At 41.5% G+C, this 72,089-nt stretch overlaps 1 protein-coding gene across 2 annotated transcripts; it reads right to left on the reverse strand.

The window, feature by feature from the left end:
* Positions 1 to 308: 308 nt before the first annotated feature.
* On the reverse strand, positions 309 to 50,572 carry LOC125464321 (glycerol-3-phosphate dehydrogenase 1-like protein). 2 transcript variants are annotated; one of them, XM_048556639.2, is made up of 9 exons: positions 50,429 to 50,539; positions 38,379 to 38,468; positions 37,690 to 37,867; positions 34,065 to 34,205; positions 29,804 to 29,942; positions 27,409 to 27,521; positions 13,694 to 13,927; positions 10,472 to 10,578; positions 309 to 6,740 (listed from the first exon to the last, which is right to left on the reverse strand). In XM_048556639.2, exons 3-9 carry the CDS (start codon positions 37,795 to 37,797, stop codon positions 6,644 to 6,646), a joined length of 939 nt encoding a protein of 312 aa, XP_048412596.1. In that variant the 5' UTR covers positions 37,798 to 37,867; positions 38,379 to 38,468; positions 50,429 to 50,539; the 3' UTR covers positions 309 to 6,643. The 2 variants fall into 2 exon arrangements, with proteins under 2 accessions (XP_048412596.1, XP_048412588.1); XM_048556631.2 differs by lacking the exon at positions 38,379 to 38,468 and having other exon boundaries at positions 50,429 to 50,572.
* Positions 50,573 to 72,089: the final 21,517 nt, after the last annotated feature.

The raw sequence follows: 72,089 nt of genomic DNA on the forward strand, positions 1-72,089 counted from the left end.
GCAAATAAAACTTCCAATAAAAAACACTCAAACAGCAATCCACCAGTTGATATGATCAAATGAGGCAATGAAAGAACATTTAATTGTTTTCTGTTTTAAAACTGCATTGCAGACCCTTTTTTTTCTTTCATTCCTTACTTATTTGTTTTGATTATTAATGGAATCACTAAATATATTGAAAATCACATTTTAATGCAATGATGATCAATTTTGCTTCACTGTGTCATGCTGAGTATCTGATGGTAACAAACGGGTGATAGATTGAAAAATGTTGTTCCTTTTACTATTTTTTGGAATGCACTAAGAAATCAGAACACTTTTAATCTTTATTTTAAAATGTTAATGCACAAATTTGATATTCCAATAAGTGATGAAATATTACACAATTACTTTGTAGTCATCCATCCACTTGCAGAGTTATAAAGTTAATAAATTACACTTGTAAAACATTTCATTTATAATTCATTTTTTCACAATTTCACTTCTACACATTTATAGCAGTATCAATAATTTATTGCACACCTTCCTTGGCAGTGTTTAATTTTCTCTAGTGGGAGCACTTGGTCACACTTTCCATACACATTTGTCACTCTTTCAGAGCATACTCTTCATACAATTAGGTATGAACATTTCTGATTACCACAATTTAAACGAAGACTATTTTACAGATCTTGTATTAATTAACAAATAAAAAGCCATTTAAAACAGTTTAGGTTTAAATAAGTATTACAAGCTTTATGCAAAAAAGTTTCAGTTTTGACAAAATACTAACATAAATGTCAACTGTTTCTCCCTGCACAGATGTCTTTTAACTACACTGTTTCTACAGCCTTTCATCCTCTTCTACCTTTATACCTCAACAGAGAATGCAAGCAGGAACTCTGGCTTGCCACCGATTTATTTTCATATGATTACAAGGCATGAACATCACTGCCATGGCCAGCACCTATTGCCAATTCCTAATCATCCTTGAGGAAACAGTGTTGGCCACCTTATGAAACCACTGAAGTCCATGTAGTGTAGATACACCAAAAGTGCTGGTGGGAAGGAAGCTTCAGGACTGTGATCAAGCAACAATGAAGGAACAGCAATACTGTTTCAAGTCAAAGTGATCAGAAGGGGCACCTGGGGAATATGCAGGTTAGTGTTTCCATTAATTCATTGCTGTGTCCTTCTAGGTGGTAGACGTTTAGAGGTGCTTTTGAAGGAACTTTGGGGAACTGCAGTGCAATTTCTAGGTGGTACACAATGCTGCCACAGTATGTCAGTGTTGAAGGGAGAGACATTTAAGGTGGTGGATAGAATGCCGATCAAATAGGCCGCTTTGCATGGAATCGTGTTATATCTCTTAAGTGTTACTGAAGCTACTTCATCCAAGCAAGTGCAGAGCATTCCATCACATTCCTGATTTTTTCCCTTGTGGATGGTACAGGCTTTGTAGAGTCTGGAAGGGAGTTTCTCTGACCTCAGCACACTGTTGGCACTTTATAAATCGGTCTCAGAGCCCTTGATTCAGTGAGGTAGTTAACTAGTGATCTCTGCTGAAACTGGATGTATACACATATTGTGTACAGATGACATTAGGTTCAACAACAAAGCTCTATTATCATATTCATTGATATTCAGCTTAATTAATGGCTACATGGGAAAGATATCAAATCGATCTCTTGGCTTCATCAATTTTTAATCCAGAAAATGCAACAATGAACTCTCTGCAGGAGCAATAGGCAAAATTAAGTTTTCTTTTAAAAGAAGCAGTGTAACTTTTTTTCTCCTTTGCCATTACTACAATTTTATTTTCTATCTCCAATCACACAGTTACTTTCCTGAGTGAGATTTGGTGGCCTGGTCAGCCTGGTTGTATTTTAAGTATTGTTTTTGATAACTCTTTTTCCAGCTGCCTCCTTTAAAGCAAAGACTGGTCTGCTCCCCAATGCAGTCCTGAGACAAATGTAGAAAAGCTGCTGCAATCTGCATCTTTTCATATCGTGGTGCACCAAGTCACCAACAATGCTGTTTTCAAGAAAATGAGGCCTGATCTGCCTCAAATAATTTAGTTTGAATGCATAGAACAATACATTGGTCTCAGTGCTAAGAGGTTTATACTAAATCAAAATGAAAGAATTCCATAAAGCAGTAGTTTAATGAGGGTTTCCTCAATATCTCAACTGAGCTGTACAAAGCACCAAGGGAGTTTTTGCAGCCAGAAGTGACTAATTGCAATTTTCAAAAAGTAAATATATCAATCACAATTTCCATCTGTCCAGCAATTAAAGATCTCTATCCAAGCTACTCAACTTCCTCACAATAATTAGCATATCTTACTCCCCTCGTCCTGAAATGAGTGTGTACAGTCAGTTCAACAAAACCTTTTTTCTGTCCCCTTTAAATACTGACAGGTTTGCTGTGCCAGGGTGGGTAAGCTCTTTGACTGTTGTTACGTACATCGGAACCTGAGCTGCACAAAGTCTAGCAAATTCCACAGGACCAGCAGATCGTTGCAGAGATGCCTTAACTCAAAGCTGCTAATGTATTATAGTTAGATGTCCCTATGCAAACAAGATACCTGTTGTTATAGTGTGAAGTGCCAGTACGAATATCCTAAATCAGTACGTAAAACTGAGAGACAATGGAGGGGTGATTTCATCTTTGAACCAGTTTTGGGTAGATGGTAGTGGTGAGAGTTGATGAGGGAACAAATTGAGAAGGGAGGCCCTATCCTAGTGATGCACAGAGTTGCACTCCTGCAAGGTAAGTTTTTAGTAAAGAATGTCTTTGTCATCTAAACCTGCAGTTTATTCTCTCTTACTCTCCTGCTCAGGGAACAAGGTAAAATTACAGTCAGATCCCAAAGATACCCTCAGAACCAAACATACATTTTAAAAGACAAAAATAGAAACTGCTGGAAAAGTTCAGCAGGGCTGGATCTGTGGAAAAAATTCAGAGTTTTGAGTTGAATGACGCTTTGAAGCAATTTCTATTTTTGATTTACAGTATCTGCAGTTCTTTCAGTTTTTACATTTCAAAAGGGCAGGGTTTGCTGACACCAAAACTCCAGGGCAATTGTGCCTGCATTTTCACTTGAAAACGTGTGCGCACAGTTCCAGACCCTCTATGTCACTGTGTCATGTGTATGGTGTACACTGCAAATGTGCACAGAACAGGTGCAACATTGAAATGGGGTTCAGTGGCAGAAATTACCTCCATGGTGGTGGGGCTGGGGAGGGATGGGTATTTTTAAGAAGAGGGTCTCATCAGTTTGAGCTGGTCTCCCTATCACCTGCTCAAAATAAGAGGATACGTTTGGAAGTCGGTACATGTCAGATCCAGGTTGGTAAGTTACTTGGGCAAATTTATCTGTCTTACTGCCTGATTTCTGTTGGGTGACTTGTGTTATTATAACTTTCAGAGTCCAGGATCTTTGTAAGTAAACCAGAGTTACGCATCTACCAATTCAAATGCAATGACCTGACCAGGACTTGAAGGTGAGAGTGAGTTAGTTTCACAGGAAACCTGGAATATGGGTTTACTGCAGACCACATTTCTGTCTTGGGTTTCCAGCTGGAGGCAGTCACGTGAAGAGGTGGTCAGATAGGCTAGCTGGACAGAAAGGCCAGTAGCATTGGACTGCAGCCTCAGAGCAGAGAGAAGGGAGGTGCTGAGTCAAGGGATGTGGATCAGGTGTTCAGTGATATACAGGGTGTGACTGGGGGAAGGATTACTGAAAACCCAAAATAGAAATCTGTGGCTGACGGACATCACGTTCTTTGATTGCGCAAGGGATACAAGGGATATGGTGGGCAGAATGGCCACTTACTTAACCAGATCCATCACTCCTTGATTCCTTCAACAGCCGGGCTTCCCAGGAAAGCTGATCAGCCTTTGAGAAATTTAAAATAAAAACTAAATCTTAGGTATGCAGTGGAATAGTCAACTCATGCCCATGGGCAGACTGTCTCTGATAAATCCAGAAATGGGAATGTTGGAGTCATCTTTCAGATTTAACATCCACCACACCAACCTCTAAGTCAGCCTCATCCTTTATTATTGGGAGGGACCAGGATGGAATATTTAAAATTCTCACCTGTATCAGTAATGAGATCCAATTTATTTACAAATCATTTTTACTTCACATGTGAATGGAGAATAAAGCAGAGTACCTTTTTTGTTTGATGCATGATATATATAAAAACGCATCATCATCCAGTTGAGATTTCAGAACTTTTATTTAAAAACTGTCACTAGTTTTGAGTTTTGAATTCAAGTTCATGAGAAATGTATACAAATAGGGTTTCTGCTTGTCCAGTGTGGATTGCTCACTGAGTGCCTTACGTGCAGAGAGCAAAATATGTCAGAAATCTGAAAATTAAAAGTGAAGAATAAAGATTGGAAAATACTCAAATAGTCAGAACAAACAACATGAGAGCAAACAGAAGTAATGTTTCAGGTCCAAAATTTCTTCCTCAGGACTAGAATATATTTCAGATGAACAGATTATTTTTAAATTAGAATGGTAAATACACAGAAGAAAATAAATAGAAGGACATATAAAGTACATAGGTGGAGGATAGAAGATGAACAAATTTAATATGCGATTGTGAAGTGAATCTCAACCAGTCTGTGATGAAATATGAGAGGAGATGCTGAAGGAAGGGAAGAAGGTAAATGAGAGCAACCAAAAGTATAACAAAAAGAGTTTAACTGTAGATTGGCAGAGTCAAGGTTTAGAGATTTCCCAAAGCATGTGGGGTATGCTGGAATTTAATCAGCTAGAGGTTTCACCCTACTATCACACACCACCTGCAAGCTTCCCATTGCTTGTCTGGCCACAGTTGTAATTAGGACACTAGCTTGCAGGACTACCTTGTGCTGAATGAAAAGTATCTGAGCCCACTTTGTTAGATTATGATTCCGTTCGTGAATCGAGTTGACTGACTCAAATCAAAATGTCGTGGAGTATTATCCATCTTTTATGATTCAAGTATCAACTTAGCAACTACATCACGTAGGTTGACCTGCTTCTGAATGTCTAGCATGGTACGACAACTTACGGTTACCTGTCCGCCTCTCTTAAAGCAAGTTATCTTACAGCCCGAATATATTGTTTTTCATCATTGTATGCAATCTCTAGATAACATCATATCACAGCATTTATTCCAATTTAGTTTCTTATCACCTATTTACCGAGGACCAATGAAAAAACTGCTAGGTCCATTGCTAAATCTGGATGCTAAAAAAAACTGAGAAATATGCATATTGGAAGGTCAATAGTCATTTCAGAATAGTCATCAATAGGATTGTACCTTCCTCCTCCACAACAGGAAGAAATCTACCTCACAGCTTGGTTCTGAAATTTCCAAAGAGGTAAGAGTCTGTCATCTGTCACTTACCTAGGAGGTCTGTAGTGTAAAGGGAACCTACACTGCTTATATGTCAGAAACTTAATCTCATATCTGAACTTCACCATTGTTGGATAAAGATGAGAAGGATCATGCTCTTTGTTGCTTTCCTATATCACCCACAAAGAACAAATCTAGGGCTAAGTTAGCAAGTGTCTCAACTGCTAGTACTGATCTAAAATTAAGGATGAGGCAAATGCCCTTCATATCTCCCAGTCAATGCCATGCAGACACATATTAGTGATGTGTTGGTACACACAATCTTACCCCTTGAAACCGATTAATTAAAAAGAACACAACTTGCTGGATTAGCAGGTCAGCCTACCAACAATACAAAATACCATGTGGCAATAGTCTCAGAAATGCCAAGTGGAAGAAATAGAAAACTTGCACTGACATAACATAGTTCATAACTAAGAATATCCCGAAGTGTTTTAAGGCCAATTATGTTTTTGAAATATAATTGCATATGTAAACATTCTCCCAATACTATACTGAAGTGTCACCTTAGATTGTGTGTCCAAGACTCTAGACTGGGGCTTGAACTCAAACTTTGGGTTCATGGCCAGAGTCCTACCATTAAGAATAGACACTCTATTGTCACTTAACAACATAAGATGTCACTAAATTGTTTTGATCTAAGAAAGTCTATTTTATTTTTAAATGGCGTTTTGTTCACTTCTCTGCTAAAACCTAGAAAAAGCAAGGTGTGCAATTAATTATAGTAAACATCTCATGCTTATAACAGACAACAATGTCTTAAAATAATGGATTTTCAGAAAGTCATATTAGTAATAAAATTAACCTTTTAGTAAGAATTTTAAAGTAATTAGGCACTCCTCTGTAATAGAGCAAAACAATTAGTGACAACAGATTTTCATGAGCATCTTGATCCAACATTTAAGAACTAAATTAATTGATGCACAAACGCTTACCTGAATATCATGCCAATGTGCATGCAATCCAGCTGCTATTGTATTTCCATCATGAACAGGCACTCATTAAGCCTCTTGCCCACTAAGGCATTAACTGTAAATTTATTTAAGTCAATCACAACATTGCAAACATTAACTGACGATACAATGGAACCTCCATTGAAGGTCAGGCTCACTTACTGATATGACCGATTGGTGTCACACAGTCTACTTCATAGTTAGTTGCGCACGATCTCTTCTAGTTGGTGATCCACACTTGATTATTTCATATTATCCCCATGCAAGAGCAACACTAAGTAATTCAGTTTTCTACATGTGTTCTGGGTGACTCTGCAGACAGGCTATCAAGTTTTTCACTGGCTTGCCTTCATAGCAAATCTGGTACACTGCAGTGAACAAAGGAAACCTATAAAACAAATATGAAAATGTATGGGTTTGTGCCAGGTGAAGAGAGTTGGGAGCAGCAGAAATGTTGCTTTAGTAGGAACACACATAACAAAATACATAAATGTAACATGAATAAGCTCTACATGTGCCAAGATAATAGAAGTGGGAGATGGTGGTAGAGTAATAATATACTGAACTAGCAATAAAGATCGCTAGGTGAATTTTCTGGGAACATGGGTTCAAATCCCACATTGGCAATTGGTGAAAACGTAATTCAATAAAATCTGCAATAAATAGTGGTCTAATCGTGACCATGTAACCCACTGTCAATTGTTGTCAAAGAAAATCTGGTCATTAATATCCTCCCTAGTGAGGGAAATCTTCCTTCCTGTCCTGGTGTGGCCTACATGTGACTCCAGGCCCACCGCAATGTGCTTGACTTTTAATAAGCAATTAGGGATGGGTAATACATACTGGCCCGGCCAGTGTCACCAACACCTTGTGAACCAATATCTTTAAAACAGTATAGTGTTATTTCTTAGAGACAGTAAGAACTGCCGATGCTGGAGCCACAGATAACACATCAAGGGTTACAGGGAGAAGGCAGAGTAATGGGGTTGAGAAACATATCATCAATGATCGAATGGCAGAGCAGACTCAATAGGCTGAATTCCCTAATTTAGCTTCTATATCTTATGACCTTACAATATATTTGAGGCTTAACTTGGTTTTGGAGAGCATTATATCAAAACAGTAGTATCTGGCTGCTGTTTACAATAATGCTGTTGAGTAGAAAAAAGATGTAGCTCAATCCTTGTACTGAGAGATTATTTACTGGTGCAGAAGATGTTCTGTTGCTGAATACAATGTTGGAAACATTCAAGTCAGGAAGCAGCTCTGGAATTTAGAAATTGCTGAATGTTTAACCTGAATTGAGCTGGTTTTCAATCATCCTGGCAGTTACATAATGCACAAACCTGGAGTGTTAAGCAATCACAGCAATTCAATCAATTAATTTACAACAGATTCAAACTTGAACGGAGGAAAACCTACAAGACCATAAGAGCAGAAGTAGGCCATTCAACCCATCAAGTCTACTCCACCATTCAATGAGGTCATGGCTGATCTGATGATCTTCAAATCAATTTTCCTTTCTTCCCACAACCCTTGATTGCTTTAATTAATCCCACAGTTGCAGGGAATTTCAAATCAAAATTGAAAGAAGTGGCTGTGTGAGGGACTTGAGTTGGCTTTGGGTTTGAAGTGTGAAATATATGCTTCTTAATCCAAACCCGCATTGGAATTTAAATGAGATAATGATGCTGCATGTCAGATTTGTCATTCTACTTGACAAATTTAACTCTAATTGGCCGGACTGCCACATACTGGGAAGGCACTTGCTACTTAACTTCACCAATTCTGCTTCAAGGTGCATGGCTGTCCAGGGTTAGGTGTCCCAAGACTTTCCTTCCCTCTCCATCTCCTTGACCAATGGCTGGAAATTTCATTACACGCTTCCCTGGTTGAAATTCACCATCTCAGTAACTACACATAGCTCACAGTGGCTGTATGCTAAGCCGTTTGAGATTTCCAAGTTCAATTGCACCATGATGTCTAGAATGTTCAAGTCCATATTAATGGCAATATTCTCTTCTTGCACTGCCGATCTGGGCCAATGGTAGGGTTGGGATGGTATCAGTCAGACCCATTCATCCGCACTGCTATTTTCCAAAGGATCAAGTCTCCAATGGGAGAACACACACTTTAGGGTCTACGTCAGTCAGGGTTCCAGGAGTCGTATGATCTACACTTGTTTATATTCTGCCTCCCTGCATGTTTGCCTTATGCCATTTTCCAGGTCAGGGGATTCTGCATAATTATCTGATTTCATTTTAATGAGCAATCAGAAACTGACACTTCAGGTTCCACGATCCCGCTGAGCGAGGCACTTGCCTCCATCAAACTCCTGGCTTCAAGCAAACCATCCTCTGGACTATTTCTAAGGCTGATCCCAGCTGTTAGTTCAACAACATTGGAGTGGCCATCTGTGTCCAGGTACTCGTTACTCTATGGGGTGCATGGTATCACACATCCTGCATTGTATTTCCACCCTTGACATTTCAATTTTGGAAGAATAACTTTGCGCTGATTGGAAGATCACCTCCGTCAACCCGGTGTGACACTTGGCTATTCACTCATTGACCTGGCTGTCCCTATCAGAAGAAAATGATCCACAGGAATGTCTGGGTCTCATCCAAAGAGATAGTGTGGAGAATAGTCAAAATGGAGGTGAGGAACACTTCCAAAGATTTTATTTTAAGATATATTGTAGTGATTGGAGCCATGGCGATGTGGATCTCATTGACTGAGATCCTTGATTGGGGTTGCTAACCTGGGCCAATCAGGGATCCCTGGCTGACAGATATAAACAGGAGATTCAGAAGGTTTCCTCAGTCCAGGGACTGGCTTTGAGCTGGCTGGGCAGAACCCAAGTATGGTACACATGTAAATAAAAGGTGTCTTGGTGATAGGACACTCGCTTCGGTGCTGGTATTTCATATATAAATATGGATATCAAGCAGAAGTTCAGTGTGGGGAGATGGGGGATCTGTGATGCATGGAGACAGTAGGATAGCAGACCAAGTCCTTTTATACATTTCTGAAAGCACGTAAAAAGAGATAATTAAGTGGAACCACGTAAGCAGCTAATTTCAAGGGTAGAAACATAAAGGCGAATGACCACCCAGTGATGGGAGATGTTAATAACAATTAGCGGGTCAATTTTGAAGGATCCATGCAGGAACCTGAATTAGGAGACTCCTAACAGTGGGTGAGGTCATGAAGGGATTTGAAAGCCATCAATTTATTGCACCACAGAAAGCCAGGAGATGATGGTGCGCTGAGCTTTAACTAGATGAGGAGCAAAGCGGTGCAGCATTAAGATACAGTGGAAAACTAGAAACTCATTCAAGAATTGATAGTTAAGTTGACAAATTAAATGGATTAATGGTTTAATAGTGGAAGGGTAAAGGGAAAAGAGACAGTCTTAATAATGGAGCAGGCACAGGAAGGAAGTTGAGAATAGTTTCAAGCAGCATACTAAAGCTTACACCCCCGACTCAAAAGGGGCAGGAAAACAATTGGTTGTAATTCAGATTATGAAAATACTTTTTCTGTGCCACTCAAAATTGATCCATTTCATAGGAAGTATAAGCAGAGCTACATAAAACGAAGGGTACAATTCTAAAAGGCGTGCAGCAGAGCAGCTCTGGAACTATATGAACAGAAATCATTGAACATGGCAATGAATAAAGCAGTAACTTTTTAAAAATAAAGACACTGCATATAAAAACAAGGATATCGTTAAAAACCTTTATAAAAACACTCCTCTAGTCTCAAGTGGATTATTGTGCCAAATTCTGGGCAAGGGTGTGAAGGTGTTAAAAAGGGTGCAAATTGGTTCCATGAGATTGGTTCCATCGTGGCGAAACTACAGCTACATGAAGAGACTGGGCGGTCCTCCTTGCAAGCAAGATTAATAGGTAATTTAACATAGGCATGCAAATCCTTTCAAGGGAAAGAAAATATGGCACGGTGACTGTGCTTCAGAGAACATCAAACCACTCAATCACAATATGTTGAATACTAGCCAGTAATAGCAAATGTGGCTAAAAGTAGGTGGAAGTGAGGCAGAAAAAATAAGAGGCACAAGGTTAATACTCAAGTAAGGAACAAGCAAACTCAACTTACTTATCTACCATTCCCTTCTGTTTGAGAATGTGATGCACTTCCACTGAAGTCTGAGGACCTTGGAGTTTCTGGCCATTCAACATCTCCTGTTCCAACTGTTCAATAGTCTGCAGAACAAATAAATCCACATACTGCTGTAATTTCATTCCTCAGACAACATATTATTGATGTTGACTAATGTATATTTACCCACACACCAGTTTTTCATTGAATTATATGCTTGATATACTGTACTATTATTAAAAATATGGTTGTCAAATTTGCTGATGACAAAGATGTGTATAAAAATAAATAGTAAAGAGGACATAAGGAGACTACGAAAAGATAAAGATAGATTAAGTGAGTGGACAAAGATGTGGCAAATGGAGGATAATGTGGAAAAATGCTTAATTGTCCTTTTTGGCATGAAGAATGAAAAATAAGCAATATTATCTAAATGGTGAGAGATTGCGTTGCTCAAATGCAGGAGGATCTGGGTGACCTAGTGCATGCATCACAAAAGGTTAGTCTGCAGGCACAGCAAGTAATGAGTAATATACTAAATAAGTATTTCACATGAGTACGTGGAGAAGGATATGGAAGCTGGGGAACTTGGAGAAATAAATAGTAATTATCTTGAAAAGTGTCCATATTACAGAGGAGGCAGTGCAGGATGTTTTAAATTGCACAATGGTGGATAAATCCCTGGGACCTGATCAGGTATATCCCAGAACTTTGTGGGAACTTAGGGATTGCTGGACCCATTGCTGAGATATTTGTACAATCGATAATGCGAGTGAGGTGCCAGAAGACTGGAGGGTGACTAACGGTGTGCAATTATTTATGGAAGGTGATAAAGAAAAGCCAGGGAACTATAGACCAGTAAGCCTGATGTCAGTGTGGGTAAGTTGTTGAAGGGGATTCTGAAGGACAGATTTACATGCATTTGTAAAGACAAGAACCGATCGGGGATAGTCAACATGGCTTCGTGCATGGGAAATTGTGTCTCACTAACTTGATTGAGTTTTTTGAAGAAGTGACAAAGAAGATTGACAAAGGCAGAGTGGTGGACTTTAACTGTATAGACTTTAGTAAGACAAGGTCCCACATGGTAGATTGTTAACAAGATTACGTTACATGGAAACCATGGAGAGCTAGCCATTTGGAGATAAAATTAGCTTGAAGGTAGGAGATAGAAGGTGGTGTTAGAGGATTGCTTTTCAGACTGGAGACCCGTGACCAGCGGTGTGCTGCAAAGATCGGTGCTGATTCCATTGCTTTTTGTTATTTATACTTTTCCTCAGGGCAGGATTGACTGCCACGAGGGGTCATAGTTTTAAGGTGTTAGGAGGAAGGTATAGAGGAGACGTCAGAGGGAGGTTCTTCACTCAGAGAGTTGTGAGCGCATGGAATAGTTTATCAGTGATAGTCGTGGAAGCGGAGTCATTATTGACATTTAAGTGACTGCTGGACATGCACATGGACGGCAGTGAATTGAGGGGAATGTAGGTTAGGTTATTTTATTTTTGGATTAGGAATATTCCATGGCACAATATCGTGGGCCGAAGGGCCTGTACTGTGCTGTACTTTTCTATGTTCTATGTTCTATAGGAGGAATGTTAGTAAGTTTGCAGATGACACCAAAATTTGTGGTATAGTTGTCAGTGAAAAAGGTTATCTCAGAGTACAATGGGACCTTGATCAGATGGGCTGATTGGCTGATCAGGATTAATTTAGATAAATGTGAGGTGTAAATTTTGGTAAGGCAAAATCAGGGAAGAACTTATCTGCTTGGTAGCAGCATCTGCAAATGTTGCCTAACAAAGAGATTTTGGGATACAGGTTTCTAGTTCCTTAAAGGAGGAGTGTCAGTTTGATGGGGTAGTGAAGGTGTTTCTTACACTTGGCTTCATTGATCTTTGCATGGAATGTAGAAGTTGAGATGTCATATTGCTGTGTACAGTACATTGGTTAGGCCACTTTTTGTAATAACTCACCTTGAAAGGGTGCAGAAAAGATTTACAAAGACGTTGCCAGAGTTTGAAGGATTGAGCTATAGGGAGAGGCTGAATAGGCTGGGGTCACTTACACTGGAGGATCAGAGGCTCAGGGGTGACCGTAAAGAAGTTTAAAAATCATAAGAGGCATAAATAGGGTGAACAGCCAAGTTCTTCTCCACAGGGTAGTGGAACCTAAAACTAGACAGCTTAGGTTTAAGATGAGAGGGGAAAGATTTAAAAGGGACTCAGGGGGCAACTTTTTCAAACAGGAGGTGGTGCATATATGGAAGGAACTGCCAAAGGAAGTAGTGGAGGCTGGTACAATTACAGCATTTAAGAAGGCCTCTGGATGGATATATGAATAGGAAAGGCTTAAAGGGGTATGGACTAAATAATGGCAAATGGGACTAGATTAATTTAGGATATCTGGTCAGCCTGGACAAGTTGGACCAAGTGGTCTGTTTCTGTGCTGTACAACTCTATGACTAAGTAATTAGCAAAGTTAATTGAATATTTTTGTTATCAAGGATAATTGATGGCAAAAGAAAGAATGTCATGCTTCAGTTATACAAGGCACTGATGAGATTGCATCTGGAGAATTCTGCACAGTGCTGGTCATCTTATTTAAAAAAGGATGTAAATACATTGAAGAAATAACGCAGTATGGAGCTGGAGGAGAAACACAGCAAACCAGGCAGCATCAGAGGAGCAGGAAAGGTGATGTTTCGGGTCGGGAACCTTCTTCAAAAAGGGGACCATTTCTGAAGAAGGGACCCGACCCGAAATGTGAACTTTCCTGCTCCTCTGATGCTGCCTGGTCTGCTGTGTTTCTCCAGCTCCAAACTGTGTTATCTCTGACTCCAGCATCATCTGCGGTTCTTACAATCTCTACTGTCATTGATGTCCTGTTTAGTTAGCTATTCTTTACATTTCCCTAAATAGTTGAATACTGACAGGCTATTTGACTGTGGGAATTAATTCTTTTGGCAAGCCCAAATCTACTTACATTCAAACACTTCCCAGGGGTCAGTGTATAACAATTACAAGGGCACCTTCCTAAATGTAATATCCCTCCTTAGCCTTAGAGCAAATATCACATCACTGCTATTGCAGCGGGCAGCAGTTAACGAAACTTGTGCTGTATTTAGTTCAGTGCCATGCAGCTTTTCATTACCTTGAATCTATGCATGTTTCTTTTCAAAGTGTTTTAACAGAATAGACAATTAACAAATGAGTCATTTACCTTTCCAGTTTTTACAAAAGCTTCTGCAATCTTCCGATTTCGTCCACCATAACAAGTTGTAATAACATCTGCAACACCACAGCTTTCCAAGAATGTTGTCTCAGACACTGTTCCTTTGCAAAAGAGTTTGGCAAATGCAATCATCTCCATTAAGCCCAGGCGAATCACTGCAGCTTTAGTGTTATCTCCACAGCGAAGACCATCACAGAAACCAGCACCAACAGCAACAATGTTCTGTCAAAGAGTGGCAGTATCATTTTATGATAATGCACCTTCCACATTCAAGATAACAGTGATGTTCTAAAAGTTGATTTACTTCTAAATTATATTCTAATACTCTAAAAAATTTAACATTGTTTTTAAGGTTACACACTATGGCATGGCAAGTGGTCTCACAACCAATACTGATCCCTCCAAAAAAAATCACAGCTCCAAAAACCTGTTCTCACCAGGGGTCAACTAGACAAGTTTGCAAGAATAGGGAAAGACGAGCCAACGCAGAATTTAAACCTGAAGGTGAGAATTTTACATGATGTGGTGAGCCTACGAGCACCAAAGGCATGGAAGGTGGATTAACACATCCGGAGGTAGATCAATTGAAAATGTGACACCTAATGGAGATTTGAGATTGCTGTACAAGTTGAATAAAAAAGGTAAAAAATGTGATTGATAATCAGATCCATGGCCAAGATCATGTTTATTAGCATGAGGCATTTTTTTTTCCTTTATTCTTTCATGGGGGCTGGACATCACTAGAAAACCTGGCATGTATTGCCAATCCTTAATTGAGTGGCTTGCTCATCATTTTAGAGGTCAGTTACGAGTCAATCACAAACAATACAGTGTGGAGCTGGAGGAATTTAGCAGATGAGGGAGCATCAGAACAGCAGGAAAGTTTTTGCTTTTGGTTAGGACCCTTCTTCAGAAATGGGGATGCGAAAGGGAGCTGGCAAATAAATAGTGAGGAGGGATGGGACTGGGGAAGGTTAAGTGGATGGTGATTGGTGAGTGCAGGTAGGCAGTGGTGGAGATTGGTGAGGTGGATAGGTGGGAGAGAAGATGGACAGGTTGTGTCAGGTCAAGGAGGTGGGGATGAGAGGGAGGGTTGGACATGAGATGAGACCAGGGTTGGGGAGATTTTGAATCTGTTGAATTCCATATTTAGGCCATCGGGCTGTAGGCTCCTGAGGAGGAATATGAGGTGTTGATCCTCCAGTTTGTGGGTGGTGTCACTGTAACACTGGAAGAGGCCCAGGATGGACATGTCATCCAAGGAGTGGGAGTGGGAGAGGGGAGTTAAAATGGTTGACGACTGGAAGGTGTTGTGGTTTGTTGCATACAGAGCGCAGATGCTCTACGAAATGGTCTCCGAGTCTCTGCTTGGTCTCACCAATATACAGGAGGCTACATTGGGAAAAGTGGATGCAGTAGGCCAAGTTGATGGATGTGCAGGTGAACCCCTGTCTGATATGAAAGGTTTATTTTGGACCTTGAATGGAAGTGAGGGGAGAGGTGTAGCACTTACTACGGTTGCAGGGAAAGGTGCTGGGTGTGACCGGACGAGAGAGTCGAGGAGACAGTGGTCCCTATGAAAGGCGGATAGGGGTGGGGAGGGAAATATCTCTTTGGTTGTGGGGTCGAATTGTCAGTGGCAGAAGTGGTGGAGAATAATACATTGGTGGGATGATAATGAGAGGATAAAGAGGATTCTGTCTTTAGTTTTATTGGGTGGGAAGAGGGTTTGAGGGCAGAAGTGCGGGAAATGCAAGAGATGTGGTAGAGGCCATTTTTGATCACCAGTGGTGGGGATGTTGCAGTCTTTGAAATAGGAGCACATCTGGGATGTCTGGGAGTGGAACGCTCCATCTTGGGAGCAGATGTGGACGAATTGGGAGTAGGGAATCGCATTCTTGCAGAAGGGTGGGTGAGTGGAGGTGTAGTCCAGGTAGCTGTGGGAATACGTGGGCTTGAAATAGATGTCAGTTTTGAGGTAGTCATCAGAGATGGAGATGGAAAGGCTCAGGAAGGAGAGGGAGGTATCGGAGATGGTCCAGGTGAATTTGAGGTTGGGGTGAAAGGTATCAGTAAAGTTGATGAACTGTTCAAGCTCTTGAGGGAGCACAAGGCAGTGCCGATACTGTCATCAATGTAGCAGAGGAAGAGGTGGGGGATAGTGCCAGCGTAAATGTGGAAAAGGGACTGTTGATCACATTGCCGTGGAGTGATGTATCAGCCAAATCGGGTAAGGACATTAGTGAACCAGCTAGGCTTTTAAAACAATTGATGATATAGTAGTGACACAGTCACTGTTACTCAGACTACTTTTGTACTCCAAATTTATTAATTGAATTTAATTGCCATCAGTTGCTTTGATGAAACACATTGATCAAACTGTGACATTTCCACTAGGTCACTTTTTCCACGTTCCATGACCTTGAAACCAGAGTTGGACTGTCTTGGGAGACAAAAGCAGCTGTACAGCTCCTGGCTCAAAACACACAGGAGTGGCAGATGAATACACCCTTAAACTCCAAAATAGACCAGGAAAAGTCAAAGATGTGAGTGGAAAATGAGAGAAAAGTTTCCCCCACATGCATACACCCTGCACATTTTATAAACGTGTTCACATTAATACAGTATGTCAGTTAGGGAGATAATTGAATAGTGTTTTAATGCTGTAACTCCATGTGCTCAGTATAATATGCAGCTCAAACGACTTCATGCTGCTTTTCATCAAATCTGCTATCCCAGGATCCCCTAGCCAGCTGGTCCTTGCATTCCCCATCACTGACAGCCCCGGCCAACATTGCCCACGTGGTACCCTTCTTGTTTCCTCCAGCTTGCCAAGTCCTCATTCACAGCAAGGACTCAGAGAAGAGTAGCAAAGCGGTGAGCATAGAGCAATAGAGGTGGTCAGTCAGGGAGAGGTGGTTAGTGAGGATGGATCAAAATAACTGCTGAACAGTTTGGGGCCAGGAGGGCCAGCAGGAAGGCTAGCCTGAGGGAGCTGAGTACAAGTAGAATATCTGTAAAGAATGAATATTACAGTTACACTGACATCTCTTTTATTGATTATTCGGATGCGGACATGACTGGCTAAGACAGTATTTATTCCCCATTTCTAATTGCCCCAGAGAAAGTAGTAGTGAGTTGCTTTCTAGAACTGCTACAGTCCTTAGGGGCACACAGACACCCACAGTGCTGTTGGAGATTTGCAAGATTTTGAGTCAGAGATAGTGAGGGCACAGCAAGAAGTTCCAAGTCAGGATGTTGTGTAACTTGGTATTTGCTGCCTTTGTTTTCAGTGCAATAGAGTTTTGAGTGTTCGAACAATATCGTCAAGAGTCTTGGTGAATTACAACAGTGCGTCTTACAGGTGGTGCACGCTGTCATTGTGCGTAGGTGGTGAACAGAGTAAATGCTGAGAGATAATGGGAACTGCAGATGCTGGAGAATTCCAAGATAATAAAATGTGAGGCTGGATGAACACAGCAGGCCAAGCAGCATCTCAGGAGCACAAAAGCTGACGTTTCGGGCCTAGACCCTTCATCAGAACAGAGTAAATGCTGAAGCTAGTGCATGGACTGCCAGTCTTCTGGGCTGCCTTGTCCTAAACGTTGCTGAGTTTCTTGAATGCTGTTACAGCTGGATAATATTCTACCACAATCCTGATAATGTGCCTTGCAATATGGTGACCTGGCATCAGAGAGGCAGGAGGAGTTATTCGCTATAGAATTCCTAGCTTCTACCTGCTCTTGTAGCCACAGTATTTAGGACGAGATAAATTTGGCTTCTGGTCAAAGGTGACCTCCACAATGTTTATAGTGGGCAATTCTGCAATGATAGAGGCCACTGAATGTCATAAACTGTGGTTGTATTCTTGCTTGTTGGACACTTGTGATGCAAATGTTACTTGCCACTTATCAGCACAACTGTGGATGTTGTGCAGGTCTTGTTCCATATGAAAACAGACTGTTTCAGTCGCTGATGAGTCACAACTTGAGTTAAGCATGATACGCTAACAACTGCACAATCATATAAGTGCATACGATTAGTTCTGTCCAGTATCTTACAGACACCTTGTACAACTATTCTGAGAAAATTGAATTTTTCATCCAGAGTCTAGGCATGTGGTATTTGTGCCATGTAAAGAAGGAAGTGCTTAGATAAAATATCAATGCAAATACAAAAGAACTGTTGCTCACAATGCAATTTCCTCTGCATGAGGATGACTCTTTTAAGGAACACTTCCATTCAGTCTACAAATTCAACCTGGTTCCCATCTGGCTTCTCTGTCCTCAATACCTTGTAGTGTCCCATTAAGCTTAACATATGCTCGAGCAACTGCACTTTACAGCCTTCCACATCAACATGGAGTTCATCAATTTTATGTCACACCCAATCCCATCTCTCTTTCCTTTCTCTTTGTTGGTTTGCTTGTTTCACTCTTGAGAGTATGGATTTTAAACAAATTGGAGAGGGAGATGGGGCAGGGAGCGGTTTGGGAAAGGGGAAATGTAGGGTCTTAACAAATCAACAGGATCTTAGAGCATCATATGACAATCACAATAACAATGCTCAAAGTGAAACAGGAAGGGACAGAGGATGAAAAACTGAAATAGCAATAAATAGGGTCAAATAGCAAAATTTATGATTCTTCACTTGAATGCATATAGTATTTGGAATAAAATAAATGAATTAATGGCACAATTACAGATTAATGGATACGATCTTTTGGCCATTAAAGAGACATGGTTACAAGATCACAGTCTGGAATTATATAATCAGGTGCATGTGACTTCTTAAAAAGGCAGGTCAAAAGGTGAGGAGCATTGTTTGTACACAATGGAATGAATGCAATAGTAACAAGTTATCTTGGATCAGAAGACATAGAATCCATACAGAACGAAAACAGTTGCTGGAAAAGCTCAGCAGGTCTGGCAGCATCTGTGAAGGAAAAAACAGAGTTAATGTTTCGGGTCCAGCGACTCAGTTCTGTGGAACAGTCACCGGACCCGAAACGTTAACTCTGTTTTTTCCCTTCGCAGATGTTGCCAGACCTGCTGAGAGCTTTTTCCAGCAACTTTGTTTTTATTCCTGATTTACAGCATCCGCAATTCTTTCGGTTTTTATATCCATATAGAATCTATTACAAAGGAGTGTAGAGCTGCTGAAGTGGACTGGGTAAAGAGTTTAGCAGCAAATATGATTGAGGAACAATGGCAGACATTTAAGAAAATAACTTATAGCTCACAGCAAAAATATATTCCAGCGGGGAACAAGGATTTTATGAGGGAAATAAGCCAACCACGGTTAACTGGAGAAGTTAAACATTACATCATATTGAAAGCAAAAGAAAACAAAAAACCTAGCTAAGATTGTGTCAGAGATAATGGGAACTGCAGATGCTGGAGGATCCGAGATAACAAAGTGTGGAGCTGGATGAACACAGCAGGCCAAGCAACATCTTAGGTGCACAAAAGCTGACATTTCAGGCCTCTGATGAAGGTTCAGGCCCGAAATGTCAGCTTTTGTGCACCTGAGATGCTGCTTGGCCTGCTGTGTTCATCCAGCTCCACACTTTGTTACCTAGCTAAGATCAGTGGGAAGCCAGAGGATTGGGCAAGTTTTAAAAACTATCAAAAGACAACCAAGAAAAAAAACAAGGGGAGAAAATAAATGTTAAGGTAAACTTGCAAGTAATAGTTACCAGCCACTGGAGAGGTCCCAGAGGACTGGTGAGTAGTAATGTTGTTCCCCTGTTCACAAGGGGAAATGGGATAATCCAGGAAACCACAGACTGATGAGTCTCACATCAATGGTTGGGAAGTATTGGAGGGAATTCTTCGGGATAGGATTCATGCATGTTTGGAAAAGTATGGCTTGATTAGGGGCAGTCAGCATGACTTTGTGCAGGGCAGCTCATGTCTGACTAACTTGATTGAATTTTTTGAGGAGGCAAAAAAGGTGATCGATGAGGGTACAGCAATGGAAATTGTTTACATGGGTTTAGTCAGGTTTTCGACTAGGTCCCTCATCCAGAAGATTAAGATGCATGGAATCCATGGTGACTTGGCCATGTGGATTCAGAATCGGCTTGCCCATTGAATACAGACAGTTGTGGTGGAAGGGTGTTTTTCAGGCTGGAGGTCCGTGACTCGTGGTGTGCCTAGTGACTAGTGATCCCGCGAGGATCTGTACTGGGACCCCTGCTGTTTATGGTATATGTCAATGACTTGGATGAAAATGTGGATGGGTGTATTAGTAAGTTTGCAGACAATACAAAGATCACTGGAGTTGTGGATAGTGTAAAAGGTTGTCAAAGGATACAGCTGGATATAGATCAGTTGCAGTTATTCGTGAAGAAATGACAGATGGAGTGTAATCCAGGCAAGTGTGAGATGCTGCATTTTGGGAGTTCAAATGTTAAGGAAAAGCATAAGTTAATGGCAGGACTCTGAACAGCATTGATGTACAAAAGGATTTTGGAGTTCAAGTCCATAGCTCCCTGAAAGTGGCCACGCAAGTAGATAGGGTGGTAAAGAAGGCATATGGCATGCTTGCCTTTATTGGTCAGGGAATCGAGTACAAAAGCCAGGATGTCATGTTGCAGCTTTACAAGACTTTGGTTAGGCCATACTTACAGAATTGTGTTCAATTCTCATCACCACATTACAGGAAGGATGTGGAGGCTTTGGAGAGGGTGTAGAAGAGGTTTACCGGATGCTGCTGGATTAGAAGATATGAGCTACAAGGAGAGGCTAGAAAAACTCTGGTTGTTTTCTCTGGAGTGGCAGAGGTTGAGGGGAGACTTGATAGAAATCTATAAAATTATGAGATGCATAGATAGGGTTGTTGGTCAGAAACTTTTCCCCAGAGTCACAATGTTTTATACTAGCAGACATGCATTTAAGATTGGGGGGTGGGTAATTTAAAGGAGATGTGAGGGGCAAGCTTTTTTTTAAACACATAATGGTAGAAGTCTGCAATGTTCTACCAGGGGTGGTGGTGGAGGCACATATGATAGGGGCGATTAAGGGACTTTTAGATAAGTACATGAATATGCAAGGAATGGAGGGATGTGGACCAAGGACAGGCAGAAGTGATTAATTTCATTTGGCATCATGTTTGGCACAACATTGTGGGTCAAAAGGCTCGTTTCTGTGCTGTACAGTTCTGTGTTCTAAAACTACAGACAACAAAAGTCAGGGTCAAGTTCAGCTAGAGAGGATTACATGCAGGCAAGGAAGGAGCTCAAAAATGGTCTGAGGAGAGCCAGGAGGGGGCACGAGAAAGGCTTGGCAGAAGGAATCCGGGAAAACACAAAGGCATTTTACACTTACGTGAGGAATAAGAGAATGGTCAAAGAAAGAGTAGGGCCGATCAGGGATAGCATAGGGAACTTGTGTGTGGAGCCTGAGGAGGTAGGGGAAGCCCTAAATGAGTTTTTTGCTTCTGTCTTTACGAAAGAATCGAACTGTGTAGTGAATGAAACCTTTGAAGAGCAGGTGTGCATGCTGGAATGGATAGAGATAGAGGAAGCTGATGTACTGAAAATTTTGTCAAACATTAAGATTGACAAGTCGCCAGGCCCGGATCAGATTTGTCCTCGGCTGCTTTGGGAAGCGAGAAATGCAATTGCTTCGCCACTTGCGAAGATCTTTGCATCCTCGCTCTCCACTGGAGTCGTACCTGAGGACTGGAGAGAGGCAAATGTAATTCCTCTCTTCAAGAAAGGAAATAGGGAAATCCCCGGCAATTATAGACCGGTAAGTCTCACGTCTGTCGTCTGCAAGGTGTTAGAAAGGATTCTGAGGGATAAGATTTATGACCATCTGGAAGAGCATGGCTTGATCAAATACAGTCAACACGGCTTTGTGAGGGGTAGGTCATGCCTTACAAACCTTATCGAGTTTTTTGAGGATGTGACTAGTAAGGTTGATGAGGGTCGAGCTGTGGATGTGGTGTATATGGACTTCAGTAAGGCATTTGATAAGGTTCCCCATGGAAGGCTCATTCAGAAGGTCAGGAGGAATGGGATACAGGGGAACTTAGCTGCTTGGATACAGAATTGGCTGGCCAACAGAAGACAGCGTGTGGTAGTAGAAGGAAAATATTCTGCCTGGAAGTCAGTGGTGAGTGGGGTTCCACAGGGCTCTGTCCTTGGGCCTCTACTGTTTGTAATTTTTATTAATGACTTGGACGAGGGAATTGAAGGATGGGTCAGCAAGTTTGCAGACGACACAAAGGTCGGAGGTGTCGTTGACAGTGTAGAGGGCTGTTGTAGGCTGCAGCGGGACATTGACAGGATGCAGAGATGGGCTGAGAGGTGGCAGATGGAGTTCAACCTGGATAAATGCGAGGTGATGCATTTTGGAAGGTCGAATTTGAAAGCTGAGTACAGGATTAAGGATAGGATTCTTGGCAGCGTGGAGGAACAGAGGGATCTTGGTGTGCAGATACATAGATCCCTTAAAATGGCCACCCAAGTGGACAGGGTTGTTAAGAAAGCATATGGTGTTTTGGCTTTCATTAACAGGGGGATTGAGTTTAAGAGTCGTGAGATCTTGTTGCAGCTCTATAAAACTTTGGTTAGACCGCACTTGGAATACTGCGTCCAGTTCTGGGCGCCCTATTATAGGAAAGATGTGGATGCTTTGGAGAGGGTTCAGAGGAGGTTTACCAGGATGCTGCCTGGACTGGAGGGCTTATCTTATGAAGAGAGGTTGACTGAGCTCGGTCTCTTTTCATTGGAGAAAAGGAGGAGGAGAGGGGCCCTAATTGAGGTATACAAGATAATGAGAGGCATAGATAGAGTCGATAGCCAGAGACTATTTCCCAGGGCAGAAATGGCTAGCACGAGGGGTCATAGTTTTAAGCTGGTTGGTGGAAAGTATAGAGGGGATGTCAGAAGCAGGTTCTTTACGCAGAGAGTTGTGAGAGCATGGAATGCGTTGCCAGCAGCAGTTGTGGAAGCAAGGTCATTGGGGTCATTTAAGAGACTGCTGGACATGTATATGGTCACAGAAATTTGAGGGTGCATCCATGAGGATCAATGGTCGGCACAACATTGTGGGCTGAAGGGCCTGTTCTGTGCTGTACTGTTCTATGTTCTATGTTCTAAAAGTGTCTTGAAACATAGAGAAAGGCCAAAGTGAACACAGGCCTCTCAGTGATTAAGGGTGGAAAATAATAATGAGTAACCAGGAGATGGCAGAGGAGTTGAATAAATATTTCACAATAGAAGATACTATTCATATTTCAAAATTATTAAATAATCCAGGGGCAAAGGAAGGAGAGGAAATAAGTACAATAACCACAACTACAAAGTACTAGGGAAATTAATGAAGTATTATCCATTGGGCCTTATGGGGTATATCGTAGGATATTAAAGTAGTAACTACAGTAATACTGTGTGCAATTGTAGTAATATTCCAGGAATTCTTAGCTTCTGGAAACTCCCCAGAGGATTGAAAGCTGCCACCTTAAAACCTTTGTCTGAAAAGGGAGGGACTAATAAAATTAACAACTATTACCCAGTTAGCTTAACATCCGTTGTTGGGGAAATGTTAACATTTATTATAAGGATGCAATAGCAAAGCATTTAGAAATACATAACATGATCAAGCAGAGTCAGCATGGGCTTCATGAAAGCGAAATCATGCTGATAAAATTTACAATAATGCTTTGAGGAGGTAACAAGCAATATAGAAAAAGGGGAAGCTGTGGATGGAATATATTTGAATTTTTAAGTGTTTGATAAGGTGCAAATGTTAGGCTACTTAAGACAGAGCCCTTAGTGCTGGAGGGAGTGTATTATCACTGAATAGCAGAGTAAGCTAACTAATAGAAGACAGAGAGTTGGGATAAGGGGGATATTTTCAGGGCGGCGAACTGTAACTCATGGATTGCGACAGGGATCAGTACATTAATGACTTAGATGATGAAAATGAACATGCAATAGCCAGGATCGTGCATGATACAAAAATAGGTGGAAAGGCAAGGGATGAGGATGGCACAAAGAGTCTGCAGAGAGACATACAGATGTTAAGTGAGTGGGCATGACTTCAAAGGAAATGTAAAGTTGGAAAATATGATGTTACGTACTTTGACAGAAAGAATAGAGTAGCTGAATATTATTTAAATGGGAAAGACTACAGAAATCTACAGAACAGAGGGATTTGGGAGTCCTCATCTTTGAGTTACATAAGTCTCGTATCTAAGTTTAGTAGACAATAGGGAAGGCAAATGGAATGATGGCCTTTATTTAAAAGAGAAGTTGAGTACGTTGGGCCCATATTCATTGGAATGTGGTAGAATAAGGCCATATGAAATAGAAACAGGATTAGGCTGTTTGCCTCTGAGGCCTACTTCACCATTAAATGGGATTATGGCCGATCCGACATCCCTCACATCCACTTTCTTGCCCTTTCCCCAAAACCCTTGATTCCTCAACTGATCAAGAATCTTTCTATTGCTTAAATATACACAGGGTCTCTGCTCTCATTAGTTTCTGTGGCAAGGAAGAAATTCCTCAGCTCATCCTTAAATTGGCAGCCTGTTATTTTGAAAGTGTGCCCTCTGGTCCGAGACCTTTCTAAAAGGAGAAGCATCTCTTGTTAAGCCCTTTGAAAATCCAAATATTTCAATGAGATCACTTCTCATTCTTCTAAATTCCAATGAGTATAGTGCAAAACTGTTGAACCTTTGCTCATATGAGAATTTCTCCATAGGGATCATCCTAGTGAATCTTCTCTGAACTGCCTCCAATGCCTTTCGGTTAAGATAGTGACAGAGTAAAATACCCCAGCCAGAGCTACTCTGCTCACCAGCTCCTTTTCCTCTTTCTTTTTTTTAAACCTCTTACTGCGATTTTTCACACCCTGCCTGGCCCCAAACCTGCTCCCCCAACTTTTGGCTTCTTAAAGTACTCTAACTGAAGGGAACGGAGAACAGGATCCAAGACCAGCCCGGCACGGGAGACGGGTTGCAGCCTGAGGGATTAAGTGCTGAAATTGAGTTGTGACTGGAGCCCAGTGCAGGAGCAGAGTGAGTGCAGGCTAAGCTGGGAGGAGAGTTGCGGCTGGAGCCTCGAGTGGAAGCAGAGTCAGCCCAGGCCAGCTGGGGGGAATGAGTCCTGGACAGAGGCAGTGAGAGCTCGTGTTCTGAAGCCTGGTAGACACAGATGGAGTGAAAAAGGTCTACAACGCAAGTTATTTTTACACTATATACTCTAATTCTGGACTCTTACACTGTGCAGTCCTGTGCTAGCCTTTTTTTTTGCTATTTTAATTCTGTAGCAACACTCAAAATATCTGTACCTAGATACCCTGTACTCAAGATGGTGCCTAGAGGTGGCATTACAAGATTTTCACTGCACTCTTTTGAGTGCACATGACAATAAAGTCTATTCTGAATTCTGAAATGATATCTTTCCGGAAATAAGGGGACCAGAACTGCTCACAGTACTCCAGATGTGATCTCACCAATATGTTGTACAGTGTTGCAGTAAGACCTCCCTACACTTAAACTCCAATCCCCCTGAAATAAGGTACAACATTCCATTAACCTTCCTGATTACCTGCTGCACCTGCTAGCTCTCTACGTTTTGTACACAAGTACTGCAGCTTTCTGTAGTTTTTCTCCATTTAAATAATTTAATAATAAACAAGAAGCAAAGTGGACTTGAGAGGATAAATGTGGACAAGCTTTTTTCCCTTGTGGGTGAATCTAGCACTAAAGGGCATAATCTCAGAATGAGGGGTCACACAGTTAAGACACAGATGAAGGGGGATTTCTTCTTTCAGGGAGTAATGAATCTGTGGAATTCTTTACCACAGAGGTCTGCCAAGGCTGAGTCATTCATACCAAAGGTAGGAATGTAGAATTGAGGATTATTAGATCAGCCATGATCGCATTGAATGGCTGACTCGATGTGCTGAAAGATCTACTTCTGCTCTTATGTCTTATTCGTTATTTTTCATTTCAGACAGAAGTTCCTGAATGTGCCGGATAAAGCTTTTGCTTCCTCACTTCTTCAATTCCCACTCCTTTTGGTTTTGCACTATCATCCCTTTTGCCAACTAATCGTACGGGACTTTCAAACTTCCACAGAACTTTGCCTTTTTCCCCACCGTCTCCCCTTCCATTGACTCCAAGCTTGCTTTAAACTGATCAAATCTCTAATTTTATTCTATTCTGATGAAAGGCTGTCAGTTTGAAACGTAACTCCACCTGTGAGACTTGAGTATTGATGAAATGTTTGAAATATACAACAGCACCTTAAAAGAGAAATTACATAATATTTCAGTCAGACTTATTCTGAGAAAGGATTAATCTCAAATATTATTTTATCTGATTAGACGCTGTGAGATCACAGATTAATACATTGCCTTCAACAAATTTGGGTCCAAATGCAAAATAAAGTCATGAGTTTCAAGATGCGGAAGCAGCATTCCCTGCTATCAAACTTCTTAAAATAGATATCTGCACAAACAACATTCAGATTTTTGACCAGATTTCTGAAAAAGGAAAAAGACAGGATTGCAATGTTATGTTTTTATTATTTTTCAATCTAGTAATTTAATGAAAACAGATTTGCCAAAATCCTAGTTTGACCAGCCACGCAACTGGCTCAAACCTGTTGCCATGTTTAAGAATCTCAACACTAAGCCAGAGAAAATCATTAAAGTTGAACAGATTTGTTATGTACACAGACTTATAAGACTATAAGATACAGGAGCAGATGTAGGCCATTCAGTGAGATTATGAATGATCTGGCAAATTCACAATGTCACTTTCCTGCTTTCACCCCCATAATCTGTGATTCCTTTACTGATTAAAAGTCTTCCTACCTCAGCCTTGAATATTCGTAATTGCCCAGCCATAACAACCATCTGTAGTAAAAAGTTATTCCTAATTTCTATCAGAAATGGGTGACCCATTAGTCTGAGATCATGTCCTTTAGTCCTCAACCCACCACAAAGGGAAACATCTACATGTCTGTGTCTACCTTGTCAAGCCTCCTTAGAAACTTCTTTGTTTCAAGAAGATCACCTCTCTTTTTTTCTAAGTTCTATCGAGTACAGGCCAAACTTCTCAACCTTTCCTCATAAGACATTTGCTTTAAACCTGGGATCATCCTAACAAACCTTCGCTAGACCGCCTCCAATGCCACTGTATCTTTCCTTACATAAGGAGACCCAAACTGTTCAGAATATTTTAGGTGTGCCCTAATTTGTACCTTGTATAGTTTTAGCAACTGTACTCTATTTTTACATTCTGCTCTGCTGAAATAAAGGCCAACAATTCATCTTTCTTCCCTTGGACCTACTAAACTTGGATATTTCATTTCATACTTCATCATCTGGCTTTGATCCATTTAACAAAAGGCACTTTTTCAACACAAGACCCAGTTTATGTCCTTCACTCCTCGAATATGACTAGTCAGCCAAAACTGACGGTGAAACACACTACTATGGTGTGAGTAAGGGAGTCATAGATTCAATCCCCATGCTACCAAATTGCCCATTATAACCTCTGGGAACTGAAAAACAACCATGCCATAAGCATGCACCTCCTGTTTGCTTTCAAGTGGTACTGGTAAGACTCAAGCAGTACATTTGGGCACCAACACATAAATGGGTTGATGCTGGAAATGAGGAGGAGGATTTAAAATCTTAAAAAAGAATCTGAATTTCAGTAGGCTTTCTGACCTTTAGTGCTCCACACAGTTCCACAGTATCCGCATCTTCCACCACACTTATCCGGAAATTGGATGTTTGCAGAAGCTCTTTGAAAAGATTTCCATTTTGTACATTTTTGCTGCCTGATTATAAAACAGATTTATTTAGTTCTTTAACTAATGGAATTTAAAACATACTGCCACTTTTTAAGGTAACACAGTAGATTATGAACAAGAAAGGCAGCATATGTAAGTACCAAACATGTAATCGGTTCACAGAATTGTTTTGGAATATACAAACTCAGTGTTACTTTTTGGATTTTCACAACAACACATGAACTCATGCTACTTAAGAATGCTAAAAGACCAGCGTACTGTCATTTGGGCTACCGATAACTAATGTTATAATCTATGCTTCCATTTAAATTGCCAAACTTGGTGGGGGGGGGGGCAGTGTTTAATTGGATATAACTTGCATTAGGGTGGCTTGCAAGTGTGAAAGGTGCTATATAAAATGTTCCTTTGCTTATTTATACATTAGAATTGCCAACTAATCTGCCAGAGATGATTGCCCCTGTATAAATAGAATTATACAGCATGAAAACAGACTCTTCAGTCCAACTCATCTGTGTCGCCCAGGTTTCCCAAACTCAACTAATTCCAGACCTCAAACATTAACTCTGATTATTTTCTTCAGATACTTCCAGACCTGCTGATCTTTTCTAGCAATTTCTGTTTTTGTTCCTGATTTACAGCATCCACAGTTCTTTCAGATTTTAGATTAGATTAGATTAGATTCCCTACAGTGTGGAAACAGGCCCTTCCGCCCAACAAGTCCACACCGTCCCTTGAAGCATCCCACCCAGACCCATCCCCTTATAACCCACACACCCCTGAACACATTGGGCAATTTAGCATGGCAAATCCACCTTGACGGCACATCTTTGGACGGTGGGAGGAAACTGGAGCACCCGGGGGAAACCCACGCAGACACGGGGAGAATGTGCAAACTTCACACAGACCGTTTTATTGTGTAACCAAATATTTGGCTTTAAATACATTGTGCAGGCTATATGAGACTAAAGGCCTGTGTGCAAGTGTCAGTCAGTTCTGATTCTTACAAAATAATAGTATGACCTGTGGAATTATGAACATCAAGGAGGTAACACTTTCAGTGAAGAAATTAGAAACAGCAATTGATTTGACTTTTCAGAAAAGCAATGGAGCCAATGCTATGAGAAAGAATGCTGAAGATTATAAATTATCAAGACAGATGTAAACTTTGTTAGATTTCAGGTGAAATGGGGCAAAGGCTAACATCAAGCACCTGGTTGCATCATATCGCACGTGGTGAATATGTGAGATTAGAATTACTTTGTTAATATATGAGGGGTAAACACAGATGAATTGTTGAAGTCAAACTGCCTGTTTGCATATTGAAAGTTTCCTATGTTTTCTTAAGTTAGCACTACACACATTCCAGTAAGTCAGGAACCAGACATTTATGAATTGTGAACATTAATTCAATCGCTATTTGTTCTACAATTCATAAGACATTTTCAATCAAAGAAAACATTTTCTTTATTATTTTGCTACTTACAAAAAGTTTTCAGAATAAAATGGTTATCATTTGTTTCCTTATACTTTTAGAATATTGCAACTCCCTTTTATGCTGGTAAAGGTTATTTTATATTTTGCGCATAAGCGCCTAAGCGCCTCAGTGAGTAACATCCAAAGTTCTGTTTCTGTTTCCTTATTTGTTTATTTTCTTCCAAGTAGCTGTCCATCTACTGCAAAGGCAATGACTCCAGATTGGGGTGAAGTTCAATAAAGTTCATTTTGTGTGATTCAGTGAAAGCGTTAGCTGGTATTTTGATCCAGCAGCACATGTCTACAATATTCCTGCAGGTGTCAATGGATAACGGTCATGAGTGGAAACCCTGATTTTCAGTTCACAGCATATAGACAGTTAAAGCAATACTCCAACTGTTAGTACAATTTTAACTATCACACCAGGTCAGATCAACTAACTCAGCGCAAACTATTGACCAACTAATCTGTAAGGTTTGTACTCTGCCCAATTCATTTTCCTACGCATTCCAGTCATGGTAAGAAATGATAACAGCTCCTCCACAGAACTAAACATAAAATGGACTGTATAAACACCATTGTTTTCTGAAAGTTGACAAGATTAGAACCTGTAACAACTACACTGGTAATTCATGTAATTTTCTACCAACATTCTTAAGTGCAAGTTTAATACTGTGCACCACAACTCACAGAATGTTTTTAACTGAAGGATTACTAACTGCCATACACTTCATTGCCTATGCTTAATAGGAAGGTTAATACACTACACTACAATTCATAGCATACAGAATTTAGATTTTTAAAAGATTGAACTGTTACAAAATAAACAGATTTACCTATTGTAGTTTCACAGAATTTCTCCGCTGCAACCTCATTGGCTATATTGGCCCCCATTAATACACTAACATCAATCTTCATTTTCTCCCTGATTATATCAGAGATCAATTTTAGTCCTTCGGGACCTTCATCAATTCCCTGGAGTCAAATAGAGAAATTGATAGAAAAATATTGAATGTACAGTCACTGAAACAATTCTATTAAACATTAGGATTACAATATTCGCCATTCCAATGAAAGTACACATTGGTGATGGCTTTGTGCTTTCATTATGATCCCTTGGTTGTATTTTTTCAGTACAAAGTCATGGTATTGCATTCTGATATTTCTAATATGGTTGTGTTCATAATGACATACATATGTACATTGTGCACTGTATTTTGAAATAATACTTAGATTGATAAAATGTTTAATATCATTCACATGAAAGATTTGAAATTTTACTTATTTACCAAATTGTTGACTGCTTTGGTAATAATCGTGCGATGACTACTGTTATAAAGCGGACGTCGACACCCCCCCCCCACCCCCCCCCCCCCCCCCCGCCAACTGTGAACTGAAACACCCAAAGAGGAGCACCCTGCCCTATAAACTGTAAAAGGAGTGTGAAAAGTGGTGTAACCTGCCTTTTAGCAACTTCTAGAAATTAAACAAAATAAATCCCTGACACTCACTTTAAAATTGACAAGTAACAATTTACTTAACTCTAACAGTGAGCAAATTAACTAAACTAAACTATTAAACTGAATATATCCCTGCTAACCACTAACTACTCCTGAATAAAACAAGATTCCAATGGTATGCTGTTCCAATAAATATAACTCCTACTTATATAAAAGAAAAGTTTAGTCTGTCAAAATTACAGCCTGGCTGCATGCCTTCCAGAAAGTTCTTGCGCCTTCCCTGATTCTTCTGTCAGGAATACCTTCTCCATTCATTCTTCTGTCAGCAATGTTAACTAGTTGTGCTGTTGGTATTTAGATGGTGCTTCTTCCAAGACATAGAGGAGACTGTGAGAGCCAGTGATTCACTCTTGAGAGCTGACAGCTGTTAGCTCTGGCAGATGGCAGTTAGCTCCTTACCTTCATCCAACTGCTCCTCCTTCCCTTCTTTTATAACCTTGATGACATATTAATATTTCTTACAATAGGATTGGTCCTACATTGTCAAAACCATCAGATTTAAATTTAATTGGCTTATGGTATCTAAGTGCCTCATTCAAATTGATTGGCCAAGTTCAAAAGCCTGTTGTCTTGGTAAAACTGCTGTTTGGTCTGCTAACTGTACGGCCTTTCAATACAAATGTTTCAGTTCAGGTGCTCTCTGTGTAATTTCAAACTTTCAAGCTGTTGCTCAAAGACAACCATTTTAAATCTTGATGCATAGAAAAAGCACTTCGTCTTTAAAAGGGACCATAAAATGCTTTTCCCTTTAACATTTTACAAAGACAAATTCTAACTTCCTGCCTCCCAATCCACAAGCACTCCACCTAACTTAACAACACTACAAGATCAGACATGAATTTCACCATAGTTAATTACACACTTGTGGGCCACTTAATATACTCAGCACATGTAGCCACATAGATAACCTGAACAGAATAGCAATTTATTGTCACATGTAGTTTTATAATTAAAAAATACAGTGAAACTTCTTACAAGTTGCTATACCACAGCACCTAAATTAATGACAGAAATCATAAATAAGAAGAAAAAAAGTAGAAGTTCATCACAGTCAATTAACAGTTCGTGGTTTCAGGGTACACTGGAAAGCAGGGCTGAGACCTCCATGCTGAATGACTGCTGGGTGACACGAATGCCACACCAAAGCAAGGACAAGACGTCCACACCAAGATGAGATCTCCACGCCAGGAAAAGACCAAGATTGCTCCTCGTGGAGGAGGCTGCCACACCAGAAGATGTCCCTGCCAGGCACCTCGCCTATACCACTTTTTTGGGCTGCTGGAAGCCACCTCATCACGGGGCCAAGGCAGGGAGAAGATGCCTTCTGCTGACGTCATTAAAAGAAGATACCTTAATAAATGGAAACTTTTTTTTAGAAAAGCATAGAAAAAGAGAGAAAACTAAAGCGGATGGAATAGATGAGCTCCAGGCTCTTGGACTGAGAGGCCTGCATGTTGCGTAGCTACTCCACTGTCATTTTGGAGTGCTTGAAAGAAAAGTGCATAATTCCTATCTTTGATCATTTTTACCCAGTTTCAGTAGTTTATTAAAACATTACCTCTCCAATGTAGCAACTTATTATCTAATCAACATGCAGGCCTAGCCAATAAAGATCAATTTTTGAAGTTAAAAGATTAGTAGCATAAACAGTATCCAATCCGAGCAAGAGGACAGCAGGGTAAGATGCACCAGTTGCAGCTCCTCTGCTCGCCAGTTCCTTTCCCCCTTTTTCTTACATTCCTCTCTCCCTCTCCTCTTTGCAGTATTCCCATCCCTCACCTTTATCAATTTATAACTTCAACTATTTAACTCCAACCTGAAGAAAGGAATCACCTCCGATGACTGGGTGGGAGCTCAGTGTGCGGACCTTGCCTTATAGCAGCAGCAGAGCAAGCGCGGGTTGGAGCAACATTGGTGGACATGGGTTGGAGCAAGTCCCAGAGGGGCTGAGTCCTCACAGCGACAGAGGCAGCCAAAGGGCCACGTCCTGGAGCAGCAGAGGGGCCATGTCCCAGGAGCAATGATGAGGCTGCGTAGTTGGGGCATCATGGGGGCTGAGTCCTGGAACCACGGGTAGCCAAGAGAGCTCATCGGCGGGAAGGGCTTTTGATGGGCTCTGGAGCAGTGGCGGTGTTTTTGGAGGTGGCAGCTGAGTCAGTCAGCCAGCCTGTGAGGCCTGCAGTGGGGTGCTCATTTTCCACATGGAGTCGGCCCTTGACAGGAGCATGGCACGGACTGTGGTAGCCCAAAGCAGGGGACACTGTGTGGCGTAGAGTGGGCTGGAAAGGCCGGAGTGGGACGCTGGAAAGGCCGGAGTGGGACTCTGGCAGTGGTATAGCAGCAAAGAAGGGAAGTTGGACTCTCTTTAAGTTATCTCGCTTTATTTTATCTTGTGAATGGTGCTTATGTACAAGTAACGGTGCGCACTTTTCACTGCATTTTATTTTGAATGCACGTGCTAATATTCAACAAAGCTGTGAAAGAAGAAAATGCTGGGTGCATACAATGTTCCCTTTACTGAAATACTACAAAGAACTGCAGATGCTGGAAAACTGAAACAAACGAAAACACAAATTGTTGGAAAACTCAGCAGGTCTGCCAGCATCTGTGGAGAGAAAACAGTCCAGAGTTAACATTTCGAGACAGTTTTCTCTCCACAGATATTACTAGACCAGCTGACTTCTTCCAACAATTTGTGTTTTTGTTTGTCCCCTTTACAGATACTGGCTGATTTGCTGCATGTCAGCATTCTCTGTGTTTTTTAAGATATTGCTTCTATAAACATAAGCAATGTGGAGAGGCAACAGCAAAACTAAAAGTAAAATATAGATGGGAGAGGGCAGGTAGTTCTGTTAGCAGAGATAATAGAGTGTGGACTGGATGAACACAGCAGGCCAAGCAGCATCTTAGGAGCACAAAAGCTGACGTTTTGGGCTTTCTGATGAAGGGTCTAGGCCCGAAACGTCAGCTTTTGTGCTCCTAAGATGCTGCTTGGCCTGCTGTGTTCAACCAGCTCCACATTTTGTTATCTCGGATTCTCCAGCATCTGCAGTTCCCATTATCTATGTTCTGTTAGCAGTTTTGTTAAGCCTCCCTACTTCTGCAAGGAGAGCAAGTCAGTTTCCAATCAATGACTATGTCAGCTTGCTGCTTAAGAAATCCAAAACTAACTCCACCGAAACAAGATTTCCCATCATCTTCTACCTTGCTTGGTTTCAACTAAGTATCTAATTTTTCCTCAAAAGTTTGGCAAATCTATCCTGACTTCAAATAATCCACATGTTTGTAAATACTTACTAACTTTCTCTCAAATTATTGATTGCAGATGTATGCTGGCTCCTAGGACGTTGAAAACTTGGAGGAAAATGAGTCAGTAAGGAACTGAGTACTTGGCAGACAATAGCAGGCATCAATTGACATTTTATAAACACCGCAAGTTAATTAAACATTGAAAGATTCTAAGCTAGAAACAGATTCTACTTTTCCTTCCCAGTCAAAAATCTTTCTCAAATGAAATTGTACAGCCCACTGTTGTGGCAACCAGAAGCGAGAGAATTCTATATAAATACATATGTACCTTTATAAGACTTATGCCAAGAGCTTTCTGGGGCACTTGATCAACTATTTCATCACACAGTTTACGGATAAATTGATGGGGTACAACAAATACTAACAGATCTGCACCACGTACAGCCTCCTTCACGTCTGGAATCGCAACCTATAATAAAATCGCAATAGATTAGGAAGTAATTGTACACAAAGCAGATGTTGTTCATTTGCAAGCAGCACTATAACTGCTTTTACATTTATCATCCATAATTGCATCAGCAGCATGCACTTGCCTTTTGCAGACTGTCAGAGACAACTAGATTCATCACTCCACTGTTTGAAAGAAGTGTTACAGATCAAGGAGCTTGGATGCCCAACATGTGAACAAATAGGAAGAAAGGCCTGCATTTATACAGTACCTTTTATGAATTTAGACTATCCCAAACAACAGGCAGATTTACAAATATGTTTAATATATACATACAGATATATACTTTATACAATTGCTCTAATATCTGTTGGGGTTGTCTTGTAAAATGAAGTGTGCTGGCTGTCTGCCCATTCCTTCCCCCCTCCACCGCCCCTCTTTACTACTCAATACTCACCTGTATTCCTTTTATTTGGGGAGGGTGTAGGCACCCACCCAGTCTTAGGCCGCGTGAAGCGCTTAAGTGACTAACCAATGATCACGAAAGTGCTAAACCTGCTCCAATTAGCAAGGGGAGACCGCCAGTTGCAGGCCCAAAAGCTTCTACTGGACGGACTTGTATCATGATTATTGTAGGTGTGAAGATTTCTTTCAAGGCCCTCGTGTCCCTCAGAGGTAAACCACCCCGACCCCAAAACTTCAGCCTCCCTTTAGCCCACTGCCCCAACCACTCAAAATAAGGTCCCAACCCCTTTGCTGGACCCTTACAACTAGGCCACATTGATACCCCATGCTTATCTTCAGTCCAGCTCCCACAACTTTGCTTTCTTAGGGGCTAATTGTAGTCCCAGTGCGGCCAAAATTCAAACCAGTATTGCTGCAACTAAGGTGGGACTTCCTCCCCAAATTAAGGTTGAAGTGTTGTCCTAAGTTAATTAACAATCTGTCATACAGAGAGGGTTTTTTTGTGGGCAGGCTGATTACCAGCGTTTTACTTGGTAACAAAGTGTGTAGCTGGATGAACACAGCAGGCCAAGCAGCATCTTAGGAACACAAAAGCTGACGTTTCGGGCCTAGACCCTTCATCAGAAAAGGGGGATGGGGAGAGGATTCCAAAATAAATACGGAGAGAGGGGGAGGCGGACCGAAGATGGATAGGGGAAATGATAGGTGGAGAGGAGAGGATAGGTGGGGAGCTAGGGAGGGGATAGGTCAGTCCGGGGAGGACGGACAGGTCAAGGGGGCGGGATGAGGTTAGTAGATAGGAAATGGAGGTGCGGCTTTAGGTGGGAGGAGGGGATAGGTGAGAGGAAGAACAGGTTAGGGAGGCGGGGATGAGCTGGGCTGGTTTTGGGATGCAGTGGGGGGAGGGGAGATTTTGAAGCTTGTGAAATCCACATTGATACCATTGGGCTGCAGGGTTCCCAAGCAAAATGTGAGTTGCTGTTCCTGCAACCTTCGGGTGGCATCGTTGTGGCACTGCAGGAGGCCCAGGATGGACATGTCATTGGAGGAATGGGAGGGGGAGTTGAAATGGTTCGCGACTGGGAGGTGCAGTTGTTTGTTGTGAGCCAAGCGTAGATGTTCTGCAAAACGATTGCCAAACCTCCACATGGTTTCCCCAATGTAGAGGGAGCCATAACGGGTACAGCGGATGCAGTATACCACATTGGCGGATGTGCAGGTGAACATCTGCTTGATGCGGAAAGTCATCTTGGGGCCTGGGATGGGGTGAGGGAGGAGGTGTGGGGGCAAGTGTAGCACTTCCTGCGGTTGCAGGGGCAAGTGGCTGGTGTGGTGGGGTTGGAGGGGAGTGTGGAGCACACATGGGAGTCGTGGAGAGAGTGGTCTCTCCGGAAGGCAGACAAGGGTGGGTTGGAAAAATGTCTTTGGTGGTGGGGTCGGATGGGAAAATGCCTTTAGTGGTGGGGTCATCCCCTTGACCTGTCCGTCCTCCCCGGACTGACCTATCTCCTCCCTACCTCCCCGCCTATACTCTCCTTTCCACCTATCTTCTCCTCTATCCATCTTCAGTCCGCCTCTCCCTCTCTCCCTATTTATTTCAGAATCCTCTCCCCATCCCCCTTTTCTGATGAAGTGTCTAGGCCCGAAACGTCAGCTTTTGTGGTCCTAAGATGCTGCTTGGCCTGCTGTGTTCATCCAGCTCCACACTTTGTTATCTCGGATTCTCCAGCATCTGCAGTTCCCATTGTCTCTGAACAGCATTTTACTTGGGGCAGGAGGTATCAGGGAACAGAGCAAACCCTAAATTCCAACCCCATGAGTGAGCAACTTGACATTGATCATTATGAGCTCAGTTAGCATAGACCAGAGATTTCGTTGAGCAACTTACAATCTCTATAATGTAGAATATGTGCAAAATTAGTCAGACTCAGCTTAAGCAGCACAGAAGCCCTATAATTAGTGCCAATTCCTGATTTAGGAGATGTCATTGCTAAGCAACCCCTCTAAAATTTGTGGATGGGCATCATGTGATATTGTGATTGGTCTTGCCTGCATGCCCTCCATGTTGAACAGCCTCCTGAGGCACTATGTTCACATAGGTATATCTTTTGAGGTGAGGTACGAGAACCTGAAAAAGTCAATCCCCAAGAGAGAAAGTAAAAGCATTGATATTAAAATATATAATTTTCAAAAATGAATTGGGATTTGATAATCTGAGTGAGACAATTAATAGAATGTGAACTGCAGTGTAAGGTCAAACTGTCATTTAACTAAAGCAGTGAACACACTTCAAAAGTACTACCTTGGCTGTAAAAGTGCCTTGGCTCGTCCTAAAGTCATGAGAGGTTCTATTCGAAAGCGACATTTTCTTTACAGCATGCCTTAAGAACTTGAATTAGTAGGATATATTAACAAGTTTATTTTACAAAATGGTTTTTGGTCTGAAGAAGTTATTACATAATTCAAACAAAAAATGTCTTCTAACAAAATCACAGTAAATTCCAAAATCCCAATGGTTCACGGAATAATATTAAAGCTAATATATTCATACACTGATCACACTTCAATCTCAACTATCATCACCAGGAGGAAGAACAGACCGGAATCAGTGATTCCTCATAGGAAGGACCGAAGTCAGCTGGACTCAAAGACTATTGAGGTTTAAGTAATTTAGGAAGCAGTCTGTGTAGCATGCCGTCCCCTCATTCGTTAAACTCTGCTTTGAACTTTGTACCAGTTTTACTCTGTATAACTAACGCCTATGCAAACAGTCACATCAAATGCTACTTTAAAATTTCCATGTTAAATTGGTTCTTAAAAATGTAACCCTGTGTTTAATTCAGAAATAATAAAAACAAACCACATTCCGCAAAGCGTATGAAAGCAATAGTAAAACCATGAAATAAATGAAATTAAGGATAATTTATTTTTCTAATTGAAATAAAAATTATAAAAGTAAATCGGTAACAAATACGAATTTTACCTTCAAACAACAATTAATCTTTAGCTTATCAACATCTTTTCCTGTCTACTCCCTTACCACATTTTCAGGCAGTTTGTATCCTGGCAGATATTTAACATTCTCATGTTCTTGGTTTAGAATTTCAGTTAGCTTCCTGCCATTAACCAGTTCTTCAAAGACCCACATATTGACTGTTGTGGCAAATTTCTGAATCTTCTTTACATTGTTTCCAACTATTTTTGCAATTGCAGAGCCCCTGTGGAAATATTTAAAATGTGTGAAGGACAATATTCAGTTTTCAGCTTGATGGAGTGTTGCACATTTTTTATATATTTAACACAATTGTACAGATTGTGCATTTAAATGCAAATAATAATGTATAAAATGACAGCGTTGAGCACTGTAATGTATGTATACACAGCAAACTTGTTAATTATTCCCTTCTTGTGAAATACAAAATTTCTACATCCACAGTCCCCCAACTACTGATATCCTCCAGCTCACTGTAGTAATGTTACATGTTGCATTACTCAGTGACAGACTAATAAAGATTCCAATTTATTATAGCACTGATGATTAGTGGGGAGAGCTACATTTGGCTTTAGCATCCAAAAATGCTGAAGGTACATGGGAGAAGGAAACAACAAAAGAGAAAAAAACAGAACCGGCTCAGGTTCTTATGCCTGCTCGCTATTAATAGAGAGGACATTGGGCAAGAAGGAACTTGACTGCGAAGTTCCTCACACAATTCCTCTGGCAATACTCACTGTCCAGTCTCGCATGATGAATGACCATTTGGGCAAGGTACTGAAGAGCTGTTGCCATATGTAGAACTGTACTGCAGAGTGATTCATTGCCTTCAAGAGAAATGGGATAAAGGGAGAAAAACCAACAGGATAAAGTGGAGAAGGGGGAAAAGAAAGTCATGGAATAGTTAAGCTCTCAGAATGTTTTAGTTAAGTCATGTAGGAATATAGTAATAAGTGTTTATTCCCTACATTTCCAAAGTACACACCAAGTATACAAACAGCTTTCTCTCATACCTCAATTATATACACTTACAAATGCAGATCAGAGGTGGAGGGTTAGAAGATAGAAAAACAGGATATTAAATACGGCACAGTCAAAGAATGGAACACGTCTTATAAACATTAATGCTGTTAAATAGGTACATGTTATTTTCTGCTATATACGGGCTACCCACCTTTCATTAGATTTATTGTCAACTATAAAACTGACAAGGTCTAAAATCAGAACAGCCTTCAGACACATTTCAAGAATGGATGATCTATGCAAGTGGCAGTGGAGTGTGCAGACAGTGATAAGTCAGAAGCTGGGACCTGCTCCACACGCACTCCAGCCAGACAGATTGGTCTGCGTCCCAACTACGCTGGTGGGGTCCGGAAATCAGAGGCTTGTGAAACAAAGTGGAATTGAGAGTGGGGGTGCTGGTGGGGTTGGCTGATCAGGATGGCCAGGCAGGCATGCTGGAATGTAGCTGGAATGCCCTTAAACCATGATCTGGCAAACATTGCCTCAATTTAGCTTGCTAGTTTTCCAAGATTCAGGTCACGGTTAAAATTTCAAATGTTGAATAAAGATGCAATAAGCAACCTCAATAGAATATTTAAATTGCAAACCTAATTTCTGGGAGCAGTTAAGTCAGTAGTCTCCACGCAGTCTTTCAGAAAGCTGAAGGAGATTGGAATGCAGGTTGGGACTGGGATTTATTTTTGGGAGTAATGCTCCCCCTTTGCTCCAGTTTATCTTATCTGTGCTGCTTTCAGACTAGAATATTTTCTACTTGCAAAGTACATGTGACATGCAAACCGGTTTGCAGCTTCTTGGTATTTTACAAGAAGAAAAATCTTTTTCACGCTGTGATTGAAGATCGTTAAACTTGTCATAATAAAATAATTAGTAGATCAGTAAGAAGGTAAGCCAGAAGTCAACTGGATTAATTGCATTACTAGGAGAACATAACTGATAGATTATAAGAACTACATTTTTCCTTCATAAATTACTGCGCAATAAAAATTGAAGTTGGTAACAAGGACTTGCAGTTGTGGGAGATTTTGTTTATGTTGGTTTCCAGGGGAGCTGTGTATCATGGGAAGCATGAACTCTACCAAGCAGCTGTTAGGCCAAACGGCCTGTTTCTAAGCTGTAAATTTTTATGTAACAAAGTGTCTGCTCAAATATAGATTTTAAAACGTCCATGTTCCTTCAAAAGAAACTTGTATGAGCATGCACAGTTGCAGTTTCTAATGAAATTTTAGTTTTGACAATTATGGGCACAGTGGCTCGCTGGTTAGCACTGCTGCCTCACAGCACCAGGTACTTGGGTTCGATTCAACCCTCTGACAACTGTCTTTGTGAAGTTTGCACGTTCACCCTCTGTCGGTGTGGGTTTCTGCTGGGTGCTCCGGTTTCCTCCCACAGTCCAAAGATGTGTAAAGTTAGGTGGATTGGCCATGCTAAATTGCGCACAGTGTTCAGGGATGTGTGGGATGCTTTTCGGAGGGTTGGTGTGCTCTTGTTGGGCAGAATGGCCTGTTTCCACACTATAGGGTTTCTATGGATTAGATGCAGCCCCTTTTGAGGTAAGGTGATTGAACCCAGGCATAAAATCATTAACTGCCTAAGAAGCAATTCTGTCTGACCATTTGTGGAATTAAAACCCAAGAGCACCAAAGAAATAATGTTTGCATATTAAGTAATACTTATGGAGAGATATTTCTTTACAGTGTACTGAAAACTAGCAGGGCTTTTGTGAATGAGTCAACGCCCAATTGTATTCTGCAACATTATCTGTTTTCAATTGCATGTACATAAGTGACCTTTTATTATTCCGCAATAACAGGGGACAGGGTCCACAGTGCCCATATTGCAGCAACCAAAAGCTATTAGGAAATATGAAGAGTCACACTAATAAGTTAATAAGTTGCAAATGTCAGGCTAGTGACAGATCAGATCCAGCTAACAGCACAAAGTTTAGCTCTATTATCAATCCCTGCAAAATGCATTTGTTCTGAAATTAACAATTAAAAAAATCACAGCAACTACTGATTTTTGCAGCAGTTTTACATTTGCCTCTGAATTCTGTTGAGGGGCATCTTAGCAACAGGAGTTAGAAAATATTTGGATAATAAACATATTAAAATTTTTTAAATTCATTTCACTTGATAAAATCCTACTGCAGTTCCTACTTTTTAAGTTACTACTACGTTTTAAATATCTACAAATTGTCAAGGAGATGTTATTTTTGGTTGAAATCTAGAAATATGTTGTGTTTGAAATTATTTGAAAATGAATTAAATAAAGTAATCAAACCAAAACAGAAAATGCTGGAGAAGCTCAGCAGGTATTGTAGCATATGTGGAGAGAAAGTAGAGTTAATGCTTCATAGAATCAATGAATCTCTATAGTGTGGAAACGGGCATTTCGACCCGACAAGTCCACACCGCTCCTCTGAAAAGCATCCCACCCAGACCCATTTCCTTATCCCAGCATTCTCCCCATGTCTAACCCACCTAATCTAAACATTCCGGGGCACTACGGGCAACTTAGCATGGCCGATTCAACTAGCCTGCACATCTTTGGACTGTAGGAGGAAACCGGAGCACCCCAAGGAAACCCAATCAGACAGGGGGAGAATGTGCAAACTCCATACAGACAGTTGCCCATGGGTGGAGTTGAACCCAGGCCCCTGGCGCTGTGAGGCAGCAGTGCTAATCACTGAGCCACCGTGCCGCCATTTCAAGTACAATGACCCTTCTTCAGATCATCAGCATCTGAGGTTCTTTGTTTTATCAAAATAATTAAACTAATGGTCAACTAATGCTAATTTTCTAGTTTGGCTTGCAGGCAACAGGTACCGCTTTCAATTACAGAACCTTAACATGTCCTAATGATAGGGCCAATTGAGGTGTTAGCCTATTTTAAAGATGCCAACGGACTGGTGTTATAATTAGAGTCAGAGTGTGGAGAAAGATCCTTCTGCCCAACTCATCCATGCCAACCAGATTTCTTAAACTGAACTAGTCCCATTGGCCTGCATTTGGCTCATATCCCTCTAAACCTTTTCTATGCAAGTACCTGTCCAAATGTCTTTTAAATATTGTAATTGTACTCACATCCAGCACTTCCTCTGGCAGCTCGTTCCATATACACACCACCCTGTGTGAAAATGTTACCCCAGATCCCCTTTAAATCTTTCCCCTTTCACCTTTAACCATTGCTGTTTTGTGAATTTCCTCCATCTTCTTGAGTTAAAACAAAAAGTAATATGTGTTCCAACCATCACTTCCAGAACATATCACATGTTGCATTTTTTCTGTAAATCTATAACTTGGACTAAGCAGCTATAAGAAAAGCTAGGTTTGAAAAGAAAATGATCTGGATTTTGTGGTACTGATGACGAGTTTGCACTAAACTATAGAATCTGCACATGTACAAAATAAAATGGGAATGCAGAGGTTGCCAGTGAGTCTACATAAAATGAAAGAACTGCAGATCCTGTAAATCACAGACAAAAATAGAAATTGCTGGAAAAGCTCAGCAGGTCCGGCAGCATTTGTGGAGAGAAATCAGAGTTAACATTTTACGTCGAATGGCCCTTCCTCAGAACTCGGAGCCCTAAACGTCAACTCTGATTTCTCTTCACAGATGCTGCCAGACCTGCTGAGCTTTTCCAGCAATTTCTATTTTTGTTAGTGAGTCTACATTCCTTTCTAACTTTAGAAGTTCACACAGACTCAATTTAATTGCCTAAACATTGCGTTCTTTGTTAGAGTGCATGACTTTAAGATGTTTAAATTAAAATATAATTTTTAAAATACAAAGTCAAAAGGAGCCTAATGACCTGCTACTAAGTCTGCACCATAAGTCTGTTTGACCTGGCTATCATGGAAATAGTGGGAGGATACAAGCCAAGCGCAGGCTTTAACATCTAAACAGAAAAGGTAAAGTGGTAGTCATGGGGAGATTTGCCGACTCTCAGGCAGTCAGATAGAAACAGGAGAGAGAGAGAGACAGGGAGAGGAAGAGGCAGATGCTGCTGTCTGTGTTGCCATAGGAGTGCTCTCTCACTAGAGAATGGGTTAACCAGAGGTTCACGACACCTCTGGCAAGGGGGAAGGTTAACAAGGAGTGTCCTTCATGATAATTTCAGTTGATGCAAGAATTTAACCCAGGTCATTAGGATCACTCTGCATCACAAACAGGTCATTTAGCTATCTGAAACAGTGAAGCTATGGTTGTGTTAGGAAAACTGCATAACTTTGAGTTGAATTTATGTTTTGTATGTTAAGGGAGAAGTATGTATTGGGGTTCGGGGGGGGTGACACATTGTTTTAATCCCATGTTTACAGCTGTCCTTTTGAGCTTGATGACAAGAAATGCGGAGACCCAATTGTTTGCATACATTTTTAACAAAATTTTACTACTCATGAAGTGAAGGGTTGAGGGGTACACGTTTATTGTAACAAAAGAATAAAGAAAACTATGCTTTTCCCAGCAACACTGGTCTAGGAACAGGAAGAAACTGTAATATCGAGAAAGGAGTTTGTCTGCGTTTGTGCACACCAGAAATTGGAAGCAGGCATGTTAACTTTCAAATAGGAACTCCTCCACAACTGGTGGAAACTTAGTTATTGAACTTATGAGTTTGTTCTGAAAGTTAATCACAAGAGAGTTCAAAATGCCATTTGTTTTAGGTATCTCAGGGAGAGATAACTTTTTGAAAAAGTTGAAAAAGCATCTAATGAATATGAAGACAATTGCTCAAAAGAAACCAGTCACACAAGCCAGCCTGAGCCAGAAGCTTTCATGTAGACATAAAAGTAAATCTTTTCTGAAGTTTTGCTGTCTGCAGGAAATAACTGGGATGAAAGAACTATTACAGGTTTGAAACTTACCAAATTTTTGTCTAAATTCAGGTTTTTTTATTTTGTTTTGATAAAAGTACCCCAGCAGGCCCTAATAATGTGTTCAATAACTGACCTCCACAGTCAAAACAAAAGAAAATAACAAAATTAGAATGTACCAAGCCAGGTTTTGCTTAAGGTTTGATTTGACTGGTATTAATATCAGCTGGAATTGTAACAATTGTGGGAACAGAATGCTAAAACAAGTAAGAAGCCTCCTTGAAGAGATGAACCTTGTGGAAATTTAAGGAATGGGAAATCTCCAATGAGCGCCTTGCTACGAGAATTAAGTGAAGAGAAGTACTTTTCAAGACTTTCAACATTGTAATGGGGAGGAAAGAATAATTGGAAACACCTGAAAGTACTTAAAATAAAAAGGCAACATTCTGCAGCATAATGTATGAGTATGGTGAGCTGTTATTGGCTGTAGTTGGAAATGAACAAGTGATATCTTTTTTGTAATTTAACATATTAGCAGCTGACTTTTAGTTGATGTTGATTTTAGTTTCTTTGTTCAAGTAAAAGCCTTAAAAACTCTGAGATCTTGAGCAATTTTTAATAATGCGACACTGGGAATTCAAATCTTTCTTATTGTCTCTAGAGGATTGTAACACCTTGAGCAGTTAGTGTCAATGTAAAAATTGTTCCAAATGTTAGTTAGGTAATGAGGTGTAACTGAGTTTTTACACTGCACAAGAACCACTTAATTTCTGCTAAACACACAATGTACAAATGTAAAATTTCTGTTTTAGGGCTAATGATGTATTTTAATGGTAAAGAAATTCACATATTTCAAAAAATCTTTCTTTAAGTTTATGTTTGCTTTAGCTTCAACCTTAATCCAATTACATGATTTGTTTTGTTATACGACAGTTCAAAAGTAAAGAATAAATATATTATATCTTCTTGTTTTTGTGCCTGTGAATACTAAAAGATAAAGATAAAATCATCATAGTTTGACTAGACAATAGGGGTGCTTTCTTATTAGAAAGAGATTTGTGGTGATGGTATAAAATGAGGGTCACCATACCTCGGGCAAGGGAAATGGCTGAACCTCAGCTGCAGCAGGAATTGACCCCATGTCGTTGGCATCATTTTCATTACAAACTAGCTATCCAGCTAGCTGAGCTATTATTAGCCCCTTACTTGCATGCTGATATCACTCCTGCTGTGCATCAAGGCAAGCCCTAGATTTGGCACCAGATTTAAATTGACATTGGAAAAGGAAGGAAAGCTGTGCCACAGACATTGCTGCAACTACTTAGGCATCTTTTTCCACCATTTATCTCAAAATGCAAGCCAACATAACTAAATAGCTATTTTTTAAGCATCGCATTCCATCCTAACCAAGGAACTCTTTATTGTACTGTTAAGTTACACGTTGTACCCCTTAAAATAACCAAACAGCTGGTAACAGTTTGGTAATTCTAACCACTTCCCAAGTGACTCCCTTTAGTAAGGCATCAATGTGAAGCAAACAATGGGATAATAAAGTGTGAAGCTGGATGAACACAGCAGGCCAAGCAGCATCTCAGGAACACAAAAGCTGACATTTCGGGCCTAGACCCTTCATCAGAGTGGGAGATGGGGTGAGGGTTCTGGAATAAATAGGGAGAGAGGGGGAGGCGGACCGAAGATGGAGAGAAAAGAAGATAGGTGGAGATGAGAGTATAGGTGGGGAGGTAGGGAGGGGATAGGTCAGTCCAGGGAAGATGGACAGGTCAAGGAAGTGGGATGAGGTTAGTAGGTAGGAAATGGAGGTGCGGCTTGAGGTGGGAGGAAGGGATGGGTGAGAGGAAGAACAGGTTGCAGAATACCTCCGCTCGGTTCGCAATAAACAACTGCACCTCCCAGTCGCAACCCATTTTAACTCCCCCTCCCATTCTTTAGATGACATGTCCATCATGAGCCTCCTGCAGTGCCACAATGATGCCACCCGAAGGTCGCAGGAACAGCAACTCATATTCTGCTTGTGAACCATGCAGCCCAATGGTATCAATGTGTACTCACCAGCTTCAAAATCTCCCCTTCCCCCACCGCATCCCAAAACCAGCCCAGTTCATCCCCTGCCCCCACTGAATCACACAACAAGCCCAGCCTGTCTCTGCCTCCCTAACCAGTTCATCCCCTGCCCCCACTGCATCACAAAACCAGCCCAGCCTGTCTCTGCCTCCCTAGCCTGTTCTTCCTCTCACCCATCCCTTCCTCCCACCTCAAGCCGCACCTCCATTTCCTACCTACTAACCTCATCCCACCTCCTTGACCTGTCCATCTTCCCTGGACTGACCTATCCCCTCCCTACCTCCCCACCAATACTCTCATCTCCACCTATCTTCTTTTCTCTCCATCTTCGGTCCGCCTCCCCCTCTCTCCCTATTTCTTCCAGAACCCTCTCCTCATCCCCCTCTCTGATGAAGGGTCTAGGCCTGAAACGTCAGCTTTTGTGCTCCTGAGATGCTGCTTGGTCTGCTGTGTTCATCCAGCTTCACACTTTATTATCTTGGATTCTCCAGCATCTGCAGTTCCCATTATCTCAAACGGGATATGTCCTTTTGACTCACAAGTGCCTCTTTTGCTCGATCTGACATGGAGGATGAACAATAGCTTTATACTGAAGTTTTGGGAAGGAATAAGACACAAGTTAGACCTCAGCTGCAGTGTCAGGTACAGTCTGGATATAAATTCAGAAGAGAGTGTAGAAAAGATTTGAGTGGTTGCAGGGTTTCCATTGTAAAAAATGATTGAAGGTGGGGCCTTTTGCTTGAAGAGAAAAGATACCAAAAGGAAGTTTGATAGAAACTTTCAAAATCATGAGAGGTTCAGACAGTCAACTGTTCCCACTTATAAAAAGATCAGGAAAGTAGTGTTTGAGTGTCTGTGTGTAGTTTTAAAGTTCGGATTTGGAATTCAAAGCCTGGAAGTCAAGTGGAAGCAAGTCAAATCAAGGATTCAAGACAGTATGAGAAGAACAGAAACAATGTGCAGGGTTGCGGGGAGAAACGTAGAAGAATAGGACTAAGGCATGATACCCATAGAGAAAACTAAGATGTGGAGGTGCTGGTGTTGGAGTGGGGTGGGCAAAGTCAAAAGTCACATGGCACCAGGTTGTAGTCCAACAGGTTCATTTGAAATCACAAAGTTTCGGAGCCCTGCTCCTTCATTTCAGCAGATGAAGGGGCAGGGCTACCAAATCTTGTGATTTCGAACAATCCTGTTGGACTATAAGCTGGTGTCATGTGACTTCTGACATGGAGAAAGCTAGCATAGACAGTACACAAAATGGCCTCCTCTTGCATTATAACAATTTTATGAATATAACCATGGATTTCTGGAATCAGACTGGATAATATCCAAATTCTTGTGTAGGGAACCTAAAAATATAAACCACGCCAGCCTGATTTGCTTCAATAATGTTTTCTTTTTGAAGGAAAAGCAATATAAAATTAAGACAGTCAACATAAACTTTATTCACATGTGCACACACACATGCACGCACACACAAACTCTGCATATTATCTGTGGCTAATTTGATAGCTGGCTGAAAATAGCTGGCAGTATTTCAAGTTTAATAATTGTCCAAATTGGTAATATATCACAAAATACAAGTTCATTGTAACAAAACTAAAATAAATCAACTTTATTAAATTCTCAATTCTCAAATGCATCACCAATTGTTTAGATAAGCTGTTAAAAGGAATCAGAGCTGTTATTTCAGTAATATACCTAATATGCAGAGTGAATGAGTTTGTACCCTTGGCGAACACTATAACTAGCTAGCGTTATATTCATAATTTGCACTTTATTCACCATTCTAAGCACACAGGATGGTATAAATATTACCATTTGGTTCTTTCCTGATCCCAGTTGACTTTTATGTAGAACAGAACAGAATTCAGTGGACTGGTTGATCTGACAAGTTATTTATGGCTTGTTTGTATGAAAATTTCATGTGGCAAACAATATTGTTGCAATGGCTGAGTGGTATTATCACTGGATTGCTAATCCAGAGGCTGAGTTAATATTTATGGGCAGCACGGTGGCTCAGTGGTTTGCACTGCTGTCTCACAGCACCAGGAACCCAAGTTCGATTCCACCCTCAGGTGACTGTCTGTGTGGAGTTTTCACATTCTCTCTGGGCTCCAGTTTCCACCCACAGCCCAAAAATGAGCAGGGTAGGTGGATTGGCCATACTAAATTACCCTTAGATGTGTAGGTTAAGGGAACGTGTAGATTAAGCGGGTTGCAGGCGGAATGTGTTCAGGGTCAGTGGGGTCTTGTTAGGCCAAAAGGGCCTATTTCGACACTGTGGGGTTTCTATGAAAGTACGACATTATAGAACTCCTACAGTGTGGAAACAGGCCCTTTGGCCTAACAAGTTCACATCAATCCTTGGAGCATCCTACACAGATCCATCCACCTATAACCCACCTAAGTTACACATCCCTGAACACTACAGGCAATTTAGCATGGCCAATCCACCTAAAATACACATCTTTGGACTGTGGGAGGAAACCGGAGCACCCGGAGGAAACCCACACAGACAGTTGCCCAAGGGTGGAATTGAACCCAGGTCCCTGGCGCTGTGAGGCAGCAGTGCTAACCACTGAGCCACCGTACTGCCCCATGACAGAATGTTCATTACGTAGAAATGACAAAATTAAGGTGGATCAACCAAACCAGTTTCAGCTGGTGTTTATCTTATTTAGCATTGCAGCCAACAACTGTGATTTAAATGTTTCATTGCTCAATATTTATTTCATTGCTATGAGTAAACATAAACGCAATACAGAGGTGGGGGGCAAGAAAGTTACCAGATTATGTTTGAACTGGTAGAAAACAATTTTAAGAACAGGAGGAAGTAAAGCTGCTTTTAAATTACCACCAACTTTTCTGACAACTCAGCATTTTTGACTGGCTCCCAACCTTGACATTGTACCGCGAAATCTGTCTGGCTCTCTTATTCCGTTGATAAAACCATAAGCCTATCGGGTATTGTACAAGTCTGCTGAGCTGTAAAATACATGTTCACTAGGACAGCTTGTATGGAAACACGTGAGGAATAATAAACAGTCAAATTCCTGGAATTTTGAAGGCATGCAATGTTTTAGCTTTTATTAATAGAGGGATCGAGTTCCGGAACCAAGAGGTTATGGTGAAGCTGTGCAAAACTCTGGTGCGGCCGCACTTGGAGTATTGTGTACAGTTCTGGTCACCGCATTATAAGACGGATGTGGAAGCTTTGGAAAGGGTGCAGAGGAGATTTACTAGGATGTTGCCTGGTATGGAGGGTAGGTCTTACGAGGAAAGGCTGAGGGACTTGAGGCTGTTTTCATTAGAGAGAAGAAGGTTGAGAGGTGACTTAATTGAAACATATAAAATAATCAGAGGGTTAGATACAGTGGATAGGGAGAGCCTTTTTCCTGGGATGGTGACGGCGAGCACGAGGGGGCATAGCTTTAAATTGAGGGGTGACAGATATAGGACAGATGCCAGAGGTAGTTTCTTTACTCAGAGTAGTGAGGGAATGGAACGCTTTGCCTGCAACGGTAGTAGATTCGCCAACTTTAGGTACATTTAAGGCGTCATTGGATAAGCATATGGACGCACATGGAATAGTGTAGGTTAGATGGGCTTGAGATCGGAATGACAGGTCGGCACAACATCGCGGGCCGAAGGGCCTGTACTGTGCTGTAATGTTCTATGTTCTATAAATAGTATATAACTCCATCACATGGGCCTCTGTTTCAAGAGGGCAGCTCACCATCACTTGAGGGTAATTAGAGATGGGCATAAATGCTGACCTCGCTATCAACTCCCAGGTCTCAAAATAATTTTATTAAAATTCATATTTGGTGATCAACTATTTGTTAGTTTAGTATCTTGTGTCAAACTGTCAAATGCATTCAAATGTATTCAGTATTTAAAAAACAATTTCAGGCATTCTCATTGATGGGTCTCAGATAAACCACCTGGTTGTACTTGAGGTTAGGTTACTAACATATTAATGTTAGGTCACTGTTACATTCACACCATTTTTTAAAAATACACATTCCTCAAGGATAGCGCCACGGGCATATTCCAATAGTAACACACTAAATCCAGTTCTTCTGCCCTCAAAGTGGATACATCAGGCTGCATGAAAATTATGAAACAAGTTTTTTTTAAAAATTGCTGGATTAGGAAGAACTTTGAGAATTTAACATTGCTTTGTCAGAATGTTTAGCAAACATAAACAAGATGAAATGTAGATTCGCACTCCAAGGTGATCCTAATCACCGTAAGGCCATTCAATTTCTACTGAAAAGGGGAAAAAAAAAATCAAACTCAAACTCTGTAATATCACTATTTTAAAAAAATCACAGATTATTAAACACTGGAAGATGCATCAGTAATAATAGAACATAAGTGTATACAGGCTTACAGAAAATAAAGCCACAATCACAGTATAAATTAAATATTATATACAGATTCAGAAGATCTTCTCAGATAACCCTGACGAGGTGGATGACGGTTTCATTTAAATATCAACCACTGCTAATATTATCCAGAGTGAAAGGGTGATCCTGCACTTGAAATGTCAAAATGTCAGTTCCAAGTTGGCAAGTGCATTAAAATATCTCCTCCCTATGTATGGCATGCAATAGCGAGACACGCAAATATAGAACTTCACGCAGCTAAGTGGCAACACTAAGGCTTCATTAATGTGTGTTTAAAACAGCAATTGTATACAGAGGGGGTGGAAAAGGAAAAAAAAAAAGAACGTGCCCAAATAAGCTGAATTCATACGATGCAACAATTGTAATCTTCACCCTGGTTCACCTGCTGACAGTGCCCACCACCAGTCACAGGCAAACAACACCTCCCCACAATAACCCTCTTATTAAACTCACCAATTTCCAGAGCCAATAATGCATACTTTCAAAGGTGAGGCCATTTGCGAGCAGCACGGGATTTCCTAATGACTTTGTCTGACAGAAGCCACGGGGAAGCTCGGCAAGACGTCAACCCGAGGGGCACCGGCAGCCGGCTCTGAGCATGCGTGAATCTCTCCGCGTCACGTGCACGTGCTCCTCCTCTCTGCAGAGGAAGGCTTGGAGCTGGGCATGGGCGTGTAGTTGGGTTAGATTTTGGAGCCGGACAATGAAAGGTGGTGGAGCTGGGAATAGGGTTGAGGCTGGGCTGAGATGGGAATTGGGTTGGAGGTAAGCACTAGGATGGTGACTGGAACGGACTAGGAACTTATATGAAGAACAGTGGTATTGGACAAATGTCAAAATACAAGACATTGTACCTGCCTCATTGGTGAAGCTGCAAACGCACGCTGAAGAATACTGTTATTATTGAATGAGTTTGTTGGTTATGTCAGCTTCTGACTTGACAATTTATCCCATATCTGCTAGTTATCTAATTCCATCATCCACCATCATCTCAGTGCATCTGCTGCTCAATGCCTTGTCCATGCCTTTATTAACTTCCAGAGTCAGCCCTACTAGTGCTCTTCTGACCATCACCCCTCTGGATCACGAGCATTATAAGCAGTCTATCAACCCAAGGATGATGTTTACTCAGTGCCATAACTGTTAGCCGTAGATCTTCCCATGATTGAACAGGCCAATCCTCCACGTGCACGTTCTTGAGCATGTGGAACAGGGAGTCCCACTAGGTAGTGGGATCCAACTTCAAGGATTTGCTTCCATTTCTCTACCTGCTGCTGCTGGTTTGCCTCATCACATTGGACTTATTGTGTAATGCAGCAAGTCATTAATGTCAAAGCTGCCATGCCTCAAGGTGAGGTCCAAAATATCCATGTAGCATTTTCTTTATCCTCTCCTGGAACACTGGCCATTTGAGAAATGAGATGTAGCAGTAGAGACGATTTCAGCCATCTGCGCACATTTTCCAGTCGATCATAGCTGATTTTGAGAAACTTTGTGTGACTACTCATAGACATAGTTTCAAGAACTAAGATATAAGCATTTGCTCAGTCATCCCATTGAACTTGGGAGATTGCAGTAGAGGTGGTGCTGGTGGAATTTTGCTAGGGCTCTTATGTGTTACTGATACAGAGCCCAGGTCTCACTGCAGGAAGGTAAAGTCGCTATAGTCCCAGAAGACCATAGGGCTGCTCTCTCATCATAAAGAGACAACTAGTGGTGGTTTAAAGTGAGGATCACCTCACATCAGGTGAGATGACACTGTTATGAACCAGACCAAACCCCCTTAAAATATGTTAAGATAGCCTAGACCCTGACATTTTCTTATTTTAAAAGGCAAGTTCCAGATGCAATTCAGTTGGTCAAACTACCAGTCTTAAAGCAAACGCACTTTATGCATACATTGTAGTTGAAATACAACAACAAAAGAAATTGGAATAACAACTATTGGAAAACTTAACAGAATAATGGATTATTAACTACTAAACAGTAAGTGTTCCAATATACTATAGTAACATCCCATGAATACAGTGGATTTGCAAAATCCAAGTTCAGAAATATAGATTTCTCACATGCAATTCTCCAGTCCAGGGAGAAATCTCTGAGAGACAGAGCACTAGTAGAAATGTACTGCAGCTTCAAAGTCCAGCAGCTGCTACTACTGAAACACAAACTTAAAATCCTGGTTCTGTGGGAACTTGCCCCACCCATTCAGGTTGCTTCTTTTGTTCCAACTTTAAAAAGAAAACCCAGGCCTCACAAGCTGTTTATCTTGTGGGATTTCAATAGACAGCCCCTCACCTCTTCCTTAAAACCTCTCTTCAAAAAAAACTGAGGACAAAGTACACCTCTTAAAGCCATAGTGTCATCATGAGTGGTTGAGAAGGAGGTCTCGTGGTAACCTCAGCTGGTGCTCTCTGAACCCATTCTATTTGCATCACTACATTATAAACCAGCTGTCTAGCCAACAGAATTAACCAATGCACCACTCAGACACAACACAGGAGTTACATAAAAGCATTCAGGTATTTGCTAATGTTAATGTGTAACAGCGGCAGTGGATTGTGAATGCAGGGTTCTAATTGAAGAGCGCCAATAACTTGAGATGATATTGCGAGGGGCAACATTAGCGAGGATTTTGTGTTTTTAGGGAGGCAGGGGATGAGGCATTTGCTTCAGGATTTCCGGGCTCTGACCTGCTTTTGTAAACACTATATATTCATGGCTGGTCCACTTTAATTTCTGCTCAATGGTACCACTAAGATGTTGACTGTGGAGGATTCAGTGCTGATAGCTCCATTGAATATTAACGGACAATGGTTAAATTCTCATGTATGGGAGATAGTCATTGCCTTGTGTGCCACAAATGTTACTTGCCAGTTATCAGCCCAAGCCTGAATGTTGTCCAGATCTTGCCGTATAAATACAGTGCCTAATAGAAGCTCTTCTTAAAATTTTCTCTCAATTGTATAGTTTTAAATAAACAGTCTTTATATGGCACAAAAACAGAAGTTGCTGGAAAACCTCAACAGGTCTGGCAGTATCTGTGAAGAAAAATCAGTTAATGTTTCGGGTCCGGTGACCCTTCCTCAGAACTAAAATGTTAACTTTGATTTTTCTTCACAGATGCTGCCAGACTTGCTGAGCTTTTCCAGCAACTTTTATTTTTGTTCCCGATTTACAGCATCCGCAGTTCTTTCAGTTTTTATTTAGTCTTTACAGGGCAACACTGCATGGTGATCATTTTGATGGTTAAACACAATCTAACAAGCTAGTGTGTTGCCATGGCAATGTACCTTTCATGTGAAAACATGTTACCAGTCTAATAAGTTGTATAGTACATTTTTGTGACTGACTTCTTATTGTTTTAAAAAATGCAACACGGTAGACTGTTGGTCAAGCTTAGATCTCATGGAATCCAGGGAGAGCTAGCTATTTGGATGCAAAATTGATGTGCAATTTTTTTTATTCATTCGAAGAATTAGGGCATCTTTGACTAGGTAGCAGTTATTGCCCATCCCTAATTGCCCAGGGGGCAGTTAAGAGTCATCCACATTGCTGTTGGTCTGGAGTCACATGTAGGCCACACCAGGCAAGGATGGCAGTTTCCTTCCCTAAAGGACTTTAGTGAACCAGGTGGGTTTTTCCAAGAAGTGACTATGGATTCATGGTCATCATTAGACTCTTACTTCCAGAATTTTTTTCTATTGAATTCAAATTCTTCCATGTGCCAATGGCAGGATTCCAACCAAGGTCCCCAGAACATTATCTGCATATCTGGATTAACAGCCCAGTGATAATACCACTAGGCCATTCCCTCCCAATGTAGAAGACAGAGGGTGGTGGTGGAGGGTTGCTTTTCAGCCTGGAGGCCTGTGACCAGCGATGTGCCACAAGGATCGGTGCTGGGTTCAATGCTTTTCATCACTTGTATAAATGTGAATATAGGAGGCATTGTAAGTAAGTTTGCAGATGACATGAGAATTGATGGTGTAGTGGACAATGAAAAAGGCAATCTCGGAGTACCATGGGCTCTTGATCAAACGGGCCAATGGACCAAGGAGTGGCAGATGGAGTTTAATTTAAATAAATATGAGGGGCTGCATTTTAGAAAGGCAAATCAGAGCAGGACTTATACAATTAATGATAAGGCCCTAGAAATGTTGCTGAACAAAGAGACCTTGGAGTGCAGGTTTATAGTTCTTTGAAAGTGGAGTCACAGGAAGATAGTATAGTGAAGAAGACATTTGGTATGCTTGCTTTTATTGGTCAGTGCATTGAATATAGGAGTTGGAATGTCATATTGCAGCTGTACAGGACACTGTTTAGGCCACCTTTAGAGTACCGCGTTCAGCTCTAGTCTCCCTGGTTTAGGAAAATGCTGTTAAACTTGAAATGGTGTAGAAAAGATTTACAAGGATATTGCCAGGGTTGGAGGGCTTGTGCTATAGGGAGAGGCTAAAAAGACTGGGACTATTTTCCCTGGAGTATCAGAGCCTGAAGAGTGACCTTATAGAGGTTTATAAAAATCATGAGGGACATGGATAAGCTGAATAGACAAGGTCTTTTTCCCACGGTAGGGGCATCCAAAACTAGATGGCCTGGTATGGCAATTGCTCTGTTCAGGACATTTCCTTCAAAGATGCTGCCAGAGCTGCTGAGCTTTTCCAGCAACTTTGCTTTTGTTCCTGATTTACTGCATTTGCAGTTCTTCCAGCTTTTTTTAGAAAATGCAGAGAGTTGTGAACACAGCTCAGTCCATCATGCAGGCACACCTTCCACCCACTGAATTTATCTATACCTCGCTGCCTCGGAAAGGCAGCCAACATACTAAAAGGCCCCTCCCACACCGGTTATAATTTCTTCCAAGCTCTTGAGACGACATAAGAGCACACAGACCAACAGATTCAAGAACTACTTCTTCCCTTCTCTTATTAGACTTCTGAATGGATGTTTCAAATTTCAAAATTTAATGTTAATCCCACTCTTTGTGCACATTCTCTGCAGCCCAAGCATTGTATTCCTCGTTCTAATCTGTTACCCTTATATACTTTGTACGGTATGGTCTGCCTCTACTGAAAAACAAAACTTTTCACTGTACCTAGGTACATGTGACAATAATAAATCAAAATCAAATGCTGGCAAATGGGACTAGATTTATTTACGATGTCATGTTGGCACGTATAAGTGAGACTGAAGGGTCTGTTTCTGTGCTGTACAACTCTATGACTCTATAATGAAGAGTAGGAGGAGTCAACATAGGCCCTCAAGCCTGCTGCAGCATTTAATATGATCTACCTTGACTCAGTCTTCTCCCTCCGATCCAATTCCTACCAAGAGACACCCATGATTCACCTGATGGCTTACACCAGTTTCAAAACTTTCAGTTTACTGGCTCCAGCCACCTCCTCTTTACCATGGATGTGCAATCCCTTTACACATCCATTCCCCACCAGGAGAGTCTTAGGGTTCTCCACTTCTTCCTGGAGCAAGGACCTGAACCATCCCAACCCACCACCACCCTCCTCCGCTTGGCCAAGTTTGTCCTCACCCTCAACAACTTCTCTTTAAACTCCTCTCATTTTCTTCAGGTAAGAGGGGTTGCTATGGGTACCTGCATGGGCCCTAGTTATGCCTGTCTCTTCGTGAGGTAAGTGGAACATTCCTTGTTCCAGTCCTATTCCGACCCTCACCCACAACTCTTTCTCCGACACATCAATGATATCATCGGTGCTGCTTCCCTCTCTCATCTAGAATTGGAAAACTTCATCAATTTCCCCTCCAGCTTCCACCCTGCCCTCACTTTCACCTGATCTATATCTCTGACTCCTCCTTCCCTTCCTTGACATTTCTGGGGATAGACTGGCCACTAATATCCATTACAAACCCACCAACTCCCACAGCTACCTGGACTATACATGCTTACAGTCCTAGCCAAGTAGTTACAGTACAGCTACAATCATTGGCACCTGCCTGACAATGTGGAACATGATATGCCCAGACGAGATTTGTGCCAAAAACACAAGTTAAATCAAACCAAGCCAATTTCAGCCCTATCAGTCTATTCTTCATCAGCAGTAAAATGGTGCAAAAGGTCATTAACAGTGCTATCAAGCAGTGCTTGGCTTGGCAATTACCTGTAAAGACTCCATCCCATTCTCTCAGTTCCTCCGTCTCCGTCGCATATATTCCAATGAGGCCAACTTTGACAAGGGAGCTTCCGAAATGTCGACCTTTTTCCTCAACCTAAGGTTCACCAGCTCCATTGTTGACAGGGCCGTCTACCAGAACTGACCCATCTCCTGCACTTCCATCCTCACCCCTTCTCTTCCCTCCTGCAACAGCGATAGGGTTCCCCTTATTCTCACCTACCATCCCACCAGCATCGACATCCAGAAGATCATCAGACACCATTTCCACCACCTCCAGCAAGATGCCACCACCAGACACATATTCCCCTCCCCTCCTTTGGCCACCTTCCGCAGAGACCGTTCCCTCCAGGACACCCTGGTCCACACTTCCTTCACACCCAATACCTCCCCACCTCCCTATGGCACCTCCCCCTGAAACCAGCAAAGATGCAATGCCTGCCCATTTACCTCCTCCCTCCCCAGTATCCAAGGGCCCAAACACACCTTCCAGGTGAAGCAACACTTCACCTGCACTTCCCAGAATCTAGTCCACTGCATTTGCTGCTCACAGTGTGGTCTTCTCTACATTGGGGAAATGAAGCATAGACTTGTTTCACAGAACATCTACGGTCTGCTCGCAAAAAAGACCCAGAACTGCCTGTTGCCTGCCACTTCAATGCACCACCCTGCTCCCTGCAACATCTCTGTCTCTGGATTGATGCAGTGTTCAACATCTGGAGATACAACATCTCATTTTCCACTTGGGGTCCCTACAGCCCTCCATACTCAATATTGAGTTCAATAATTTTAGGGCCTAAACTCTCCCATATCCCAGCGCCCCACCCCACACACCAGGCCTTGTTACCACATAGCCTGCCTTTACACACCCCCTGTTGTTAGTCATGAACAGTCCCCATTAACAACTATTCACCCTCCCATTCTGGTCGTTAGCAACTCCTTTGTCTGTCCAACTGTCTTTCTCTCTCTTTGGGCTCTATCCTAATGTTTACTTCCTACCCCACCCACCTCCCTATTTTCAGCATGTAAACTGACATTTTCCCAGCCACCATCAGAGGAAGGGACCTGGACCTGAAATGTTAACTCTGTTTTTTCCTTCACTGATGCTTCCAGAGCTTTTCCAGCAACTTTGTTTCTGTTCCTGATTTAATGCATCCGCAGTTCTTTTAGTTTTTATTTAATATGATCATGCTTGATCTCATCTCAGCCTCAAGTCCACTTTCCTGTCCTCTTCCCCATTACCTTTTAACCCATTATTGATTAGAAATTTGTCTCCTCCTTAAATGTATTTAATATCCAAACATCTATTTCAGTCTGTAGAAGAGAATTTCATAGATTCATGACCTTTTGGGTGTATTAATTCATCCTCATCTGTTCTAAGTCTGTGACACCTTAGCCTAAAACTACGATCTCGTGCGTATGACTGCCCCACAAGGGGAATCATCCAGTCTGTCTACTTTGTCAATTCCCTTTAGCATCTTATGTAACTCAATTCGATTTCCTCTCATCCTTCTAAACTCTTGTTAGCGTAGGCCTAAATCAGACAATCTCTCCTCGTAAAAATGTCTAGAATTAATTTAGTAAATGTTCTCCAAAGTGTTCTTGTTAGATTGTGGAACTGGAGAAGGTGCAGAGTTAGAATGGAGCAGAGGTTAGCACTGCTGCCTTACAGCACCAGGGATCCAGGTTTGATTCCACCCTTGGGTGACTGTGCGGAGTTTGCATATTCTCCCTGTGTCTGTACGGGTTTCCTCCGGGTGCTCCGGTTTCCTCCCACAGTCCAAAGATGTGTAGGTTAGATGGATTGTACACATATTGGCCACTCACCCAGATATGCAGATCATGTGAAATGTTGGATAACTAAGTGTGGAGCTGGATGAACACAGCAGGCCAAGCAGCATCTTAGGAGCTCCTAAGATGCTGCTTGGCCTGCTGTGTTCATCCAGCTCCACATTTTGTTATCTCGGATTCTCCAGCATCTGCAGTTCCCATTACCTCATGGGAAATGTTGTTCTTTCTCTTTTCCAATCTTGGTACAAACAGACAGTGGACAGATTTCCCATAGTGTTCAGGGATATATAGATTAGGTGGGTTATATGGGTCTGGGTGGGATGCTCTGAGGATCGATGTGGTCTTGTTGGGCCAAAGGGCCTGTTTCCACACTGTAGGAATTCCATGGATTCTAAGGACATAGTGGGTTTTGCCAACATCTGACAAAAACAGTTGGCAAGCATCGGGGTGGGGAACAAAGGGCAGTTGAGGAATTAGGCGCAGGTTGAAGCTTGTGAAGGGAAAATCCAGAATCTAGGGCTTAAGCAAGGAGACAGCCAACAACAGTGAAGCAATTAAAATCAAAGATATGTAACAGACCAGATTTACAGAAGACTTCCCAAGACATGAGCATGGTGGCTTAATGTTTTGCACTGCTACTTCACAGCACCCGGGTTCCGTTCCATCCACGTGGAACTGTCTGTGTGGAGTTTTCACTTTCCCCCTGTGTCTGCGTCGGTTTTCTCCCACAGTCCAAAACTGTGCGAGCTAGGTGGATTAGCCATGGGAAATACAGGAGTTTGGGATATTGGGTTGGAGGGGGTGGATCTGAGTGGGATGCCCTTTGGAGGGTCAATGTGGACTCAATCGTTCAAATGGCCTGCTTTCATATTGTAGGGATTCTATGAGATATTTGTGTCCTCATTCCTTTTGAAGAACAGACCACAAAGCTGGCAAGGGCTGACCTTGTCTGTGTCTACACTAATGGAGAGACAGGGCTGTCCCAGGAAGCTAATAAAGGAAGTTACTAGTCTGTTGCTAACAGATATGCAGAGAGTATGAAATGTTGTTCTTTCTCTTTTACACCCTTGGTACAAGCCGAAAGCAGACAGAAGCATCAGGACATGGCATCTGGAAGAGTTCCCAATGGTATAGAAAATCACATTATATCACTTTGCGGCCAACATGGTAGTAGGGAGATGTTCTGTGAATACAAGTGGCATTTATTATGCATTCATATTTAGTTGGTATGCGGACATACTTGGATTGGGTTTGGTTAGCTCAGTTGGCTGGATGGCTAGTTTGCAATGCAGAGTGATGCCAACAATGTGTGTTGAATTCCTGCACCAGCTGAGGTTACCACAAAGGACTTTACTTTTCAACAACCCCCTTGCCCAAGGTACAAAGATTCTCAAGTTAAACCATTCCCAGTTGTCTTCCTCTAATGAGAACATCTCTATAGTCCAGTAAGACTATGGTGATTTTATCCCTACACTCAGTAGACACTCTGGATGAATACCAACTTTGGCCCATCAGAAGAACCAGAGACAGGGCGATGAGCCCTATACTTAATCATTGTCTTCCACCCACTCTTGCAAGGACGACATGTCTGAGATTAGAACCATGCAGAAACCAGGAATACCACGGAGCAAACCATCAGTGCACTGCAACAATTGTTTTGCTGCATGGGGAAGAGCCTTCCAACACTCAGTAGAGCTTGTATAAAAGTTTATGGTGATTGCTATATCATCCATCACGTTACCCTTGCACCAGACTTTCAGAAATTAAGAATGCCACCAATGTCCAAGATGACTACATGTACTGGGATGCTCCCAGTGCACAAACCTGCTCAGGTTTCAGAGCGTGAGAGTGACTAGGGACACAGATGTCCACAAGGCTGAGAGTTACATGGACACCACATTTAGAGAGGTGGTCACACTGCAGCTTAAGGTCTGGAGGAAGGAGGGGAATGGGTGATCACCAGGCAGCCCAAGAGAAACAGGTAGACAATGCAGGAATCTCCCCTGGGGTCTCATCACAAATTGCTTTTACATTTTGTAAGTTCCTCGAGGGAGTGCCAAGTTTTTGGCACCACAAGTAAGCTAACTGTACAAAAAGGAAGAATGGAAGAAGAAAGAAGAAGTAATAATGATACAGAAGACTTTATTTGTTGGGGGGAGGGGAACAGGCATTTCTCTGGCTGTCAACATGATTTCAGGAGCTTATATTGCCTCCCTGGTGCCAGGGTCAAAGATGTTTTAGGACGGCTACATGATATACTTCAGGGAAGGGTGAACAGCCAGAGGTTGTGGTCCATGTTGGTACCAATGACTTTGGTAGGAAGGAGGATGTGGTCCTCTTAGCAGAATTTAGGGACCTAGGTAGAAAGTTAGCAAGCAAGATCACAAATGTAGAGATCTCTGGATTACTCCCAGTGCCACACTCAAGAGAGTACCAAGATGGAAGGATAAGGCAGATCAATGAGTGGCCAGAAAGATGGCGCAAGAGGGAGGGCTTCAGATTCCTGGAGCACTAGGACTGGCTCTGGGAAGAAGGCAATTGTACAAGCTGGTCAGGTTGCACCCGAACAGAGCTGGGACTGAATTCTTGCGCTGCATTTTGTGAGTGTGGTTGGGAAAGTTTTAGACTAACTTGGCAGGTGTGTGGGAAGCAAGAAAGATTAGCAGATGACTTGCAAAAATGAGAAATCTCATTTATGAGGATTGATTGAAGAAATTGGAACTGTTCTTCTCTGAGAATTTGCTTGAGAGGAGATTTGATAAAGGTTTGTAAAATTATGAGTGGGTTGGATAAAGTAGATAGGGAAAAGCTGTTCCCACTTGTAAAAGAAACAAAAATGAGAGGATATAAGTTTAAGGTGATGAGCAAACGAAGCAAGGGTGTTGAGAGTTAAAGCACAGTTAGGGTACCGAATGCACTGCCTGAAAATATGGTGGAGATAGGTTCAATTGAGGTATTCAAGAGGGCATTGGGTGACTGCATGGATAGAGATAATATGCAGGGATATGGGGAAAAGGCAGGAGATTGGCACTAGGTAATAAAAAATTGGTGTAGGCATGATGGGCCAAATGGGTCCCCTCTGAGCCGAACAAATCTGTGATACTTCTTTTTTGTTCGTATACAGGATAAAAGCATTGCTGGCTAGGCAGCATTTATTGCCCATCCCCAAATGTCACATTGCTGCAGGTCTGGAGTCACATGTAGGCCAGACAAGGTGAGGATGACAGTTTACTTCCCTAAAGGGCATGAGTGACCCAGATGTGTTTTTCCCCAACAACCAATAATGGATTCATAGCCATCATTAGATTCTTAATTCCAGATAGTTATTGAATTCAAATTCCAACATCGGCCGTGGTGGGATTCGAACCTGGGCCCCAGAATGTTTTCTGGGTGTCTGGATTAACAGTCCAGTGCTAATAGCACTAGGCCATTGCCTCCCTACCTGAGGATACTGAGGAAAGGAGCAGGAAGATGAGGAGAAAATTTGTCTGCTCCAATGCCTTTTTAAATTTATCCGTAAGATGTGGACTTTGTGGGTGAGGCCAGATTTATTACTCATTCCTAGTTGCCTTGATAAGGAGGTGGTGAGCTATTCTTTTGAACTGCTGTAGTCCATGTGGTGTAGCAATACCCATAATGCTGTTAGAGGAGTTTTTCTAGGACTTTGACCCAACAGTGAACAAACAAACAGTGACACATTTTGAAGTCAGGATTGAGTTTGCGATGAATTGTAATTTCCATGCCAGAACTCTGTCTCTTGTAGGATAACCAGCAATGCATTTTTGTATTCTTTTGAGCCTGAAAGATTTGTGTGCCAGATCTAGTATCCTCCGAGAACAGCAGTTCCTTTGCTGCTAAAATTAGGCCACTTCCCTTGGTACAATTTGAAAAAGTACTCCGCTGTGTTCTATCCACAGTCTGAAATGTAGCCGTCACATTTAGTGCCCTTTCAGTTTCCTTCCAATTAATTAGCCACAACGGAAGAAATCATCAAATGCAATCAAATGGCAAATATTCACTAGTAATGTCCCCAGTGGTATTCAACTTGGATCATGCCAAAACTTCTCGCCTCTTCATTTTGCCATAACCTTGATCCAAGCATGGATCATAACCACTGAATGCTGGAGAAATACTGAGAATAGCTCTTCTCAGCATTGTGACAGTATTTGACTAATTATGGCTTGCAAAGCCTCAGTGAAACTAAGGTCATTGGTGGTTGGATTTCTGCCTACCAGACAAGAAGATGGCTGAAACAAAAAAAACCAGAAGTTGCTAGGAAAACTCAGTATGTCTGGCACCATCTGTGGTTAAGCAGAGTTAACATTTTGGGTCCAGTGACCCTTTTTCGGAACTGACAATAGCAAGGAAAGAATTGGTATATATGCTGAAGATGGATAGAGAAGGGGTGGAGATAAAGTCCAGAGAGAATGGTGTGGTAGCAGCCCATATGATGGGAAAACCTGATGTGTGAGGGTTGGGGTAAGGACATGGGAAGTGGTGCTCAGGTCCTAAAATGATTGGCCTTGATGCCTAAAGGCTGTGGGGTCTCTAAACAGAAAATGAGGTGCCGTTCTTCCAGCTTGTGTGGCGAGGAACACAGTTGAGTGTTGAAGTGGCAGGCAATCGGAAGCTCAGGGTCATTTTTGTGGACAGAGGTTGGTGTTCTGCAAAGTGATTGTCAAGTCTGTGTTTCATCTCCCCAGAGCGGAGAAGACCACACTGTAAGCAGCGAATACAGTCGACCAGATTGAGTGAAGTGCAGGTAAAGTGCTACTTTACCTGGCAGGTGTATCTGGAGCCTTAGAAAATTAGAAAACATTATAGCAACTGAGGGATTTTCCACCACTTACATGGCTCAAATTAGGATTATAATTGACTCAACACTCACCTGCATACAGCAGTGTCAATAACACCCAAAAAGCCTAACACCATCTGAGACAAAACAGTCCCCTTTATCACTGTGCAAGATGATTAGAGTGCTAATAGAATACTCAGTGTAGAATCAAATTTTCACATAATAACCTAATTTTATCAGAAAATGACTTAATAGATACGGTTCTTTCTAGCGAAGTGGGAAAACCTGGAATTAATGCACAGTGTAGAAGAGATGCTATTTCAGTAGTGGGACCATGTAAAACTTGTCAAGTTGTAAAAATTATAAAATTGTGTCAAATTACTGACAGAAAAAGTACTGAGATCTTGACATTGTCTATATCTTATACTTTTTGAAAATGCAAGGTGGGAATGTTTCAGTTCCTCTAGGAGATAAAGCACTACAGATGATGTGAACGCACCACCTCACCAAGCCTACTGGTAGCACCTAACAACCCACAACATCCATCATGGTGAAGGAATAAAATATGAGCAACTCAGCAACTCAAGACTGGTATCCATGAGGTGCTGTGGGCCATCAGCAACAGCAGCATTGTACTCCAACACAATTTGCAACCTCCCGGCCCAGTATATCCCACACTCTGCTGTTACCATCAAGCAAGAGAATCAAGCCTAGTTCAAAGAAGAGCAATGAGGGTCATGCCAGGAGCAGGACCAGGCGTATCTAAAAATTGAGGTGTTAACCTGTGAAGCCACAAACAAGGTACTTGTTGTGACAACAGCAATAATACACAAGGCTAACTGATACCACAATCAATAGAACAAATGCAGTCCTGCCACATTCAATCATGATGTGGAGATGCTGGTGTTGGACTGGGGTAGACAAAGGCAGAAGTCATACAGCACCAGGCTATAGTCCAACAGATTCATTCGAAATCACAAGCTTTCAAAGTGCTGCTCCTTCATCAGGTGAAGAAACGATGAGCCGATGATCCATCTCCAGTGGTCCTCAGCATCATTGTTATTAGGCTTCAGCCTGTTTGATTCACTCTATGTGATATCAAGAAACAGTTGAAGGCACTTGATACAACAAATGCCATGAGCCCTTGCAGCATTCTGGCAATAGTCCTGATGACCTGTGTTCCAGAATTTTCTACAGTCCTAGCCAAGTAGTTACAGTACAGCTACAATCATTGGCACCTGCCTGACAATGTGGAACATGATATGCCCAGACGAGATTTGTGCCAAAAACACAAGTTAAATCAAACCAAGCCAATTTCAGCCCTATCAGTCTATTCTTCATCAGCAGTAAAATGGTGCAAAAGGTCATTAACAGTGCTATCAAGCAGTGCTTGGCTTGGCAATTACCTGCTCACTGATCATCAGTTTGGGTTTTACCAGGGCCATTCAGCTCCTGACCTCATTACAGCCTTGGTTCAAACATGGACTGAAAAGCTGAATTCCGGAGGTGAGGAGGAAGTGACAGCCCTTGATATCAAGGCTGCATTCAATTGAGTGTGGCATCAAGGAACAAATCTGAAATAAACGGGTACTGGGGGAGTAGGATCTCTGCTGGTTGGACTTATACCTGGCACATAGACATAGAGTTGTGGTTGTTGAAGGTCAGTCAACTCAGCTTCAGGACATCTCTGCAGGAGTTCCTCACGGCAGTGTGAGGAACCATCTTCAGCTGCTTCATCAATGTCCTCCCCACCACCATAAAAGTCAGAAGTGGGGATGTTCACCGATGATTGCATAATGTTCAACACCATTCGCAGCTCCTCAAAGACTGATGCAGTCTATGTTCAAATACAAGATGCGGACAAATCCAGGCTTGGGCTGACAAGTGGCAAGTAAAATTTGTGCCACACAACTGCCAATCAGTGACCATCTCCAAGAAGAAAGAAACAACCATTGCCCTTTAACATTCAGTGACATTGCTATCATTGAATCCTGCACTATCCTAGACATTACCATTTATCGGAAACTGGGACTGGAATACTCACATAAACATTGTGCCTATAAGAGGCAGTCAGAGACCAGTAATCCTGCAAGTATCTCATCACCTGTCTACCCAAAGCCTATCCACCATCAAAGCAGAGAACAGGAGTGTAAGGGAATACTCCCCACTTGCCTGGATGAATGGAGCTTCAATAGCACTCAAGAAGCTCAACACCTTTTAAGACAAAGCATCCCATTTGATTGGTATCCCATGCACAAATAGACACTGTTTCCATCACTGATCATCAGTAACATTAGTGTATACCATTTACAAGAAACATTGCAGAAATTAAGCAGGACTCCTTGGACACATCTTCCAGACCCATGACCATGACCATCTAGAAGGACAAGAGCAGTAGATACATGGAATCACCACCAACTGCAAGTGCCCCACCAACAGCACGATGCGTCCAAGCCACACACCATCCTGATTTGGAAATATGTCACTATTCCTTCTCTGTCACTGGGTCAAACTCCCTAGTGGTATTGCGAATGTACTTACACCAAATGCACTGCACGATTAAAAAAAAAATCAGCTTACTACCACCTTAAGGGCAACTAAAGACGAGCAACAAGCAAAAAGCCCCAACAATTTCACAGAAAAGCAATGACTTCCAAGTCGCAGAAAATCCTGACTTGAGCATTTTGTTTTTAATTCACTCACAAAATGTTGTCACCTTTCCAAGATTCAGCCATTTTGCTATGGGTCTGCAATCACATGTAGGCCAGACCAAGTAAAGATGGCAGACTTCTTGCCTTAAAGGACATTAGTGAACCAGATGGAATTTTCCTGACAAACAATGGTTTCAAGGCCTTCTCTAGACCCTTAATTCTAAATTGGAGACAGAGCAGCTTTATTGAATTCATATTCCACCAATGGCCATGGCAGGATTTGGACCCAAATCCCCAAAACTCAGGTAATGTTCTGGATTAATATTTTAATGATTATACTACTAAGCCATTGTCTCCTCATTCTACAATCATTCTTTGGTATAGGATAAAAATCCTGGACTTCTCTACTTAACTGAATGGGAAGCTAATGCTGGTTTTTAAACTTATGTTCTGGCTGCTGTTTGGTCAAGAGTATGCACTTAGATTGGAAAATGCATGCTACATTCTGTCAGGACTAAATATCTTTGAGGCCAGCAAGAGCCTAAATTCAGCCACAGATTTGCTGGGGAGCCCCTGGTTTCAAATGGGTGCCCTGAAGCAGAATGGAATGTGGTGCACTTCTGATGTAGATTCAGTGCTCCAAAAATGTCACTGCTCCATCAAATTTGTAGACTTTTTGGCAATCTGACATACCCTTTTTAAGATTGTTTCTTAGGCACTTACTGCATTTTCCTGTTTTTTTAAAAAATGTTTTGGTGTATCACATATGCTGGCTAGATTGTAATGGTCTCTCAATGTGCAAAGAATCGCAGTGCATTTACATTCTTGTTATTGGAGCTATCCAGCCAGTGCAAGGTCAATATTTTGATTTTAAAATGAAATACTAGAGATACACAGAAGATCTGAAATAAAAACAGGCAGACTTGAGTTTCTAATACTTTATCTGTGGGGACAATTAATGGCTCCAGAATTGAAACAGGCTGGAAAATGATGTTTTTAAATGCTGTTGACGAAGTGGGTGGAGAAGTGAGTGGAACTGAAGTTAGTGGAACAGATGGCGGGGGTGTCCAGAACAAAAGACAAAGGCAGTGCCTTAACTACTATTAGCAACTTATCCCTGGTGCTGTCCCTTCACAGCCGCCTTGGGCAGAGATGATTGGAGGATTATTCCTGATTGAGTGTAGTGCAGGGACAGACCAACAATTCTTCTGCAAAAGAAAGAAAGAGTTGTGACTGTGATCTGTGGATGTTTGAAGATAATGAACAGAAATTTGTGGAGGGTCACTGTGAGGGAAGGGTGTGACAACGCAATAAAGATGAGCATCATCGATGGCTGGTCAAATGGTCGTTTCAGGAGATGCTGGAAAGGAAAATCTGTCTGTTGCTTGCAGTCATATATTGTACAAGAGGAACGTGATTGTGGTTGCTGGAGGTAAATCATCTCAGTTCCAGGACATCTCTGCAGGAGTTCCTTAGGAGAGTGTTGTATGCCCAATGGTCTTCAGCTGCTTTATCAATGAACTTCCCTCCATCATAAGGTCAGAATTCGTGATGTTTGCTGATGAATGCACAAAGTTCACCACCCTGTGTGATACTTCAGATACTGATACATGAAGCAGTCCATGTTTAAATGCAGCAGGTCATGTGCAAAATCTAGGTTTGGACTGACAAATGGCAAGTAACATTTTTACCACATAAACCAGGCAATGATCATCTCCAACAAGAGAGAATCTTAACTTCATCCCTTAATGTTCCATGGCATTATTTGCAGCTAATCCTCCACTTTCAAATTCATGTTTGTTACTATTGACCAAAACTGAATATTGTGACTACAATAGCTGGTCAAGGCTAGAAATACTGCAGAGAGTTACTCATCTCCTGACTCCCAATGCCTGTTCATCACTTACAAGATGCAAATCAGGAGTGTGATGGAATACTTCCCACTTGCCTGGATGGGTGCAGGTCCAATAATACACAAGCAGCTTGACACCATTTAGGCGTCATCTACTTGATTGACAACCCATCCAGCACATGCTATTCCACTCTCGACACATACCAGCAATAGTGTGTACTTTCAACAGCATGAAGCGTAGAAATTTACCAAGGTTCCATAGACAGAATCTTACAAATTTAAAACATTTGCCATCTAGAACACCACCACCTGCAAGTTCACTTCCAAAACATTCACCGTTCCTCCTCTATAGCTGTACCAAAATCCTGCAACTCTCTTTCCAACACCACCAAAGTCTGCAGTAGTTCTTCATGCACCTCACCATCTCCTTCTTCAGGAATTACAGACGGACAGAAAATATTGGGCCAGTAGCAACCACATCCTGTAAATATGTAAAACACAAATAGGGTGGGATGGTGGCTTGGTGATCAGTACTGTTGCCTCACAGGACCAAAGACCCAGGTTCGGCTCCAGCCTCAGGCCAACTGCCTGTGTGGAGTTTGCATGTTCTTGCTGGGTTTCCTCCAGATGCTCTAGTTTCCTCCCCCAGTCTAAAGATGGGCAGGTTAGGTGGATTGGCTGTGCTAAATTACCCACAGTGTTCAGGGGTGTGCTGGCTAGGTGGCCTCGCCATGGGAAGTGCAAGGATGGTGTGGGTCTGGGTGGGATGCTCTTTGGAGGGTTGGTGTGGATTCAATGGGCTACTTCTGCACTGCTGGAATTATATGATTCTAAGGATCATCATTGCACCTGCCTGCTCAATTTGGCAAAAGCAACGCAGCAATAGGATACAAATTGATCAATTGATTTCTATAAATATTAAATCACTTTTAATTTTCTAAACAGAAGGAATACATATTTAATGCCCTCAAAGTATAACCCTTTAAATTCTGAGATTATTCTGGCAAATCAGATTTTTAGGAGGGTCTTTAAAAAGGAGGAAGTGGGAGAGCAGTTTAGGGAGAGAATTCCAGAATACGGGTCCCAAAAAGCAAAAGCTGTAATTGCCCAGTTGCACAAATGGCAGAGACAGGGGAATGGATTGTGAGGTCAATAAGAGATTTAAACATAGCACATTCATCAGTTCCTATATGAATGCCTGTAGTAGAAACAAAATCTCTTAAAATTAACCTCTCTGGAATTCTGGTCAATACAGGATACAAATCATTGGACCTTACTATGAATCAGTGTTGACTTCGGTTAAGATACAGAGTCTTTAGTGTAAAACAGGTAAATTTTAACTGCAGTGAAAGATCTACTAAGAACAATGCAATTTACTGAGACCCCTTTGTATATTTTATTTTATGCTGAAAACATGATGAAAAAATATTCCAGGGCAGGAAGAAGCTGTTGGGAAATAAGCCCAGCTTTTTTGATTAATCTGATTTCACCATTCAATAATTTTATATTGTGTATTAAATGCCATGGTTCACCATGTCAGAACGATATTAGAACCACTATGCTCTAAAGTGTTAAAACACAACAGTATTTTTTGTAAGAGAGAGAGATAATGGGAACTGCAGATGCTGGAGATTCCAAGATAATAAAATGTGAGGCTGGATGAACACAGCAGGCCAAGCAGCATCTCAGGAGCACAAAAGCTGACGTTTCGGGCCTAGACCCTTCATCAGAGAGGGGGATGGGGGGAGGGAACTGGAATAAATAGGGAGAGAGGGGGAGGCGGACCGAAGATGGAGAGTAAAGAAGATAGGTGGAGAGGGTGTAGGTGGGGAGGTAGGGAGGGGATAGGTCAGTCCGGGGAAGACGGACAGGTCAAGGAGGTGGGATGAGGTTAGTAGGTAGCTGGGGGTGCGGCTTGGGGTGGGAGGAAGGGATGGGTGAGAGGAAGAACCGGTTAGGGAGGCAGAGACAGGTTGGACTGGTTTTGGGATGCAGTGGGTGGGGGGGAAGAGCTGGGCTGGTTGTGTGGTGCAGTGGGGGGAGGGGATGAACTGGGCTGGTTTAGGGATGCAGTGGGGGAAGGGGAGATTTTGAAACTGGTGAAGTCCACATTGATACCATATGGCTGCAGGGTTCCCAGGCGGAATATGAGTTGCTGTTCCTGCAACCTTCGGGTGGCATCATTGTGGCAGTGTAACATAGTCATACTAAATAGAAAGTTATTCATTGCACTGGGCAACTCCAAATTATTCTTGTGTTCTCCCTACTGTGTGTAATTCATGGGTCTACTCCATATTTGCAACAAAAGGACAAGTGTGATAAAGGAAAAAAGGAATTAAAGTAACGAACATGCCAGGTTGTATTAACTACAACTTTAAAAACAGAGTATGTATGACAGATAAGGACCAGTGTCTTTGTTTTTTAGTACCATGAATAAAAGTCAAATGACATGACAATGGGATCAGAACAGTGTTATCTAATATTACTCAATATGTGGAAATAAAGAGAAACTGATTTGGAAGTGCATTCTTCAGACCTTAAAAGAAATACCTGATTGAGAATGCAATTGAACGGTGATAAATGCATTAGCAATAAATGTTAAGAAGCACCAGGCAACCGTTTCCCTTAGTGTGAGCTAAATACAATAATACTGAAGTTGAACTTGTCTTCTTTCCCAGAAAATTAACTATAAATGGTATGTCATGGATCAGATAAGAAAGCTAATCAAAAAATTCATTTTAACACTATTCACAGGCCAGATGATAAAGGCACCTGCAAGAACCATTTTCTTTGTGTGTTAAAATAATAAATGGTTTAATTTATGTTTGAGATGATAAAAGTTGATCACAAGGTAAGGGAACACTGGTGATTTTTCCAATAAATCAGACTATAGTCCTGTGAAGCCCTTGAGAGTAATTACTGCATAGTTCATTACTAAATCTACAAAACCAGAGCGTTGCCTCTCACGAAGCTCTGTTTCTCCTTTGCTTTTCCTATTTGTCAATTTTTGTGAATCATACATGCAAATTCATCCTGAGTTATCTCTATCTGTACATGATCTGCCTTTCAGGAGTCAACATAGTACTAACACTGCACTTAATCAATAAAAAGCAGCTATTGCTACTGAAACACCTCTTATGCTTAGAGTGTCTTGATTCTTGATCACCTCCATATAGGAAGCACATTCATTTGTTGATCACATGAGGACAGGACTTAAGATTCGCACTGATGCCTTCTGCAGGTGGATCACCATCAAATTTTGTTCTCTGGGTTTTTTTATTCATCCATGGGAAGTGGGTGTCACTGGCCAAGCCTAATTACCCAAAGGGCAACTAAGAGTCATCCACATTGGTGGTCTGGAGTCACGTAGAGACCAGACTAGGTAAGGACAGCAGTTTTCTGCCCTAAAGAACATTGTCAGGAAAAGCCCATTTAGTCCACCAATCAACAATGGTTATCATTAGATTCTTAATTCCAGATTTTTACCAAATTCAAAATTAACCATCTATCATGGCAGGATTCAAGCCCAGGATTCCCAAATATTTCCTGGGTTTCTGCATTAATAAGCTAGAGGTAATACCACTGGAACTTCCCTCAAAAAAATCACACAATAATGGGTAATTTGAGAGGCACCTTCAGAAGATCCATGTTTGTGAAATTGAGGAGCAAAATTGAGAATTGCAAGAGGTGAGAAATCAAACTGGAAAAAGAGGAAGTCATCTAATTTTTTTCCTTACCTGTCAATAAATAACCTCATATCAAAGGTTATGGAGATACAGGAAATTTTTTGCACTGAAAGTCTGACTTTGAAACAAGAGATGAACAAAGGGCTATTGAAAATGAAAGGCATTGGGCTATACCTGGCACAAGTTATTTCCTGAATGCAGTTAGCCGTACTTTTGCTTGAACAAATGTTCAGTAATAAATCCACAGTAAGTACAGACATTCATAATGTGTTAAAAATCACTTTTGGAAAATATCTGAATTGAAGTAAAATGAAGCGTTTGATAATCTATAATAGTTACTGTTTTAGTTCTTCTTCAAAAATTAAATAAAAAGCTTTTCAGAAATATACTGATGCAAATATTAACACAGATGTGTATCAATCTAGACAGAAAGAGAAAACTACAGCTGTCAGAGATAGAGATGATGCCACGGGTGAATATGGCAAGACCTGGTATACAGAGACATGATAAGTACCCTTACTCTCCAACACATTCACTTAGGATCACAACTGGAACACACTCAAACCAGTCACCAGCAGGATTACCCACCAGGCTATTTTTCTCTGGAATACCCTGCTCCAAGGTATCGACCTCAGGAATACTCATTACTGGAGGGGCCACCCTGCAAATGAACCATATCAAGGCTCCACAGGGGCTTCTCCACAATCCTTAATTGATGCACCTCCAGAATATCAAAATGAATGTGTCAATGAAACAGCAAAGAACTTCTCAGAGAAAGTCATAAGGAGAGGTAAGTCTTTCTCCTCGTGGATAAGGAAGACAGTAAGCTAGCTCCTCGTAGAGTCCTTCTCATCTGAGGCTTGATGATAATGGCCCAATCATACCATGATGTTATAATTAAGCAACTAGAAGTGGCATACTCCCCAAGGATTGCCTCAATGTGCACACAGAACCAGAATGCTAGCCATTTGCAGAATCTACAGAATTGATTTCATTCTAAACAATTAAAATAGCAGTAACATTACAAAGTGCAAAGGTGCGAACATAGCCATCAGAATAACAAATTTAGACAATAAATTTAGTCAAATTATATTGATTGATTTGTTGATGTGTATATCTTTATAATGAAACTGGAAATAAATTTGAAAATAACTTTGATAAAAAAGTTAACTTGATTATATTAATACAGAACA

This window comes from Stegostoma tigrinum, chromosome 2, assembly GCF_030684315.1.
Source record: "Stegostoma tigrinum isolate sSteTig4 chromosome 2, sSteTig4.hap1, whole genome shotgun sequence".
Classification (NCBI taxonomy): domain Eukaryota; kingdom Metazoa; phylum Chordata; class Chondrichthyes; order Orectolobiformes; family Stegostomatidae; genus Stegostoma; species Stegostoma tigrinum.

Bases quoted from the DNA above. Each gene is read 5' to 3' on its own strand.
- LOC125464321 (XM_048556631.2), bottom strand. From the start codon at position 50,472: ATGGCCTCACCTTTGAAAGTATGCATTATTGGCTCTGGAAATTG. The intron at 34,206-37,689 runs GTAAGGGAGTAG...ATTTTATTATAG, and splicing joins ACAAACTGCCTGAAAATGTG to GTTGCGATTCCAGACGTGAA. The intron at 13,928-27,408 runs GTCAGAAAGCCT...ACTCTTTGACAG, and splicing joins AACTGTGTGGAGCACTAAAG to AACATTGTTGCTGTTGGTGC.